The sequence below is a fragment of the Ahaetulla prasina genome, chromosome 2, assembly GCF_028640845.1.
Source record: "Ahaetulla prasina isolate Xishuangbanna chromosome 2, ASM2864084v1, whole genome shotgun sequence".
NCBI lineage: Eukaryota > Metazoa > Chordata > Lepidosauria > Squamata > Colubridae > Ahaetulla > Ahaetulla prasina.
In genome coordinates, this window is record NC_080540.1 from 181,711,302 (window position 1) to 181,782,993 (window position 71,692).

A 71,692-nucleotide genomic window follows, 5' to 3' on the forward strand; every position below is an offset into this window, starting at 1 on the left:
CTTTCTTTGCCTAATTCTGGATGCAGCTGTTTAGATGTGTTTGGGAGACCCAGTAAGGCTGGGTTTCTAGTCTAAGAAGACCATATACTTGAGTCATCTATAACACTATAGTGCAACCTCTATAACACTAGAGTGCAACCTCTTAGGAGTTGTACTCCAAGTCTAACTCAGTGAAGGATTGTGACAGGCAGCTGCCTGCATGAAGGTCACATTAGCTGGACTCAAGTCTAATTTCAGAGGTGAGGAAAGATTCTGGCTTCAAAAGTGTCAGAGGTTTCTCTCCAAGATAAGCAAAATGCTGGCAAGTCAGGAGAATAGATCAAGTCTGGGCAGTTCTTCTGAATGATTTCAGCTAGGAGAGGAGGTAAAAAAAAAAGATAAGAGGAGAGCATGGGCTGGCAAAACAAGAGAGGTAGCTTTTCTTTTTTATAAAATAGTAATAAAACAGGTAATCCTATTTTGAAAAAAAATGAGTAGAAAGCAGGAAAAGGGAGCACAAAAACAGAAGAAAGGGGGAAAGATTGTGTTAAGTTCGGGCAATGAAGAGGCAGGAGACGATACAAGTGACAACAGCTCTTTAGTTTATTGTGATCTCAGCAAAAGCCAACAGGCAAAAACCCCTCTTTAAATAGTAATTTGGCTGAGGCATCAGCCAATCAGCAACGTGCATTTTTCCCGCTCAAATTTCCCTCCTAAAATTCAAATACATTACACTCCTCCCCTCCCAGAACACTTTTTACCATATTTACATAATATTTGCATGTTATTTCTCCACGTAGTCACGCAGGTAGACAGAGCGTCTCCTAACTCTTTCTGACCTGCGCAATTCATTCCCTGGGAGTGAGTCGAGCTGGTCGGAGGGACTGTTTGTTCCTCCCAGCTCCTCCTCTGGGCCCTCCGGCCCTGGATTATTTGCAGAGTCGTCCCTGCTGTTCTCTGGAGGAACCAGTTGGCGTCGCTGGACTTCTTCAGACTCAGCTAAGTCCTCCGCTTGCCTCGGGGTTGAGCTAGCTGTTGGTTCAAGTATTTGGTAGTCAGGGTCTGGCTGTTTGGTTTCTGGATCGTTTTGTATTTTTTTTCGTAATTGATCTATGTGGCGTCTCCACACTCTGCCATCCCCCATGTCCACTAAGTATGACTTTGGGCCCGTCACTCCTACAATTGTTCCCCTTAGCCACGCTGGCCCCTCACTATAGTTATGTGCCCATACCGGGTCACCTGTTGTCATTGTTCTGGTTTTTCCCTTCGTGCTTTGGTACCCATCAGGGGAGTATGTTGGGTTTAAATGATCTAGGGGGCACCAGAGTCTTCTACCCATTAATAACTCCGATGGGCTGTGGCCGGTGGTTACACAGGGAGTTCTATGTTGGACTGCCAGGAAGGTATCAATTTTGGATTGCCAATCTCCTGGGCTAATTCTAGATAGCACTTCCTTGGCACTGCGTACGAAATGTTCTGCAAGTCCATTCGTCGCCGGGTGGAAAGGTGCCGAGAGGACATGTCGGATGCCTTCTCCTGCCAAGTACCCCTCAAACTGGGTGGCCGTGAATTGTGGGCTGTTATCGGACACTAGAGTGTCGGGCAACCCGTGTGTCACAAAAAGATGCCTCAAGACTGTGATTACGGCTTCCGCTGTTGTGGTTTTCATGAGTAAAATTTCTAACCACTTCGAATAGGCATCTACTACAATTAAGAAGGTCTGCCCATGGAACGGCCCGGCAAAATCTATGTGGATCCTGGACCAAGGACCCTGGGGTTTCTCCCATTCCCTGATGGGGGCTGTTGGGGGTAGTGGCCTTGATTCCTGACAAGCTTGGCATTTCCCTACCCGGTCGCTAATATCTTTATCCATTTGTGGCCACCACACATAACTTCTCGCTAGGGTTTTCATCCTCACAATCCCTGGGTGGCCCACATGCAATAGCTCCAACACATGCTCTCGTAATTTCTCCGGAATAACCACTCTATCCCCCCATAACAGACAACCCCCTTGTACCGACAGTTCCAAGCGCTTCTTTGTAAACTCTTTGAAATGATCCCCCGGTGCAGCGGGCCATCCCCTCTGCACCCAACCGATCACAGTTCTCACAATAATATCTTTGTAAGATGCCCTAGTCACTTCCATGGATGTGACTGGGCCAGAGTCCAAAGAGTCAATTAACAAGACAGGCATCCCTGGGGTCGGGTCTTCAATAGTCTCTGGCAACGGGCATCTACTTAAAGCCTCCGCATGTCCCAAATCCTTGCCCGGTCGGTGAGACAGTTGGTACAAATATGCTGCCAGGAAAATAGTCCAACGGGTCAGCCTGGGTGATAATGCAACCGGTGTTGGACGGTCCCCCACCAAGAGTCCCAATAAAGGTCTGTGGTCTGTGACTATTTCAAATTGCTGCCCAAACAGGTACTCGTGGAATTTTTTAACCCCAGAGACTATAGCCAGGGCTTCCCGGTCTAGTTGGCTATAGTTCCTTTCTGCTGCGGACATCGTGCGGGAAAAATATGCGATAGGGGCTTCTGAACCGTTCGGTAACCTGTGGCTGAGGACAGCCCCTACCCCGTAGGGTGATGCATCACAAACTAGTACTAGTGGCAACGTCCCATTGTACTGAATTAACAGGCTATCGCTGGACAAAAAATTCTTAACGCCTTCAAACGCTTTAGCCTCAACCCTGCCCCAAGTCCAAACAGATTTCTTCGCTAGCAGTTTATGTAGCGGTTCAGCTACCGTTGCCTTATTTTTTAAAAAATACCGCATAGAAGTTTAAAAGCCCCAAAAATGCTTGTAATTCTGTTTTGTTTTTTGGGGTTGGAGCCTTTCTAATTGCTCGCACTTTGCTCTCAGTTGGGTGGATGCCTTCCTTGTCTATCCGGTAACCCAAGAATTCTACAGATTCAACTCCTATCTGGCATTTGTTGAGTTTAACCTTAAGCCCCGCAGACCTGAAAATTCCCAAAACCTTCCGCAATTTGATCCCTAATTCTTCCAAGTTTTCTGCTGATACCAGTATATCGTCGAAATATGGAACTACTCCCGGTAGACCTTGTAGGAGCCGTTCCATTAGGTTTTGGAATAACCCGGGGGCTACACTAACTCCGAACTGAAGTCGAGTGCATTTAAAAGCGCCCCGGTGTGTGACAATCGTCTGTGCTTCGGCCGTTTCATTGTCAGCTGGTAGTTGTTGGTATGCTTGAGCCAAGTCTAATTTGGCAAAAACCTGTCCCTGTCCTAACGAGTGCAACAAATGTTGGACTATGGGGACGGGGTAAACATTCTTCTGCAATGCCCTGTTAAGCGTTGCCTTATAGTCAGCACAAATCCGGACCGATCCGTCCGGTTTGACTAGTGTCACTATCGGTGTCTCCCATTTTGCATGGTCGACGGGGACTAGTATTCCTTGGTTTACTAGTTTGTCTAATTCCCTGTCTATCTTGGGTTTGAGAGCGAACGGAACTCTCCTAGCTTTTAATTTAATGGGAGCTACCTGGGGGTCTAAACTGAATGATATGGGGGTCCCCACGTACTTGCCCAGGCTGTCTTGAAAAACATCCTCGAATTCCTTCAACAATTCATCCTTCAGGTTGACTCCATTGCTGTGGATCCCGGTTATGCCCATTCCTAGGGCTCGAAACCAGTCCAGTCCCAGTAAACTGGGCAGGTTTCCGTCAACGATGGTGATCGGCAGGGTTTTCTTGAATTGTCCATATGTTACTCTGACCGTTGTGGCTCCTTTAATGGGGATCCAGTTTCCCTGGTAGTCTTATACTCTCAGCTTTTGGGGTTGCAGCTGTCGTTTCGTGACTTCTGGCAGGTCCCGTGTGACCGTGTCCCAGGACATAATCGTGATTGATGAGCCGGCATCCACCTCCATTTTACACTGCACTCCTTCGATGTAGGTCTTAGTGAATATTTTCTTTTCTAGTCGTGTCGATGCGTGGCCCACTCGCACAGTGGTGTGATTCGACTTTGCGCCTTTTTTGAACTGGCCAATCCCTGGCCGCTTTGCTGAACCGGCGCCCTGTTGATTGGCCAGTTTGAATTTTTGGCGGGAAGGTTGGGAGGCTCAACAGGCCTGAGCTATGTGTCCTTTCTTTTCACACCGCCGACAAATCGCGTCTTTGAACCTGCAATTCTGTCGTTGGTGTTGGCCTCCGCAACTCACGCACTCGTCCCGGTCGCCTCTCTCCGGCCTCCCGGTGTGGAAAACCTCTTCCTCTTCCTCACCGTCCGATTCGGCCTGGATTTCTTCACTGTGGACTGGCATTGCTTTCGCCGCGGCATTCAGCGTGTTCGGCTTTTGTAAGGTTTCCGCCGCTTTGGTGGACATCTTGTGTGCCCTGGCCTCATCCAGGGCTATCGCCAGGGTTAGGTTGCTTTTTGACAGCAGCCGCCTCTGTAGTCGGATGTCCCTGACCCCACAAATGAGTTGTTCTAATAAAGAGTCCTCCAAGTCTCTATACTCACAGTGGGTTGCGGCTTTCCTTAATGCGGCCATGTACACGCTTATTGATTCGCCCTCTCGCTGAACTCTTTGCCTCAACTCGAACCGTTCTACAAACTTCGATAGCACTGGCGCGTAGTGTGCTCGTAGCATCGTCTGTAGCGTTTGCCATGGCACCGACTGTACAGGCGTTGGTTCCGACAGCAATTCGGCGGTATCGAAGACTTCTGGCCCACAGTGGCTCAGGAAGTAAGCGCGCTTCCGATTATCCGATACTCCTTGCAGTTCGTTCGCTTCGAGGAAACACTCGAAACGAGCCATGTACGACCCCCATTTCTCCTTGGCTGGGTCGAATGGCGCTGGCGGCATATAGCTAGACATCGCTATGTATCCACTCTTGATACTGGCTGGGGTGAAACTAAGTTGCTCCTTCAGCTCTTTTCCTGTCTCACTGCCTTCAATATCCCACCTTTGTCGCCAATGTTAAGTTCGGGCAATGAAGAGGCAGGAGATGATACAAGTGACAACAGCTCTTTAGTTTATTATGATCCCAGCAAAAGCCAACAGGCAAAACCCCCTCTTTAAATAGTAATTTGGCTGAGGCATCAGCCAATCAGCAACGTGCATTTTTCCCGCTCAAATTTCCCTCCTAAAATTCAAATACATTACAGATTGGGTCAGGTGTCTGGGATGGCCTTTGTTTCTAGCTTGAACAGCAAGAGGTATCACAAGATTTGATGATCCTAAAGATTTACCTGACTCTTTTATTAGGAAAAGTTCATTGCTTTGACTAATAAAAGGAATGATTCATGATGATTTCTTGGCTCTGACAATATTATCTTATTCAGATAGTGTCTTGCTACTCTACCATTGTTTTGCCACAACTCAGCAAACAGCAAAGTACAAGAAAATCTTAGCCTGCAAGTTGATCCTTGGGTGCTTTTTAATATAATTTTCCTCTGTTATTACCAGATTGTGTGTGTGTGGGGGGGGTATCCTAGAAGGACTATAGTTCCTTCAAGGTAAGGGTAGTTGGTCCAAGTAGACATTCCGGGAAGATTTTTTCTAGTGCATAAGGACACCAGTTTTGACTAGAAACCTGAATTGTGCATTGCAGTTAGCTTTTTAAACTTTGTTTTACTTGTAGCATTAAGTTTGCACAATAAATAAATAATATGTACCTTACCAATACAGTCTTGAGCTTCCCTTTTGTAGTAAAAAAAAAATCTTCAAATCTATTTCTAGTCTGTTGCCTTAACCACTATACTGATCTGGTTTTTGCACATACATTTTCCAAATTGGAAATGCAATTAGACGGTGGAGCAAATCATATAACAGGATGAATGCCAGGTCCCTAGAAGACAGGTGGCAGCAGCAGAAACAAACAAGATTCCAAAAAGATAAGGAATGTTATAGTGAGCTGCAGTATATGAAGATCCAGGAGCTTCTTGGAGAGGAAGTTTGGGGAAATCCTCAGAATGATTTGGGGAAAAAATGCTGACATCCATCGGACCATTCTTCTCTTTTAGTTAACAGCCCGAGCGAGCCAATTGCTATGATTTCTCATCTAATGCGGTACCAGGGGTTGTTTTCGAGAGCTAAACTAGATCCTCCGAATAGGGAACTCTTCAGTGACATCACAAAGTAGGTGGAGCCTTTCCTCGGGTTTCCCCGGCATATCTTCTGCCAGATTTCCAGTTGGAGGAAGGCGAGCTAAGCCTGCCGTTTCTTAATCTGTCGTGCTGCTTTGGCAGAGCCACAGGAGTCACAGCGACAGACTTGCCTGACTTCTGTCGGGTGACAGCGCTTTGCCGCTTTCTAACTGCTGCAACTGCAAAATTTGAAGAAGACCGCTCGAGCGCCTTTGAGGTGGGGAAATCCCGCCACTCCGGTGAGATTTGGGAAGGGGAGGGGGGGAGAGACATTTCATAACCGTGCAGCCTGCGAATACAAACCTTGTGCTATGGGCATCAAGTAAGAATTATGGTAGGGTGTTCAGATGTTTCTGGACCTCTCTTCAAGTTACGCACAACTATTACTGGGAGGACCGGCTTTGCATCTGTATTTGCATTATGCAGGGCGTGCATAAGAGCACAAAAGTGCCTACCGTTCCTGTCCTATTGTTCCCTTTCATTATATCAAATTAATATAGTTGTTGCCTACTTTTGCTTATATATATGTTTATATAATGTGTTGTTGTTTTATGTCAATGTTTGCGTATACTGTTGTGACAAAATTAAAAAAAAAAATCTGCTCGCTGGCGGGAACGGACCCCCACGGACAGGGGGACCCATTGGCTACTCTGGCTTGGTGAATGTTTTCGAAGAGCTTCTTGGATCTCTTTGAACGAAGCTTTTTCTGCCCGTGTATAGACAGAGATAAACCAAAGCTGATCACTGAGGATTATTCATTTAGAGGGGTCAGATCTGGAACACCAGTTGTGTTGGCCTGTTTAAACTATAACTGTGTACGGACTGAAACAAACAGAGAAAAGGGCAGCTATTTTAAGGTTTGTAAATCTTAATATGCTTGGAAGCTTAGGAGAAGAGGAATGGGATTCCACAAAGCCCTTGCTCTTTGCTCAGCAACCTTACTGACATTAACTAAGACAGCCAGGATAGTATTTTTTGGCAAATGAAAATCTGGGTGTTTCAATAAATAGGCACCTTGTGAGCATTTTTAAAGCCATAAAATACTGCTGAAAAGACATGAATAGCACTGTATCACGCAGAACAATGTAATATTTGTAATAAAAAAGGAGCAAAACACATCTCTATACAAGCTGCAGATACATAGACTTTATATAGATATTTATTTATTATTTTATTTATTTATTTTGTCACACAGTATATATAAGCATAAGCATGAAATAACTAAACAATATATAAGCATATATATAAGAATGAGTATATAATAACTATATTAATTGGATACTGAGTCCTTTGGGAGATAGGGCGGTATATAAATGTGATTAATAAATAAATAAATAAATAAATATAACGAAAGGAAACAATAGGACAGGAACGGTAGGCACACTTGTGCTCTTATGCACGCCCCTTACAGACCTCTTAGGAATGGGATGAGGTCAATAGTAGACAGTTTTTGGTTGAAGCTTTGGGGATTTTGGGAAGAGACTACAGAGTCAGGTAGAGTATTCCAAGTATTAACAACTCTGTTACTGAAGTCATATTTTCTGCAATCAAGATTGAAGCGGTTAACATTAAGCTTAAATCTATTGTGTGCTCGTGTATTGTTGCAATTGAAGCTGAAGCAGTCTTTGACAGGAAGGACATTGTAATAGATGATTCTATGAGTTAAACTCAGATAGATAGATAGATAGATAGATAGATAGATAGATAGATAGATAGATAGATAGATAGATAGATAGATAGAGATAGATAGAGATATATACTTTATAGCATTAAGTCAGTCGCCAAATATTTTTGTGGTGGTTTCCTTAATCTATAGAATCAAACCCACCACCTTGCCCCCATGTTAAGGGGAAATAAACATTCTTGTTTGACAATGGCAACAACCTGGAAAATATAATTGGTTTGGAATAGACCTTAATTCTTGGCAAAATTCAACTTTACCAGAAGTGGCAGGCTCAATCATTGGCAATAAGCCAACTCTGTCTCCATATTATAAAAGTTTATAAGCAGACTTAGAGCATTTTCCTCACTATTAAATTATTTTAAAGAATTCATACATATTGGGGATTAAGGAAAAGGGCTTCCAAGTCAGGATATTTCCAGATGGATAAAAGCGATAACTCTTTAGGGAATTAAGATCTAATGTGTACAAACAACTGATCAGGCTCGTTAGACTGACTAGAGTTTAAAATAATTACTTGTTTATTAACAGTGGTCTATTATATAAATAAATTCAAATGGCAGGATAAATGTAATGAAGTGGACACAAGTTCATGGAAGCATAAATATACTTGCTGTTTTGTAAAGTGCAATAGGGCTTGGCAGTTAATTATACCAGAGTGAAAGGATTTGGATATAATTTTTGCAGGTGCTTGAGGACAGCAGGGACGCCGGTGGCTTAGTGGCTAAGACGCTGAGCTTGTCGATCGAAAGGTCGGCAGTTCAGCGGTTCAAATCCCTAGTGCCGTGTAATGGGGTGAGCTCCTGTTACTTGTCCCAGCTTCTGCCAACCTAGCACTTTGAAAGCACGTAAAAAATGTAAGTAGAAAAATAGGGACTACCTTTGGTGGGAAGATGTTCTGTGCGCCTTTGGCATTGAGTCATGCTGGTCACGGAGATGTCTTTGGACAGCGCTGGCTTTTCGGCTTTGAAACAGAGATGAGCACCGCCCCCTAGAGTCAGGAACGACTAGCACATATGTGCGAGGGGAACCTTTACCTTTACCTTAAGGACAGCAAATAATTGATAGTATTAAGCATAAGGAAAAAAAGTATTATCATATGTGTAGTTGTAAATTGCCCAGGAAAAGTAAGAATAAGTAAACAAAAATAACACAATTTTCTGAAATGGGAGCTTCAGCTAGATTCCTGATAACTTATGTGCTGATCTTTAAACTCCCCTAATTCCTCATGAAAACAGCTATTCTGGTTGTGGATTATATGAGCTAAAGTACTTCATTTCAGGAGGCAACTGGGCTGAGACAGATTGCTGTAGGAAACCATGTTATTCCCCACCCTTATAAATTGAATTTCTTATTAACCCCTCTGCACCAATTTACAATATAATACTTTCATTGTTTTGATGACGGACACCTCATTGTTCAGGTCCTCTAGTTGTCTACTTTCTCCCTCTGCTTTCCCATGGCAAATAATCTGTAGAATACACCTAGGAGGGGATGTTGGGTGGAGGCTTTGGGGAAACGGATATTCCCCACTTTAACTTCAAGTTTAGGAGGCATTTCACTGGGGATGAGGGCAGACAGTAGTTAACCCTGGGTAATCTTGTAAAGACTCATTGTCATATTCCTGTAGGAGAAGAGCTGTGCAGTTCTATGGTAATCAAAAACCAGGCATTTGGTAGCAAAAATTGAAATAAATTTTATTTAAAAGTATTAGTTTTTGGGAGCGAACCTTATCAATAATTGCAGTACTTATATGGAGAACACTAGATTAGGAAATTCAGATTACACGAGTGCATAGAACACTTTAAAGATTTGTAATGGCTGCCTTGATTAATTGTGAACCATAAATTATCCCAAATGAATTTACAAAACACCCGAGGCAACCATGTCATTTGCAAAGCACTGACAGAACTGATATTGAAGACTAACCAGATTAATACAACAGATTTTATTAAATTTGCATCTTTCTTTTGGTGTGAACATGATAAATAACTGGTGGGTACTCTACAACTTAGTTTTCCTGCCACATTGCTCTATTAAAGGGTACAGAAATGTCCCCCAAATATTAGAATATTCAAGAGAATTAGTGAGCTTGAACTTGGTTAGCACAAAATGGTTGTGTTAATTCTTTAATTCTTTATTAGTTCTTAAGGATTGTCATATGAAGAAAAGCAGCAGACTATAACTATTACAATATTTGTTTTTGTAACTGAAGACTGTCTATAGGTCCTGTTTGAATATAAAGACATCATAAAAATATAGATGATGCCAGATACTTTGCTAAATATCGATGGCATATAGAGCATTTGAGGTAGCGTATATATAGCATGAAGCAACAAATTTGTCTTCTTGTAGCACAGTGGTTCTCAACCTTTATAGTGCTGCGACCCCTTTAATACAATTCCCCATGATGTGGCGACCCCAACCATAAAATTATTTTCGTTTTGAATTTATCGCACCTGAAGCCGTATTGGCTAGCGATCTGAACTGCTTGAGATTGCCTTGAGGACGGAGGCATTAAAGCGGAGACTCCTCCCCTATTAAGTTGATTGCGCCTGAAGCCAGATTAGGTTAGTGATTGGGAGTGATTGCAGCTGGCTTGAGAGGGAGACATCAGAGCAAAGATTTCTCTCTTTTTTAATTCATCGCTCCTGAAGCCGAATTCGGCTAGCGATTTGAAGAGCCTGCAGCTGGCTTGTGGAGTCAACCATTGGAGCGCGATTCTTCGACTTGCAAGTATACTTCCCATATTTCCGATGGTCTTAGGTGACCCCTGGCAAATCGTCATTCGACCCCCAACAGGGTCCCGACCCACAGGTTGAGAACCGCTGTTGCAGCAGGATTTTGTACTGCTTTATCCATCATATTGGAATACTGCATCCATTTCTGGTCACCATAATACAAAAAAGATATAGAGATCCTAAAAAGAGTGTAGAGAAGAGCAATAAAGATTATAAGGGATCTGGAAGCTAAACCATATGATGAATGGTCTAATAAAGAGAAGGACTAGGGATGATATCAGAGGTGGGTTTCAACAGGTTCTGATCAGTTCTAGAGGAACAGTAGTGGAAATTTTGAGTAGTTCAGAGAATCGGTAGTAAAAATTCTGACTGGCCCTGCCCCCATCTATTCTCTGCCTCCCAAGTCCCAGCTGATAGGGAGGAAATGGGGATTTTGCAGCAACCTTCCCCTGGAGTGGGGAGTGTATGGAGATTTTACAGTATCCTTCCCCTGCCACACCCACCAAGCCACACCCACAGAACCGGTAGTAAAAAATTTTGAAACCCACCACTGGATGATATCATGGTATTCTAAAACAACCTTTTAATGAAAATATCCTGAACACATGGTTAGAAAACCAAATGAGCTCATCAGCCCCAAATTCCTGATATGGGGAAACGATTTGACAAATCCATTATTTACGTCAAGCCACTAATAACCAAGCATGATCCATACTAACCAATTCCTTCTTGCTTACGTTTCAGATCCTCAAAGGCTGCGGAGTCTCCTTTCACAAGCAGCCAAGCTCAACATTACCGAAGTATGGAGCTTACCTCACAAATACAGCTAGCAAACATCAGCATCTCAAATCATACAGAGACCATGGCTCTTCTATCTCAGTATTCCTCTTCCTCTGAGCCCCTTTACAGTGACTACCAGCCTCCACCTCTTGATTTCATCCCTGTGCCCAAGGCTGTGCTTTATATGCTCATGGCTGTCATGGTGATAGTGAGTGTGGCTTATGCTATTATTGGTCATTTAATCAAGGACCTGGCTCATGACTTAGCAGGTAAGGGCAGTGTTACTGAGGCAACCACTTTAAGATGTACAGCTTTTAAATGCAAGTTCTATTGCAAAAAGCTAAGTTCATTATAAATATATAAACTATAGGTAGTCCTTGACTTACAACTAGAATTGGGACCAGAATTTACTAAGCAATGCAATTGTTAATCACATGATGATCGCCTTAGTAATGGCGATCCCAGCATTTCCCATTGCTCTTATTAACCATATTCCACAGTTTATAGCCAAGGACCTCTTCCAATCCAAGCCATGTTGGACTTGGTACACCCAGCTCTAGATTCTTCCAAGAGACGGCTTCCTTTTCAACTCCCCCCAACTCTTCTTTTGGCTACCTTGTAGTCTACCTCTTGGGGCAGCAAGCACCCCCAGAACTACAATGTTCTAGGGCTGCTAGCCATGCTATGACATGCCATGGCTCTGGGGTTGCAAAAAACTGCTGAGTCTCGGGCCTAAAGCCTCAGCTGCCCCAGCCTGACATAGTAGAAGGACCCAAAAGGCTTCTTGGTGTTCTACAGCTCTGGGGTTGCAAGAAGCTCCTGAACAAAGCACTATGCAAAACTGCAGCCATTCCAGCCGTCTGACTGCAGATCCTCTCATCACCCTACACTTCACATCCACCTTGTGCTCCACAGCCCAAAAGACTTGCTGTCTTCTTGCTCCACATAAGGCCATCTTTCCCAGGTGTTGTGAGGAAACCGCCACGTATGATCTGGGGAAGAAACAAGAAAGCCTTATGCAGCCAACAACTGCCTCACAAAGGACCAGGCAAAGCATCTTTGATCATCAGCCGGAGCAAGAAGATGGTAAGGGTGGCAGGGGCCATAGAATGCAGGGAACCAGATGGGGTGGGGAAAGAGATAAGCAAGGGAACTGAAGTTACCCTGTGGTATTTCATAAATGCTGGTAGGCTGCAAGGCACCCAAATTTTGATCAAATGACTGTAGAGGTGCTGCAACAACTGTTACTTTGGGGACTGGTAATAAGTCCCTTTGTCCAGCACCACCTTAACTTCCAACAGTTGCTGAACAAACGGCTCTAAGTTGAGGACTATTTGTCTTATTTTTGAGTGATGTACTGATTGCTTATCATGGGAAAAGAAAATATCATGCTAGGCATAGAAGACAACCACAGAATCATAATAAATCTTAATTCTCTACTGGTTTTCTTTCAGTGAATGTTATTTCAGGAATATATTTCAGGAATATATTTATAGGCCTAAAGAGACAAGTATTCTTAGAACTGAAATGGTGAGAAGGATAAAATCTGTACTCCATAACCTTCTCTCTGCCCTTGTACCATCTTAATGTACAAAATCTAAAACTAACGATCTTTTTCTCAGAATGGTCAACTGGAATTTAATATCTGAACTGTAGAATGCTTTAGACATTCTATAAAACTCTCTTGAAAGTCTTGTTCTCCAACATATAAACATTTGTATAATTTCCCCCCATCAGTGGTGGGTTTTACTTTTTACTACCGGTTCGCTCACACGTGCGCAGAGCATATTTGATGACTTCCAGGTGGGTGGGTGGAGCCTCCTGCCATCATTACTACTGGTTCTCCTGAAGTGGTGCAAACTGGGAGCAATCCAACAATGTCCCATATGTAACACATCCTGGGTGAGAATCTTTTCCCCTAATATATGCCTTTCATTGTATCAGGAAAACAAGGAGTAGATCTGTACTCAGAAATACTGCAAAATTAAATGGATGCTCATACCACCTAAATCAGCTATAATAGTGATTGTAAATACTATATTTAGTGTAATTCTAGAATCGTGTTTATTCTACGCTGTTCTTCAATGTATGTCAGTTTTGAATATGATTATAAATCCGTCTATCCTGTGTTTGTATTAATTTGCACTTTCAAATACAAAGAAATATATTTTAATATGCTTTTATGGCAAATATACATTTAATATACACATTAGTAATATTTAAAGCCAGATATTGCATTGCAAAACTTGAAGTCCAAAACAAAGGAATACATTTTCAAGCGTGGACCAAAGGATATCCCCAGCATACCTATTACTTCATACTACTGACATGTAATTGTGGTTTCTTCTCTTCTTGCAGAAGTTGAGGTGCATGAGATATATGCAAGTTCATGTCATTTCTTAAGAGATTAGCTTCAAATCCCATACTCAGTTACGGGGCCCAGAATATAAGAAAACTTATACACTACTCCCTTTGATTTACTCCTAAATCGTAAAAATAACACCATTAAAAAACTTATCTCAACTCTTAGGGAAGGACTCGATAAGTGGGTAAAAACACCAAATCCAGTGTAAACATCTAGTTGATTGTGTAATGAACCATAATAATAATTACTGCAAATTGTGTCATAAATACTAAAATCTAGAAGAGGTGGCAATTTTCACTGAATTCAGTTTTAATGTGGTCATGACAGATAATATCACACAGGCTTTGGATTTCTGAGATTTGTAGATTTTTAGGTTATTTGAAAAAAATAACTAATGGCTCATATGTTTTGCTTTCCTTTCAACACTGGAGGAAGTTGCTTCTCTTGAAGAATATTTCCAACGTTTTCTGGAATTCTTGATCCCTCCCTTCCTCAAAATCAGGCCTTTTCCCTGACCTGGAAAAAGGTAGCAGGAAATCACTAGAATTCCTCTGTTAAGTGCTATAACACTAAAACTCAGTTGATAACTACCAATGAACTACAACCATTAAACTTTTTACTATTGCAGAGCTAGGAATTTAACTTAATTATCCTAACCCCTACACTTTCAATTAACTTACATGCTATATTCAAGCATGGGGAATGACAATAATATGGAACTTGTAGAGCACAGATTTGCAAGATATATTTCAGTCATAAAAGTCTGAAGCTGTCACAGAAAGTTGTCTTATTTTATTATGATCAATCTACCAACTTTCCTTTATTATAGGAATTTACCTATAGTTTATTAATTACATGGTGTGGCTATGTGTCATGTTTACTACTACTCAACAAAGATTAGGATAAAACAGAGTCTCTGAGGCTGCTTGATAGGCTCTCTTCTATTTATCTTTCTAGACTGCCTGTTGGGGCCACAGCCAGAGGATCCAGACAAGGATGAACCAGAGCCCTCAACTGTTTCAGGTTTCCAGCCTTCATTTTTGACCAGAAATCCTACCTGCACATGTTCCCCGACCCAGGCTGAGGAAGTACATATAACCCTAGAAACAGCTCCACATATGACATCGGGACTACAAAGATGAAGACAAAATAGTTTTACAGAACAAGGCTATGCCAAACAAGGCTCCCAGAACTGAAAGGGAAAGTCTCATCATAGCAAAAAGAGGCAGGGTAAATAGGTGAATAAGCTATGGATTGCTTTGTTGTAGTGATTCCACCTTTTAACATCAGCCTAGAGACTGCCCTTCTGAAACTTTTTTTATGGTCATTAATTGGGATGTTTTAGTTCATAAATCAATGGTTAGTCAAGCAGCTGCTGCTTTTTTCCATCTCCATTGCTGGTTCACAGATTCCCATTGCACATTAGGATTCTTTCTTTTACTCGTAACTGTTAAAAATAAAAAAAATTGCCAGAACTTTATTGAAACAATGAAGGAAGGTAGTGAGAGATCTTTTTTTTTTCATTCAAGAGACCTTGAAGGCATGATGGCCCAGTTGCATTACAAGCAAATCAGATAACTGAAACTGCCCTTATTCATTTGAATTACCACATTCCAATTTCATGTTGAGACATATTTAATGTGCACATAAATAGGACTACCACTAGGAGAATCCATTCAATCTTGATCCGAGATGTTGCTAAATGAAGACTAGGTGCCTTCCCGATGGTCTTACTACTTTCCCTACAGCAGCAAGCAGTGTGGAGTACAGAGGTCCAATCTGCTCACTGGCAAAGAGCAGTGGCAATAAATAAGGAGATTTGAAGAGAGCAGCAGGTTTCTAAGCATTCTAGGCATCCAAGCGGCAAAGCGGGCTGTCATATACCATCTGCAGATTGACTTTGTGACCAACTAATTCCCGGATGTTATTGATGCCATACTTGATCATGGTGGGTCTGGAAAAGAACAGAAAAATCTCATAAAGAATTTGTTGTAAACAATTTAACTAGAAGTCCACACTCTTTCAAAACGACAGACAATCTGAAGCAGTTCCTAACTACTCCCCTTCCCTGCAAAAGACAATAATAATGCACTGAATCACAATGGAAACAAGGTAAAGACATGTAACACACAAACAGTTAGAACAGAATTCACAATACAGTGTCCATCTATCTCCCCCCACCCACTGGGGCTCTATCGTACCCCTAGAATTCAGTCCAGATTGGACTGAAATCCTATGGACCAAGACACTGATCTAATCTAGCTATCTGATTATGTGTGAACAAAAGAAGTGGATGAATTTTAAAAGGGTTGGTTACCATCTTTCCTATACTGGAGATATTTAATTGGTTCAAATGTTGACTTTAATGATTTCTTAAAATTTTATTTAGACAAATGCTTACATATTGTATCAATATATTGTGTTCTTTGAGGGTGATGGTTCTTTCTCCGAACTTGTGGGTTGGTTTCTGAATGTTTCATTATCAAGCTAGGTAACATTTTCAGTGGCGTTTACGGGGATGTCAATGTCAGTGTTCTTCCTTTTATAAGAGCTTCAGGTGTGTATGTATGTATATGAGGGTCTTGTGATGATGGGTCAGGTGTGAGTCATCAGTGAGTCTTGTGATGGTAGGTTACATCAGGTGAAGGTCATTGGGAGGTGAACTGCTGAGGGGCTTGTTTGGGTTGGTTGGAGGTCAGTGCTCTCTCTGGTTGGTTCTGCAGTTGTGTTCTTTTTTGTCTTTTTTCCCCAGAATTACTCTTTAGTTCTCTTAGTGTGCAATTTGTCTTTATTAGCTGAGATTGATTTTAATAGTTATTCTTGTCTTGTTTAAATAAATCTAAATTAAAAATTGCAAATTGAAGCTTCCCATAGATTAGTTTCACCTGCTAATTATCCTAAAAAGGGATAATATGACTTATGGGAAGTACTTCATAGATTCTTTCACAAATATAAGTAGCCCTTGGCCTTTAGAGACTTCTGGCAGGCCCAGACAGCACACGGAAGGTTAACTGATTCTCCAAGACACTCACCGTTCCAGAGATAGCCCCCAGGCAATGACAGACACCCCATCAGGCAGGCCCATAGGCAGCAGCATTTCTGGGCGGAAGACTCCTGAATTTCCCACTTCCACCCATTTCTTTAATCCTGAAAGAAAATGAAATATCTATAGTTAAGCTGACAAAGTGGGAATGGGGTTACACAAAGCCAAGGGTTTCAGGTTACTGGGTAGACCTCAAGCTTAGTTACTGGAATCCATTCAGCACTTTCTATTGGGATTCTGAGCAATAGAAATGCAGTTCCCACCCTGACAAAGAAAGGCAGAAAGGAATATGACAGTACCCATTTAATCTGAAAGACTGAAAATGTTGTCACTGAGTTCTGAAAAGTGTTTTGTTTATGGGGGGATATTTCCTTTAAATATCAAGGACCTCAAAGAGGAACTCCAACAAACAGATGATGACAAAGTGTGCTTTCAAAGTGTGTTAACCCAGTGGAAAAGTGTCCTCACTTATAGTGCATTTTCAATTTTTTGCAATTATGTGAGTCTTAAAGGAATTATCAATGGCTGAAATGAAAGCAGTTGGGATTCCTTCTTAAGACAATAGGCATGCAACTGATGCCTTCCTGAATGAAGTGGAAGCAAACATTTTCTATAGGTAAGAAAGAAAGCTGAAAACAGACTCACTGGTATTTCCTTAAAAGTTGCTTTCATTATTACGGGTACTTTGCATGATTGATCTTTACTGCCAAAAGTATTTTGTAAATCAGCTAAATTATTTGGGGAAATAGTTTAATTTGAAGAGGGAAGAGCACTCAAATTCTGCCATAAACAAAACTACGCTTCAACTACACAATTCTTTTTATATATATATATCTTTTTTTTAAAAAAAATTCACCTTGATGGTAGCTGAAAACCTCCATGCTGGGCTCTGTGTAAGGATTGTAAGCAGGCTTGAAGCGTAGTTGTGTGATTCCTGTTACATAGAAAGAAGAAACTGGTTTCTGGGAAAAGGAAAAATAACACCTAAAAAACTCATCGCCTAAACTGCTGCCCTTTATTCTGCACATTGACTTTCCGCCATCTCTTACCCAGTTTGGTGAAGAATTCTTTCAGGACACCCATAAGATCCCCTAGTGTCAAACCATAATCAGCTACCACACCCTCAATCTGGTGGAACTCTGCCAGATGTGTAGCATCCAGTGTCTCATTCCTGAAGACCCGATCAATGGAGAAGTATTTGGTTGGTGTGAACTTCTCCTGTAGTAGAAGCAATTATCATAGCTTGGCATTTTCATTTGATTCAAATCAACCCAGTTTTATGCTTATCAAGTTCTACCAGTTTTAAACCCACAAATATTTTGTAACAACAGTTTGCAATGCAAGTATTCCTCAAACTACAAAAGAAAACCCCCTAGTATATACCTGCTGTGCCAGCTGATAGAGCATCCGGGCACTGACAGCTGTTGTGTGTGTCCGAAGAAGATTCTTCCGAGCCTCCTCCAGTTTCCATTCATATTTGTAACTGAAAGGGAGGAACAGATTAACATAAAAATACAGGAACTGGAGGAAGCAATTCATATGAGTTACATGACTTGAGAAATCAGCATGTGATTTCTCTGCAGACCAAGAAAAAATAGTTGATACACTAGACCTAATGTTTTAAAATTCTGTCATTTCTATTAGACATTTGGGACTTTTGTCCCTTACACAGCCCTGGTGTATAGAGAGTCTTGGTGGCACAGTAGTTAAAGAACAGTCTTGCAGGCAAACTCTGCCCAAAACCTGGAGTTCAATGCTGATGGGACTCAAGGTTGACTCAGCCTTCCATCCTTCCAAGGCCAGTAAAATAAGGACCCAGATTGCTGGAGACAATATGCAAATAATGCTAGCAGTGTAAACCGCCCAGAAAGTTGTGTAAAGCGCTGTGGGGTGATAAACAAATCTAAATGCTATTGCTATACAATAACTTTTACTCAATATGAACCAGTTCCAAAAGCTGCTAGGATTCCACTACTGAATTCATGTGTCAGTGTCAAATCTCCCATCTTTGTCTTCTCTAATGTCACAGGTTTCACAGCAAAGTATCTCCTTTTATGTTCTAGACTCAGTAACAAGAAAAAAGTCTTCCACGCCAGCTGTTGCACTGAACTCTCCACAACAATTATTCATGCTTTTCTACTACTTGGTTTGCACAATGTCACGACAAAGCATGTTAATGAACTCACCCTTGAGAACCGTACCCTCCTTGTGAATGCACCCTCTTTACTCTCTTCAAATAATCCATGGGAAAATCAATTGCTTCAGCAGGATCTGAAAAAAATTAAACTTGTAGAAAAGTCTCCAGACATGCAAAGGCTCCATATGCACTCAAAAAGAGCAAGAAGAGTTTACAGCTGCTGCCTTCATCGTTGTCCAGACTCAAGGCAAGAACATAAAAACCATATTGCAGCTATTATTTCCCACAGAAAAATGGGTGCCATATCCTAGAATATTTACAAAAAGCATCTTAAAAATAATTTCTATAGAAGACCCCAACCTTTTGGACCAAAGAATACATCTGGAATTATGTAATAATATGCATTACAACTTATCAAAATGGTAACTATAGGGAGCATACCCATTCACAAAATGAAAAAGTTAGAATATTCAAATTGGGGCAAATGTGAATGCTGAATTTATTCACAAAGGTGATCTAGGGTGGGAAATGAAATGAAAGCAATGGACCTTTGATATTGTCCAATGAAAGCGTAATTCTAGGGAAGGGAAGGGACAAGGAGAAATTGATGGATGTTTATTTTGATTTCTGACTTGCAGTCTTAACAGCAGACCACACTATAGAATAGAATAGAATAGAATATTTTAATTTGTATACCGCCCTTCTCCCGAAGGACTCAGGGCGGTGAACAGGCAGATAAAATACAAACATACACAATAGTAAAAACAACCCTTAAAAAACTGATTCAAATTTGCCCAAATATTAAAATAACATACATCCCCATAAAATTACAAAAGTTTAAGTTTTAAAAACCCATCAAAAGTCAATTAAAATTTAAAGATAAAAAATCAAGCTAGTCCAGCCATACGAAATAAATAGGTTTTAAGTTCGCGGCGAAAGGTCCTAAGGTCTGGTAGTTGTCGAAGTCCAAGGGGAAGTTCGTTCCACAGGGTCGGAGCCCCCACAGAGAAGGCCCTCCCCCTGGGGGCCGCCAGTCGACACTGTTTGGCTGACGGCACCCCGAGGAGTCCCTCTCTGTGGGAGCGCACCGGGCGATGGGAGATCGAGGCCGGCAGTAGACGTAGATAACAGTAGCCGTAAATAACCCGGTCCTAAGCCATGGAGCGCTTTAAAGGTGGTAACCAATACCTTGAAGCGCACCCGGAAAACAACAGGTAGCCAGTGCAGTCTGCGCAGGATAGGTGTTACGTGGGAGCTCCGAACCGCTCCCTCAATAACCCGCGCAGCCGCATTCTGGACTAGCTGAAGTCTCCGGGTGCTCTTCAAGGGGAGCCCCATGTAGAGAGCATTGCAGTAGTCCAGGCGAGAGGTAACATAAGGCATCCCGGTCCAGGAAGGGCCGCAACTGGCGGATCAGGCGAACCTGATAAAAAGCTCTCCTGGAGACGGTCGCCAAATGATCTTCAAAGGACAATCGATCATCCAGGAGCACGCCCAAGTTGCGTATCTTCTCCATCGGGGCCAATGACTCACCCCCGACAGACAGCCGCATCTGCAGCTGACTGTACCGAGATGCTGGCATCCACAGCCACTCCGTCTTGGAGGGATTAAGTTTGAGCCTGTTCCTCCCCATCCAGACCCGTACGGCTTCCAAACACCGGGACAGCACTTCGACAGCTTCACTGGGGTGGCCTGGGGTGGAAAAGTACAGCTGAGTGTCATCAGCGTACAGTTGGTATCTCACCCCAAAGCCACTGATGATCTCACCCAGCGGCTTCATATAGATGTTGAACAGGAGGGGTGAGAGAATCGACCCCTGCGGCACCCCACACATGAGGCACCTTGGAGTCGATCTCTGCCCCCCTGTCAACACCGTCTGCGTCCGGTCAGAGAGGTAGGAGGAGAACCACCGATAAACGGTGCCTCCCACTCCCAACCCCTCCAACCGGCGCAGCAGGATACCATGGTCGATGGTATCAAAAGCCGCTGAGAGGTCTAATAGGACCAGGGCAGAGGAGTAACCCTTGTCCCTGGCCCTCCAGAGATCATCCACCAGTGCAACCAAAGCTGTCTCCGTACTGTGACCGGACCGGAAGCCGGACTGGAACGGGTCTAGATAGACAGCTTCATCCAGGTGCTGGGGTAGCTGACATGCCACCACACTCTCTACAACCTTCGCCGTGAAGCGAAGATTGGAGACTGGCCGGTAATTCCCTAAAACAGCTGGGTCCAGGGAAGGCTTCTTGAGGAGGGGTCTCACCACCGCCTCTTTCAAGGCAGCGGGAAAGATCCCCTCCCGCAATGAAGCATTTGTAATCCCCCCGGAGCCAGCCTCGTGTCACCTCCTGAGTAGCCAGTACTAACCAGGAGGGGCACGGATCCAGTAAACATGTAGTGGCATTCAGCCTACCCAGCAACCTGTCCATGTCCTCGGGAGTCACAGGATCAAAGTCATCCCAAACCACCTCAACAAGACGGGTCTCGGAACCCTTGCCTGGATCTACTCAATTTTGATCCAATCCGTCCCGAAGCTGAACGATTTTATCGTATAGATAACCGTTAAACTCCTCGGCACACCCTTGTAAGGGGTCCTCCCGCCCCTCCTGATGAAGGAGAGAGCGGGTAACCCGAAACAAGGCGGCAGGCGGTTATCTGCCGACGCAATGAGGGAGGAAACGTAGGAACGCTTCGCATCCCTCAGTGCCACTAGGTAGGTCCTACTATAGGACCTAACTAGTGTCCGGTCAGCCTCAGAACGGCTGGATCTCCAGATACTCTCTAGGCGTCTTCTCCGGCGCTTCATCTCCCTCAGCTCCTCGGAGAACCAAGGAGCTGGTTGAGACCGACGCCGGGTCAGAGGCCGCAAAGGCACGACACGGTCCAAAGCTCCAGCCGCGGCCTGTTCTCAGGCCGCAACTAGTTCTTCAGTCGTGTCATGGGCCAGGTGCTCGGGAAACGGCCCAAGCTCCATCAGGAACCTCTCCGGGTCCATCAGGCGCCTGGGACGGAACCAGCGCATTGGTTCCGTCTCCCTGCGGTGGTGGGTAGCGGTCAGAAAGTCTAGACGAAGGAGAAAATGATCTGACCATGACAGAGGTTCAACAACTAAATCATTTAAAACCAGATCATTCAACCACTGGCCAGAGATAAAAATCAAGTCTAGGGTGCCTCCCCTGACGTGGGTAGGGCCATCGATTAGTTGAGTCAGGTCCATGGCCGTCATGGAAGCCATGAACTCCTGAGCTGCCGAGGAAGCTGCGCCGGCTGATGGCAAATTGAAATCCCCCATGACCAACAGTCTAGGGGTTTCAACTGCCAACCCGGCCAGCAATTTCAACAGCTCAGGTAGGGCTGTTGTCACGCAGCAAGGAGCCAGGTACGTGATCAACAAGCCCACCTGAGTCCTACGACCCCACTTCACGTAGAGGGTTTCACACCCAGCTATCTGAGGCACAGTGGTCTCCCTCGGCTCAAGACTCTCCTTAATAATAACCGCCACCCCGCCACCCCTACCCTGGGCCCTCGGCTGATGGAATGCTCGGAAACCTGGTGGGCACATCTCCACTAGGGCCCCCCCCCTTCGGTGCCCAACCAGGTCTCCGTAACGCCCATCACGTCCGCGGTCCCTTCCTGAATAAGGTCTGCGATCAGGGGGGCTTTATTAACTGCGGACCTGGCATTACATAACATTAGCCGAAGGCCCAGGTCCCAAGCACTCTGGCCACTCGGGTCACGGGAAAATCCTGGAGGGCCGGAGCTCGCAATCGCTCGTAAACAGCGAGGGCGAGCCCCCGAAACCTGATGTGGCCCTCCCCTTCCGTCATATCTGCCTCTCCCACTTACCGTAGTAATAGCTCGACCCTGACAAACTGGAACGACACCCCTCTCCACAACCCTAGGACCTATTAAGTTACCGCCGCGAACACATGGTGGACCTAGCTCCCTCCCTGACGGGTTTGCTGTTAGTTCTTTCCTTATACAACTACATTTCATTTTTACTCCTTCCTTATGCTGGCAGGTTTCTCACATGGAGCTGTTTTGTTCATATCCATAGCATGCAGGCAACGATCTAAATTAGAGGTCCCCAACCTTTTGGATCTCAGGGACCACCAAGTCCATAATTTTAAATCCTGGGGACCACTAATATGAATCCAGCGCGCCACTTGCTGAAGCGCCTGGATGGGGTCCTTCAGGCACTGTCCTTCCTCTCTCTTTCTCACCCTCCCCTCTCTCTCCCACTAATTGTCTCATTCCATCTCCCCCCCCCACTTTCTCTCTCTCCCAATCTGTCATCTCTCTTTCTCTCCCCACTTTCTCTGTCTCCCACTCATTCTGTCATCTTTCTCTCCCCCTCCCTCTCTCTCTCTCTCCCCCCTTTCTCTCTCTCCCTCTCTCTTTCTCCCACTCTTTCTCTCTCCTTCTCCCCCCTCTCTCCCCCCCTTTCTCTCTCTCCCACTCATTCTGTCATCTTTCTCTCTCCCCCTTTTTCTCTTTCTTTCTCTCTCTCCCCCCTCTCTTTCTCTCCCACACTTTCTCTCATTCTCTCTTTCTCCCCACTCCTCTCTCTCTCTCTCTCATTCTGATTCTCCGCGTGTCCCTTTCAGAGCCAGGTGCCTTCGAGCAAGAGCTGCAAAGAGAGTGCCCCCCACCGGGCGCCATCCCCAGGGAGGCGGGCAAGCCGGGCGGTGGAGTTTTCCCTCCAGCTGAGTAAGCAGCCCAGAGACTCTGGGAGGAGGAGGAGGCGGGAAGAAGCGGGGGTGGGGTGGGTGGAGTGCTTGGGAGAAACAAGGCGCGCCGGGAAGGAGCGCTGCCAACATTACAAAATTCAGGTAGAGGGGGTCAATACTTAATGCAAGACATCCCCCTTCGGCCCCACCCCCGCACTTCTTCCAAGAAGCGGTGTTCTCTCATTCTCTCTCATTCTCTTTCTCTCATTCTGATTCTCTCTCTTCTCTCTCTCTCACTCTCATTCTCTTTCTCATTTTTTTTATTTTATTTTGTCACAACAGTATATATAAGCATAAGCATGAGACAACTATACAACATATAAGTGTATATATAATGAAAGGAAACAATAGGACAGGAACGGTAGGCACTTTTGTGCTCTTATGCACGCCCCTTATGGTCCTCTTAAGAATGGGGTGAGGTCAATGGTAGACAGTTTTTGGTTAAAGGTTTTGGGAGTTTGAGAAGAGACCACAGAGTCAGGTAATGTGTTCCAAGCGTTAACAACTCTGTTACAAAAGTCATATTTTCTGCAATCAAGATTGAAGCGGTTAACATTAAGTTTGAATCTATTGTTTGCTCTTGTAATATTGCGATTGAAGTTGAAGTAGTCTTCAACAGGAAGGACACTGCAATAGATGATTCTGTGTGTTCAACACAGGTCTTGTCAGAGTCTTGTCGGAGTCGATTTTCTAATCCCAGGATTTCAAGTCTAGTGGTATAAGGTATTTTGTTGTTTACAGAGCAACAAAATGTTTACAGTTGTGCAGCATCAGCATTCCGCCTTGGTATATTTGCCCAGCTGGTGGAGCAAAGCAGCCCTCATCTCCTGCTGCTTGGGACTCGGAGCTATAAACAGTGTCTGATCAGGGGAGCAGCCGGATTTTGCTCTCCATTGCAGACACCAGATCAGCCCCGTGCAAGCTCTCGTCTCTCGAGAAGCCTGACTGAAATTTCCCGCACCGTTTCAGCAAGCGCTCCTCGTAAGACGAGAGCTTGCAGGGAGCTGATTTGGCATCTGCAATAGAGAGAAAAATCCAGCAGTTCCCTGGACCAGTCGCCATTTACCGCTCTGAGTCCCAAACGGCAGGAGACGAGGGCTGCTTTGCGCCACTGGCTGGACAAATATACCGAGACGGAATGCTGATACTGTGCAAGTGCAAGTAGTGCTTCCCTCCCACAGCTTCCAGCCATCGCAATTGCTGCTTCGGCCCCTTTGTGCCACAGCTCCTCCACCAGGGTGGACTGGCAAAAATACGAAGATTTCTCCACGGACCACCAAAATTTTCTCGCGGACCACCAGTGGTCCACGGATCACCGGTTGGTGACCGCTGTCCTAAATTCTCCAATGTTTATTGCTCAATTTGTAAAAATACACTTAGAACAATTTAAAATGGCAGTTACACATTTTAGACGAGAACCAAGTGGCTCCTAGATACATGAGCCTGATCAGATCTCTGTAGGAACTGCATAGGAATCTGCAGCTCCCAATCAGCCTTAAAAGGGGACCAAATTTATATTCTTCACCCTGGTATAACAATAAATAAAAGTTGTTATATTTTAGATGAACAATGGAACCAACCCTTCATAAAGAAAGTGTCATGCTGGTCTCGGGCTGGATGCTGCTGTGGTTGAAAGAGGGCATCAAAGTTCCAGAAGGAGCTCTCAATGAAATTATTGGTGGGCATTTCTGTGAAACTGAAGAGGGGAAAAAAGGTTTCAATTAAATATTAAGGGAATGGGTCCCATGACTAGCTTATACTCTGACATTAGTATAAGGGAAAACATCACATGTAGCCACAATAGTCAGCAAAGGGGACTTGCTGTAGCCAAACTACTCTGCTACTTCTCAGAGGAAATTATTTACACCCAATTAACAAAAATAAATCACTTGGATTTTCCTAGCAGCTATTATTTTGTATACAAGGTTACTGAATCCCAAAGATGGGTATGTTTGAGTTGACTCTTCTTAAAATTCTTCCAGCTAGCTGAGTAGGCATTTTAAAGGCTTCCCGCAGCTATATTTCTCCTGCCTGTATGTTATTTAATACATACCCCATTTCAAGGAAGATCTGCCGAAACTGAGTGCGGACCTTCAGCAATGGATGGAGATGGCCACTTTCAGGCATAATGCCCAGTGCCTCAAAATTGTAAGACTTGAATTTCAAATCTCTCCAAGAACCACTGTAAGGATGGGAGAAAACAGGAAGAACACGAGAAAGATAATTCATTTAGCAATAGGCTGTGATTTCTTTGAGAACAGCTTCCATCTCAATAATATATCTTCATTAAAAAAAAAAATACCACACTCATTTTTTAAACTTCACATAAAGGCAACACAAACACAATTGAAAACAGGGAGGTTAAGAATTTTGCCAGGAAGTATTTGAAGCCATGAATCTATTTTAGCATCCTGTCAGCTCTAAGACTGTGATGGGGGAAACTTGATTCTATATAGTGATACCAAGAAATCTGTAACCAAGGTCCATGTGCAAAAATCAAAAGCAAATCCCAGACAGAAATGGCAATTTGTAGGCCCAGATCCAAGCTTAACCAGGAACATACTACAAGAGACACCAGAGTTGCTTACCTGGCAATCATCTCTGGTGTAAGATCTGTTTCTTGTTTAGCAATAGTCGTGCTAAAAGCACTTCCTTTTTTAACCCAATATGTCTTTATGGTCCTAAAATGAAACACAAGTTTTGATGCATCATCTCTTGGGAAGAGGGCAGAATCATTCAAAATTTTATTGCAAAGAGTATTCCATGAGAGTTTTGCAAACTAGAGCAATTCCTTAAATTAATAAATCACATACACACATACACATACACACACAGAATGTATTCATATGTACTCAGTACAGAAAGCATGAAAGCAAATTGTCTTAAAAATTAATCAAATCAGGACAGAATATACGTGAAACAAAACCAATTGTTGGTGAAAACTCCAGAAGGAATGAATTATCAACACAAGTGGTAGGAATTAATGAGAAAGACAGATCCATTCATCCATTTTCAAATCTCCATAGCCAAAGATTTATTCAACCAGTCCCCCTGGCCATGGCTCCTTGTTGGAAAAAAATAAGAATGTAAATGAAATAATTGACTGCAGAGTGACTAACTCTTTTCTTGAATGCTTTGCAATATTGTCCAAAACCTGAAACAGAATAACCTAGGAAACATAACCCAAGAAACTTGTATGAAGAACTTACACAACAAAAGATATATTGAGCATAAGATATTAGAATTGAAACTCACACTTCTGCTAAGAGTTTTCGTTTCTTCAGTTCATTTTTATCTTTCTCTTCTAAACAGTTAGCTTCTCCCTTCTGAACTTGAAGCAGTTTTTCCTTTACAGTGTCCTGAACAGATTCTACCTAGGAGAGAAAAGAAACTCACAATGGATAAAAGCGGAAAGTTCTCACTCTCATCCTGTTTTTCTTCGATTCAAAAGTATTAAAGCAATCCTGAATTTACTTAGTGCGTTCTTAAATATGTACAACTTTGGAGGGTGAGGGAGCAAAAATATAACATGCTACAGAAACAGGGACCCCATACAGATAGGAATTTTGATTACTCACTGCCTGGAATACCCGAGGGCCATTTTCTGAACTCTTGTCTAGACGGATCCATTTGTTGGACATTGCTTTGCTGAATCCCACCTTTCCACTTGGCAGCTTCTACAGTAAAACAAGGAAAAGATTATCCCATCAGATCAGAAGCCATAAAATCAAATCAGCAAAAAAGAAGCTACTTAAATTTAGATCCATGCTAAATATAGATCCACAGCAGATAACATCAAACAAATAATTTCTCAGTAACAATTTAATACAATACGTATATAGAGATGAGGAATTTTTTTTACCATGAGTTCACTCTGAAGCAGACCCTCAGAGGGGATGCTATTAAATACTCGGACCTCATGGCTCCCTTCATGAATAATCTCTTGGCCCTCAGGTGTCAATTCCCATGTTTTGGATGTACGTTGCTCAGCCTCGATCACCTAAAAAGAACATCAAAAACATCTTCCTTGGCAAAATAAAAATACAAATAGGGAAAAAGCCAAGAGTGCTGAGTTTGATAAAAGAATCATAAGTCTATGGAGTTCTTAGAAAGTTTTAAAGTACCTCAGAACTTCTGCTGACCTGCAGTACCTACTTGGATTGAGGGTGAGAAAAATAACATATTTATACCTAAAGTTTCACAAAACCGATGGCTAACGTTTATATAAGAAAGCACATCCATGAACTTAGAAGAGGAATAAAACTAAGCTAGAATCTTCTATCTATATCAGTGGTAGTTCCAGCTTTCATAGTGGGCAGTAGGGGTTTTGTCCGATACTGAAGCACTTTCCTTTTTTAAAAATTTAATTGACTTTTAAAAAAAATTTCATAGCATTATTTAAAAACATTTTCATTAGGTTTTCATAAAATTCCCCGTGACAATTTAAATTTCTGAAAATATATCATTTGTATCGCCTGCGCATAAGTTTAGTTCACATTACATAAGTGAAACTAAATGGCATTATAGTGCGACCGCAAACAAAAGAGCCTCATCCCAGAATAGCTCACGCATCTCCCCTCACACCACCCAGCTGTAACAGACAAGCAGAGCTGGTAGCCGGAGCCCCTCCCCCAACGAGAGGCATGCGCAGACGATGATACACTTTATAAATCACCATTACTGTGGAACCTGTGGGCGGTTAAAATTTTACTACTAACAGAGAGACAAAAGTGGGCGGTAGGTATAAAAAGGTTGACTACCCCTGATTTATATGAATTCTTCACATTTTGCCATATAAAATTTCCATCTGTAAATTGAAGTCCTTTCAGTGAGAATTAGGCAACAGTTACATGTGGAAATATTTGAGAACAATCTGAATGCACATATACCAGAGCCAAGTTCAATTACTAAGTTTTCTTATTAGTATTTTTAGAATACTCTCCCATTGCAATTTCCCTTTCTGAGCTAATTACTCTTCAATCACAATCAGATAAGTTTTAATCAAATGTAATTGGGGAACTGGAAATACTTATGATGAGGTTAGGACTATCAAATCTAGGCTGCAAATGAGCATTATATGGAAGGAAAGAGGCTTTTTAAAAAAACTTTGCAGGTATCTAGTATCATCTGGTTTTTTGCAACTCAGATTTAATAGTAGCTGGTGGGCAAGGTATACTGTACCAGTAATCCCTGACGTATGACTACAATTGAGCCCAAAATTTAGCTAAAGGAAACAGATGTTAAGTGAATTTTGTCCCATTTTATGACCTTTCTTGCCACAGTTGTTAATCACTGCAGTTGTTAACTTAATAACATGGCTTCCCCACTGACTTTGCTTGTCAAAAGATCACAAAAGGTGATCACATGACCCTGGGACATTGCAAATATAAATATGACTTAGTTGCCAAGCATCTGAATTTTGATCACATGACTATGGGGATGCTGCGATGATTATAAATGTGAAAACAGTCATAAGTCACTTTTTCTATGCTGTTGTAACTTTGAATGGTCACTAAATGAACTGTTGTAAGTTGAAGACTATACCTGTACTATATTTCTTCTGCCCTTGAAGGTCACAACAGAAATTAACAAGGAAAAAGCAAGCAAAATATTGGTCTTACTTTAGAATCTGATGAAATTATAGCAATCTATTTAGCATTGTATACATGTATAACCATAACATAACTGTCCCAAAGGTGCTTTTTCAGAAGGCAACTGGACTTTTTTTTTTTTGAAGGTGTTTCACTTCTCATCCAAGAAGCTTCTCCAGCTCTTGTATGAGAAGTGAAACACCTTCAAAGAAAAACAAGAAATTCCAATTGCCTCCTGAATAAGCAACTCTGAGACAATCATGACCTGGATGACTGAGAATCTCCATAGACATAACATGAACTATGGACATAACCATACATGAAGAGGTGATTGACTTATTCTCCAAAGCACCAGAGGGCAAGACTAGAAGTAGTGCGTAGCAGCTTGTTAAAGAGAGATCCAGTCTGGAAGTAAGGAGAAATTTTCTGACAGTGAGAGCAATTAATCAGTGGAAAGCTTGCCTCCTAGAGTTGTGGGTGCTCCATCACTGAAGGTTTTCAAAAATAGACTGGACAACTATTTGACCGGGATGGCACAAGGTCGACTAGAAGACTTCCGAGGTACCTTTCCAGGCCCTATGATTCCATATTCTATATCCACCAGAGACTTTTATTTCACTGACTTTCTCTCCCATCATGACATAATACTGCTCCAAGAAACATGGAGCGTTGATGACCTTTAATTAAAACCATTCCATTCATTTTTGACTAAGACCAGGAGCAAAGCAAAATCTAAGGCAGCCTGAGAGTCCTAGTTTCCCCTACCCATCATATAAGGCCCCTCCCTTCACTCAAGACATATGCTATAGCTTTATCAATTCAACCAATGAGGACTATGTTAATGCCATAAAAGCTCTTGTTACCACTTATCAGATTTATTACCCAATGCTACATCAACAGCTGCAAAGGATCTTTTCCAGCAGCAAAGATACTATAAACAACTGCTGGCATGCCAAAAATAAAAAAAAGAGAAAATTAAAAAAAATGCAATTCATTCTTGATTTCATTCTGATACTGCAGATATTACAACTGAAGGATTTTTAAAACATGTTCTCCAGTTTAAGTCTGACACTGCCCACTAGGCTTATTCAAATACATAATGCAATTAGATGCTTCCTCTTAAGAGAGTCAGATTTGCACTAAGCTCACCACTGAATCAATTCAAAAAATTAAAAGACAGAACTATATCAATAGTTGTGTTTGTAGGACAAACAGGCTTTTTAATTGGGCCAATTTTTTGGGTTTTCATGACACACAAGACCATAACCATACAGGCTTGGGTTCACATAAAATGTTAAGACTACAACGTGGCAGACTAATTTCTTGAAATAATTAAGACACCAGGCTTAATTATTAAGGACACTGCGAGTTCTACTTCTGTCTTAGGGACGAAACCAGATCCAGTCACTCATTCAAAGCCCAAGGAAGAAAGAATTGGCAAACCACTTCTGAAAATCTTTGCCAAGAAAATTGCAGGGACTTGTCCCGGCAATCCCTAGGAGTCGACAAAGGCGTGAAGGCATAAAACAAATAGCTTGTGGTATGCTGTTTAAATACAAACACTGGCGGGATCAGCTTTGGGGGCTTTCTGATATCCCGTCTCCCCCGCCCCCCAACTCTTGAGTAGCCTTGGACAGCAGTCACATGGCTGCAATCTATGAACAAGGGCATTGGTCGGCATAGCCTTAGTCTGTCTCTAGCCCATTGGCTGACAACGGATAGACCCGCCCCTTTCTGCCGCAAGAGGTTTGACTCGGGGGCGTGGTCTAGCGCAGCTCTGCCTTCTTACCTCTCCTAGCGCCTGAAGACTCTTCACGGCACCGACCAAGACTTGGTGTTCCAGGCCAAGCGCTGTTGCTGCTTCCAGGCTACAGAGTCCGCCTTCTCCGTCAGCTGCCACTTGCTCCAGCCTCTGTAAGAATAGCTCTGCTGCTGAACCAGGGCCTGTCGCGGCTGCCGCCACGGCGGGAGACATCTTCCCGACCAGCTCTAACGAGAACTTCCGGTGGTGACCGGAAGCGGAAGTAATGACTAGCGCACAATTTTTAAAAACTGGGCTGCGTGGCCTCCCTTTAACAAAACCACCGGCCTATAGATGCGCAGTCGCTATAGAATGACTCGCCCGCCACATGCTCAGAGTATTCAAGTATTTCAGGAGTTAATGCTTGAAAGATGCTCATTTCAGTTTTTCACTTAGCATGGTTGGACACTCGCCAAGCCAGCTAAATATCCGTATTTAGAAGCTATCTCAGGTAAAGCACAGAGTGCAATATTTCCTTATTGTGCATTAAAAAGTGTTTCCTACAAAAACAGCCCCGCAAAACATTCCTGGCACACGTGAAAGACGAGCTTCCTTTGTTGACTGTCTGCTTCTTTAAAAGCTCTCCTTGCGTTTCCTAGTGAGACTTGCATCTTTTCTGAAGGCAAGCCTTCAAAACTGGTTAATTGATTTCACTGTCAGGAAGTTTCTCCTTAGTTCTAGGTTGCTTCTCTCCCAGATCAGTTTCCATCCATTGTTTTTTGTCTTGCCCTCCGAAGCACTAGAAGGCAGGACAAGAAGCAATGGATGGAAACTAATCAGGGAGAGAAACAATCTAGAACTAAGGAGAAACTTCCTGACAGTGAGGACAATTAATCATTGGAATAACTTGCCTTCAGATGTTGTGGGTGTTCATCACTGGAGGTTTTTAAGAAGAGACTGGACAGTCACTTGTCCAGAATGGTACAGAGCAGCAGACCCAACCTTTTAGGCACCAGGGACCAGTTCCGTGGAGAGAGGTTTTTCCGCAGACCAGAGGGGGCGTGGTTTCATGTGCTGCTTGCATCTAGTAAATGGTGCTTCACTTGTTTGCGTGGCCCAGTTTCTGGCATGCTGCGGACTGGTACTGGTCAACAGACTGGGAGTTGGGGACTCCTGATATCGGGTCCATTTTTGAACAGGCGGTGGGATTAGAAGACCTCCAAGGTCCCTTCCAACTCATTATTCTGTTACTCTTTTCAAAAAAGCAACATACAGTATTTGTTTAAAATGCAAAAGTCTGATAGCACTAAAGCAAGCCATTCCTAACTTCCTGCCCTCTGTGCCACAGGTTTGAGCAATGGAAGTTTGAACTTTTATTAAAATTCAGAAGTTTAAAGGCACATATTGTTTAACACATGTAGTGGAAACAAGAACTATAGGTTTCCTTAAGTGAAATTCCTTGTATCTAATGTATTACACAAAAACACATTGAAAGGAAATCACCATCTTCTATTAATCCCATTTTCTTTTTTGTCTTGCACTGCTCAATGAATCAAAAGAAAAATATACAAATAGTTGATCCAAAACTGCATGAAAATAGGCTTGTCTACCTGCCAAAAAAAAATTGGTGGGCAGGCAGTGGACTTAATTATATGAAAATGCTGCAATGAATTTTGATGTTGTTTTATTTAAGTACTCCTTTGAAGGTACACATAGTTAGGTGAACACTTGATAGCAGCTTCTAACAGTTAGTTTTCTATATCTCTTTATTATTATCCCTCTACTTGCTGTCAGCCCTTTGAGGTAGCACACGCTAGAAAATCAGTTAGGAATGCTTATACAGGTAATCCTCAATTTAGAATAGTTCATTTAGTTACCATTCAAAGTTACAGTGGCACCGAAAAAAGTGACATGACCATTTTTCACACAACTATTGCATCCCCATGGTCACATGAACAAATTTCAGATGCTTGGCAACTCATTTATGACGGTTGCTGTCTCCTGGGATCACCTGGTCACCTTTTTGTGACCTCCTGACAAGCAACGTCAATGGTGAAAGCCAGATTCACTTAACAACTGTGCTACTAACTTAACAACTGCAGCAATTCACTTAACAAATGTGTCAGGAAAGTTCATAAAATGGACCAAAAGTCACTTAATTGTCTTGCTTAGCACCAGAAATTTTGGGCTCAATTGTGGTTGTAAGTCGAGGACTACTTGTACTATTTTTATTATAAAGATACAGTAAAAATCTATGTTTCCCTCCTCCCTTCCTCTATCTTCATTAGAACTAGGAAGGGTCAAATGTGGGATCCTTTCTCAAATTACATTCCTGCCTCAGCCTCTGGTTTCTTTCATCTGAGCTTTCCCCAAGGTTATTCCTACCACTCATTACCTCTGAGATAATGTAGGGCTAGAGCAAATGATGTGAAGCAACTTTATATATATATATATATATATATATGTATATATATATATGTATGTAGGTCTTTGGTTATTTGGGTTTTCTCCCGCGTAAAATTGGAAGTGTCTTGGCGACGTTTCGACGAAGTCTCATTCGTCATCTTCAGGCTTCAGCTTCGTGCTTCTGGGAGCAATGTGTGATCGCAGCTGTTTCTTCCGTTGCCAAGTCACTTCCAATTTTATGCGGAGAAAACCCAATAACCAAAGACCTACATACAAACACCAAAACCTCAGAAAACAAATATATATATATATATATATATATATATATATATATATATATGGAAATGTCTTGGCAGCGTTTGACGAAGTCTCATTCGTCATCTTCAGGCTTCAGCCGTGCTTCTGGGAGCAATGTGTGATCGCAGCTGTTTCTTCCTTCACACATTGCTCCCAGAAGCACGAAGCTGAAGCCTGAAGATGACGAATGAGACTTCGTCGAAACGTTGCCAAGACATTTCCAATTTTACACGGGAGAAAACCCGAACAACCAAAGACCTACATACAAACACCCGTGAAAACCTCAGAAAACAAATATATATATATATATATACATACATACATACATACATACATACATACGCAACACACATTCTCAGCCCTTCATCCTAGGTTGCCTGTTTGTCTTTGTTCCAGACTACCTCCAATTTAAGTAATTTGATTCCTTTACTCATAAACTCAGTGACTCAATAAGTTAGTGGGGATGGGACTATAAGAGATTATGTAAAAGAAAAGTAATCTCCATTGTGCTTTTTTAAAAACATAAATTGACAAAACATTGCAAATATTAAATGCTACCCTATGCTAATCACTAGGAATTATGCTTAGTTTTAATTAAATTCTGTTTGCTATTGTAATAAGTGATAATAGTTTTGTAAATAATTTGTCTCTATATTTGATGTTTTTAGGAAACACAGGAAGTCTAAATTTTTTTAAAGAGTTGTTTAACACTATAGGCAAATATATAAGGCCCCCTGGGATTTACTTAAAAGTTAAGTGATTCATCCAGTGCATGCTTTCCTGATACAGCAGTAAATCACAGCTTGATACAAATTTGACATTTCTCCTTTTCTTATAGTATCTAGGATCCTTTGTGGTAAATGGTCGCTTCCTGCCCTTCTTTTTTAAAAAAAGCCAGACACAGGTGGCTTGTTGAGGTCAAAATCACCATGCGTGGGGATGAGAGTGTCTTACTTTTCTTTGCAGAAAAGAGCAAGAGATGATTAGGGGACTGGAGGCTAAAACATGAAGAATGGTTGCAGGAATTGGGTATGGCTAATTTGATGAAAAGAAGGGCTAAGGGAGACATTATAGCAATGTTCCAATATTTGAGGGGCTCCTAAAAGACAAGGGGATCAAACTATTTCCAAAGCACCAGAAGGCAAGACAAGAAGCAATGGACGGAAACTAATCAAGGAGAGAAACAACCGTAGAACTAAGGAGACATTTCCTAATGAAAGCAATAAACCAATGGAATAACTTGCTTCCAGAAGTTGTGGGTGTTCCATTAGTAGAGATTTTTAAGAAAAGACTGAACAGCCATTTGTCTGAAATGGTATAGGCAGGGTCTTCCAACTCTATTGTTCTATGTTCTATGCTTCCCCTTAACCATTATTTAAGCTACCATCCAGGGTTCATATTAATTTAGCTGTAGATATATACTGGTAGTATGTGAATCACTGAAACTCTTGAATTTAAAAAGCATATAGTATACATTACATTGTCATAATATAGTTACTTTTGGTTCCCTTAGTATATTGTGTGAATCTAGCCACTGTGCTTGGTGAACTGGTTTATGGCCTAATCCGTGTATAAAGCTAGCAAAACATTGTACTGTATTTAGTAAGTTGTATTTTATAAATCTTGGTTTAGTTAAATTATTAATTGAATAAATAAATTATTCAGTTTATATCCAATTTCTATATTCAGATGAGCACTTAAGATGACTAACAAATATGGTAACTCGATGCAAAAGCTAAATACTGCTAAAAAGAAGCCTATCAAAATGAATTAATCTTTACTGATTTACTAAGGGAACATGGAACAAAGAAATTCCTGGGCCAAATGATTGAGTTATGACTGGAAATCAGGTTTCTAGATATGTGATTAATATATATATATATATACTGAAATCCTTCACACATTGCACTAAGTATGGTCTGTTGAGTAAATCATATTAAGCTAGATTCACACCACATAATATGGTTTAAACTTTAAACTTTTTCAAAAGTACTTCAAAGAAAGAAATTGTCAGGATAGAAGCGACACGTAATGAGAATCTCTCTCATTAATTTAAATTCGGTTTTGTTAGTGAAGTTGAGATGCTTTTCATAAGAAGTTGGAGGCTGGGTATCTTGTTTTTCCAGTTAGTAGCAAAATAGTACTTGAGAAAAAATTTTAATGAGGAAAATGCCTTGGAGTGAAAAATAATTAACTTTAAGTATTTCAGGATCTAATTCAATTTAGGACATATTGCTACCAACCTGCCTTCCATTGAGGACCTGTATACTGCACGAGTCAAAAAGAGGGCTGTGAAAATATTTACAGACCCCTCACATCCTGGACATAAATTGTTTCAACATCTATCCTCAAAACGACGCTATAGAGCACTGCACAGCAGAACAACTAGACACAAGAACAGTTTCTTCCCGAATGCCATCACTGCTAAACAAATAATTCCCTCAACACTGTCAAACTATTTACTAAATCTGCATTACTATTAATCTTCTCATTGTTCCCATGACCCATCTCCTTCCACTTATGACTGTATGTCAACGTGCAGAAGAAAACCCCTCCTGCAGAAAAGATTCCGAAACCAACATCTTTCAAAGTTCTTTCACTAGCATAGGTAAACTGGCACAGTTGGGTGAAAACCGAAACTGGGGATTCCGGTTCGTCCCTCAGTAATACAAACCCCCAAAATCTCCACCCTCATGACCCCTCTGCCGGTCACATGCTCCAATCCCCAACTGTCCCATATCAAAACATCACTCCAGCCACTCCTCCAGATGCGAACCCAGCCTGGCCTTGACCGGCAGGGAAAAAAATGTTATGTCTAATCATCCCCCCTCCTCCCCTCCTTTCCCATAGAGGAGAATTGTGGCAGCATATGGAAGCCTTCGGCCTAGTATGGCTTTCAAAGCTGACAGTATGACTGTAACTTTGTTGCTTTGTATCCTTACAATTTATATTGATATTGTTTCCTGATTGCTTATTTGTACCCTATGACTATCATTAAGTGTTGTACCTTAGAATTCTTGATGAACGTATCTTTTCTTTTATGTACACAGAGCATATGCACCAAGACAAATTCCTTATGTGTCAATCACACTTGGCCAATAAAAAAATCCTATTCTATTCTATTCTATTCTATTCTATTCTATTCTATTCTATTCTATTCTATTCTACTCCTATTCTATTCTATTCTATTCTATTCTATATTTCTGCTTTTTAATTTATGAAGTAGAAAAGTTCAATTTTTTGAACTATACGTATTAAAGCTTTTGCCAATTCTAGATGGGAGATAAATACAGACGGGGACTGCTTTTACTGTATAATTTTACATAATTTTATTAAATTTATATTATTTTAAATTCTATGATGGGTCCTAAAGATCAACAACAGTTGTCATTTTTTTATTTTCATCACTAACATAAAATAAAATCTAATCAGAAAAAGGGAGCATAATTATGGAATGCTTTTTGTTTGATATAAATTTTCCACTTGGAAGTACCTAGGATAGCATATTGTGCTAAGCCATAATCAGTTTATTGAATAGCTACAGTTAGCTAAATTTGACCATCAGTCAAATCACGTGATTTGTATGTTAAGATCTTTTAATGTTTAATAGTTGGAACAGTGAAGGGTTGTACAATGAGTGAGAACACACAGTTATAGCTACTGTAATTGATTGAAGTGGGCTGACCACTACATGAGGGAATCTGAGCTGTAACTGCTGTGAGGGTAAAGGGGTAGTTCCTTGTTTCCCTGCCTTTTTCCACCGTGCTATGTGTGCTTCTCTAATTTGGCTCCTGATGTTCCTGCTGTGTTGATTTACCTGCCAATGCTCCTGTTTGCCTATATATTTATATAAAACTGGTTCATGTCAGCTTCTCTATTTGGACAATGGCTGTGCAATTCCCTGACGTGATTGTTAAGCCAAAAACAAGTAATGTATATTGAGAGCCAAGTTGATGTAATGGTTAAGGTCCCAGGCCAAAAACCAGGAGACTGAGTTTTAGTCCCACGTTAGGCATGAAAACCAGCTGGGTAACTTTGGGCCAGTCACTCTCTTTCAGCCCAACTCACTTCACAGGATGGTGGTGTGGGGAAAACAGAAGGAGGAAGGAGTACTAGCTATGTTTGCTGCCCTGGGTTATCTATAAAAATAATAAAGTCAGGATAAAAAAATCCTAAAAATTTAAAAATTGTTAAGTAATATATACAAATCCAGCCAGAGTTTCTCATTCTTGCAATCAAAGTGTTCAAAACAATTACAGGTATCCCTCGACCTATGACCAGTTGTTCACCAGTTGTTCAAAGTTACTATAGACCCCTTCAAACACTACGTACAACCTGGTTCCAAAGTCCTAATGCCCCTCCCCCCAAGTTGCATGACCACATTTCAAACACTTGGCAACTGACCTGCATTTACAGCCATTTGCAGCACCCTGCGGTCATGTGATCACAGTTTACTGTTTTGGCAAAAACGGATGCCCTATGCACGGTCACTCACGCACTCGTGACGTCTCGCCTGGATTACTGCAATGCTCTCTACATGGGGCTCCCCTTGAAGGGCATCCGGAGGCTGCAGTTAGTTCAGAATGCGGCTGCGCGGGTGATAGCTGGAGCCCCTCGTGGCTCCCGTATAACACCCATCCTGCGCAGATTGCACTGGCTACCTGTGGCTTTCCGGGTGCGCTTCAAGGTGCTGGTGACCACCTTTAAAGCGCTCCATGGCATTGGGCCGGGTTACTTACGGGACCGCCTACTGCTACCGAATATCTCCCACCGACCCGTGCGCTCTCACAGAGAGGGTCTCCTCAGGGTGCCGTCAGCGCGACAATGTCGTCTGGCGACACCCAGGGGAAGGGCCTTCTCTGTGGGGGCTCCCACCCTCTGGAATGAACTACCCCCCGGACTTCGTCAGCTTTCGGACCTCCGGACCTTCCGCCGCGGGCTTAAAACATATTTATTTAACTGCAGGACTGAGCTAGATTTTAAATTACTGGTTTTAAATTGGGTTTTATTTTATATTTTTAATTCTAAATTAACGGGCTTTCTTAGAATAAGTTTTTTAATTGTTTTTATATTGTATTTATATGTTTTTTAAATGCCTGTACACCGCCCTGAGTCCTTCGGGAGATAGGGCGGTATATAAATTTGATCAATAAATAAAATAAAATAAATAAATCTCATAGCGAACAATGAATTTGAACAATGGGAATAAAAGAATTTGCTTAATGCCTGCCACAAAACTGGTCATAAAACTAAGTTGGTCACATAGGTGTCCTGTTTTATGACTGTTGCGCAGACTTCATTACAGTCATGATTGTAATGGGCAGACTCGATTACAGTCGTACGTTGAGGACTACCTGTACTTCACATCACTTGATTTTCTTAGCTATCTGTTTAACAGCAGCTGACAGGTCATGAGAATGTTTTGTTCTGTGTCATGGAAACTGTCCAGTTTCTTCATATCTCACCCCAATCATAAAGGAAAAGGAGAGTGAACTAGCCAGCAATCCTCATTTGCTACTTATAACTGAAGAGTACACTTTTAGTGATCCTGAATATGAGAGATTTGATTTAGTTACAAGCATTTTCATCTTACCATACCCCAAATGGTAAAAGAATACATATTTCATGTAGTCAAGACAAATAGTTGGAGAATTCAAAGAAGAGGTCGCCTTTTTGGAGTGGTTCCAGACAAATAGTTCTCAATTTTCTCTCTCTCTTTTTTTTTTTTATTCAAAAAGTTTTACAAAATTTTTTTTCCCCTTTCCCCCCCTCCTCTCCCCTCCCTTCACAACCCCCCTCCCCCCCCCAACTTCCCGGAACGGGCACAAGGTATAGTTAAAAATAAAACAAACATATGCTAAAAAATTTTCATCCCAACTTAATTATACCCCTACAATCATCAATTCCTAACTTCCCCCAAAAACAATCAAGAATAATACATCATAATCATTCAAAAACAGTCTGATAACTCTTAGTCTGATATCTACGTTGAATATAGTCAATCCATTTTTTCCATTCCTTTAAGTATCTTTCTTTCTTTCAAAAAGGCTGATATCTTCGCCATCTCAGCCAAATTGGCAACCTTCAATATCCATTCTTCTATTGTAGGTACTTCTTTTTTTCCCCAGTATTGTCCTATTAGTAATCTTGCTGCTGTTATTAGGTTTAAAATCAATTTAGTCTCAATTACTGTACAATCCGTAATAATTCCCAACAAGAAAAATTGCGGCAGGAACTTTATCTTCTTTTTCAAAACATTTTGTAAAATCCACCAAATTTTTATCCAAAAGGCCTTTATGTCCTTACAAGTCCACCAAATGTGAAAATATGTAGCGTCATCACAATTACATCTCCAACATTTTGCTTGCATATCTGGATACATACACGATAATTTTTTAGGATCTAGATGCCATCTATAAAACATTTTATAAAAATTTTCCCTCAGATTCTGTGCCTGCGTGAATTTAACATTTCTAACCCAAATTTTTTCCCAAGTTTCCAATAATATTGGCTCCTTATTATTATTTCATAAATAATTTTTCTGGTGTAACTTAAACACAAGATTCCAATTTGGCAATGTAAATTTTCCCAATCAATTTTTAAATATTTTCATAATTTACCTTCCTAAACTGATACAATAGAAAAAAGAATTCTACTTGTGCTAAGAACTTTGGTTATATAGATGAATCAATGGAAAAATGTGTGGCTGAAAGGGATGAAATTTACCTGTTACAGTTTAAAAGAAAATGTTTATCAATTGATATACCTTTAGTTTGACACTAGGGAAACTTTCTCAGGTGTATTAATTTATGTTGGAAATGTGGAAAATATGAAAGATCATTTTGTCATGCTTGTAGAAAAACTAGAAAATGTTGGCTTCAAAAACAGATAGAATTTTATATATTAATTAACTAAAAGCAGAACTTTTTTGCTTAGATGAATGGATAGACAATAAGAAAAGATCTATGGAAGTTTTTGCAGTGAAATTATTATACTGTATTATTATATACTGTATCCAAAAGATAGAAAGACTCTGAAATATTTACAATGGAGGAATGGTGAAGATGACAGAATTTGCAGAGATGACAAAATTGACTTGTTTGGGTAGGGAAAAAGACAATAACATTTGATAGTAAATAGAAACCTTGTATTAGTTTTTGCTAACTATATATATAGAGGATAAAAATAACAGCTATATTGAAAGCTGCTTCTTTATATCTTCATATCTTTTTCCTTTTTTCCTTTGTATTTCTTATTTATCATTTTTCTTTTTCTTTAAATTTGTATGGTTTTTACTTTCTAGACAAATTGTTAAAAAAATTAATACAAAAAACTATCTGCCTGTGCTAAATTGCATAATACATGCCATAATAGGAATATTCTTCATATTGTTTTCATATAAACTCAGAGGAGTTTGTTTTCATTTCTTTTTAACTCTTGCTAGTTGCTTATCAACTTATAACTTTTTATAAAAGCAATATATTTATATACAATTACAAATAGATTCTGAAATTTCCATCTCACCTCATTTTTTTTAAATCAAGAAGACACGTATTTGAAGAACTGCCGTTCCTATTGCCTAACTGCATCTTTAATTTTGTGTTTGTGGTTTAACAGTTTTTGGGCTCATTGTCCTTGAGATCTGTATTACAAATCCATACTTTTTAGATGTTTTGTAAGATAACCTAATATGACCAAAAGGGGAGGCCTTAAACTGTTAAAAGTAAGAGAGAGAAATAGAGAAAGAGTGAGTTTAGAGCAGTTGCTTATAATTACCTCAATAATTACTAATGGATGAATTAGTAAGGCTTTGCCTTGAGTGAAATACAAGGAAGATAATGCATCACTCTTTGAAAAATAAGCAAAATGTACACTTCCATGTACACTTTGGCCACCTAATGAGAAGGAAGGACTCACTGGAGAAGAGCCTAATGCTGGGAAAGATTGAGGGCAGAAGAAGAAGAAGGGGACGACAGAGAACGTGGTGGCTGGATGGAGTCACTGAAGCAGTAGGTGTGAGCTTAAACGGGCTTCAAAGCATGGTAGAGGACAGGAAGGCCTGGAGGAACTTTGTCCATGGGGTCGCGATGGGTCGGACACAACTTCGCAACTAACAGCAATAACACTTTCATTTGGACTAATCACCATAAAATCACATATAAGCGCTGTCAGCCATCCATGGAAGAATTGTTTGTTTCAAATGCTTTTATGGCTGCTTTTTGTACTTCTGTACTTTCCTTCATTTTATGTGTCCCTACTACTACCTCTGAAGAGCAGACAGTCATGACCTTTTTTTTCATTATACATTTTGCAGATAAAATTGCTCCAGTTCATGCAGAGTTGGATGCAAATGGGCAGGGTCACATAAGATGACAGGAGTGACATCTTAACAAATAATAATTCTTTGAGTTATCTGTGCGATGAGCTCTTCTAGTTGTGCTCCATATTCTTCCGCCTTCTGGCTGGTAAGAGTTGCCAGAAAAGGGGAAGGAATGCTGGAGGGTAGGAAGATACTTCCTAGAGGAAAAGAGTGCTGCCAAAGGCCTTGAAAGAGACAGTGACACATGGGATTAAAAAAAATTGATTGTTCTTTTGGTGACTTTGTGGCAAGACCTGGGGGGGGGAAGCACTGTTGTCCTAGATCTCAAGCAACATTCAGTATCATTGAAAGTGAGTGTTCTTTGGGGTGCCTCAAAAGAATTTTTCTTTAATGGTTCTGTTCCTTTGTAAATGGATTTTGTAAATGAGTTTCAGTCAGTTGCTCCAGGACTTGCCCCCCTCTCTCAATCTTTTTTACATACTTATCAAGTTAGTGGAGGGAAGTCATCTCTTAATCTGGAATGAGGTATGCTCATTATACCAGCTCAATCCAAGCAGAAAATTTATGGAACTCCTGGGTAGGCTCCTGGAGGCAGCAAGGGATTAGGCTTAGAATAAATCCCAGAAATATTTGAGCTACTATTTATAAACACAAGTGTTCTAGAGTTTGGGGCTTCTCCTGGATTCCTAACTCTTACTCTCTTTTGGCAGATAGAAACTGGCCAAAAGGGTCTTTAGCAAGTTTTGATGATTTGCCAGCAAATCTTGTATAAGGAAGATTTCATTACAGTGACTCATGCGCTTGTTATGGTCATGTTGTAGTTGCCATTTACTCAACATGCAGCTGCACTTGAAGATATTCCAGAAAGTAGCTGTCCAATTTAGTTGGATTAGATTTACTGCCTTAGTGTGAATCTTCTATTAGTGAATTTTGAATCAATGTGAACAACAATTGTCAGCTCCGCTAGGTAGACCAAACCAGAAAGTTAACTCCACAGGAAAGCTAAAATTACTTTTATTGAGGATGGTTACAATAAAACAAGTCTCTTGTGCTATATCTTTTCCACCTTCTTATGACTCGGTGAATCATAGAGGAATCTACTGAATATTATTTTGTCTTCCAGACAAACACTTTATAAAGTGTTTCAGCCCCCTTTGTCTAGATAAAAAGTATTATATATTTCTGTCAAGGTTATTTTCCTTACTCTTTGTACCAATCTTGACTAGTGCTGGTACCCTGTGTCCTAGTAACTCCTTTGAAAGGTTGTTATGAACAAAAAAGGAAATAACTATCATGTAATATAAAATCTTAATGAGATATTTTCAAGTTCAAATCTTTTATTTGAACAATTGTAGAGATAATAGGCCTATGCCTTGGTCTGAAGATTGATGAGTATTATTGTGTTTATGAGAGCTACCAAATGTGGGCTAAAAATTAGGACAACCAGTAGATGGCAGCTAAAAGCCACAAATTTCTATACTTCTTTCACTGCCATCTAGCAGGCATCTAGATTTATATCATGAAGGATGATATAAATCTAGTTGAGGAGAAAAGAGGCTATGGAGGGCTTCTTGTTTTTTAAAAAAATATCAGTAGTTTTCTGGCATGAATAAACAGTGACACAGGAATTGTAAGTAGTTGTCTGTCTTTCAGATCTGGATTTCTCTTTATATCATTAAATGGAGGATAACTCTCCAGATATATTCAGTCATCATGAACCCTTGCTGATTGCCACACTGCCCTTTATTGATTTCTATGGGTTAGTATTATACATATGCATGATATTTTGTAGACTAACAAAGCAAATATCCTTCCTCTGGAGTGGGGTGGGAATGGAGATTTTGCACTATCCTTCCCCTGTCACACCATGCCCACCAAGCCACACCCACAGGATCAGTAGTAAAAAAATTTGGATATCACCACTGGAATAAAGATCACATGAAGTATTAGTACTGCTTTAGTAAGACCACACTTGGAAAACTGCATCCAATCTTGGTCACAATACAAAAAAGATGTTGAGACTCTGAAAAGAGTGCAAAGAATAACAAAAATGATCAGGGGGCTGGATATACAGTATTTAATGAAAAGAAGGACTAGGGAAGACAGGATAGCAGTATTCAAATATTTGAAGGGATCCTAAAAAGATAAGGAGATCAAAGTACCAAAAGGCAAGAAAAGAAACAATGATTTGAAACTAACCAAAGAGGAACAACCTGGAACTAAGGAGAAAATTCTTAACGGTAACAGAAATCAACCAATGGAATAACTTTCCTTCAGAAGTTGTGGGTGCGCAATCACTGGAGGCTCTCAAAAAGAGAGTAAACAGTCATTTGTCTGAAATGGTATAGGGAGGTTGAAGTAGAAGATTTCCAAGGTCCCCTTCCAGCTCTTCTATGTTCTATGTTCCATGCTGGGAGATGAAACTGTCTTTCAGAACCTCTCTTCAGATGATAACAATTACATTACTCCTACACTGCATCATTATTTCTTAGAAATCATGACCTTGCTGATTTTCCCTTGCTGTTTGTTCCTTTTTATTTCTGGTAGCGGATTATTTCAGTGTAGATCACTATTCATTTTTGGCAATTAAGTGCCTTTGTAGAAAAATACAGTCCTCTTTTCATCACAGGTAACACCAAAAGAGAGTTGAACCAGTCTCCTGTAAAGTGGAGAATTTGCCTTCTTAGAAATGTTGCACAACTAAAGTATGGTACCTGTCAGAAAAAGAGAATCAGGAGAACCACTTTTAATTATTTTTACTTCAGAACTCTCAACATTCTAGCTGGATCTAGAAAGCTTTAGCCAGTTTTGATATAACCAAAAAATAGTCACATTTTATCCCATTGCTTTTTAAATAGAAAATATAGATTTATCCTATATTCATTTATTATTGTCCTTCCTTCACCCAAATCCGATATTTGGTTATATTGTTTCTCGTAAAGATCTTAAAAGTTAGATATTAATAATATTATTATAGGTAACCCTAGCCCTTCACCCACTCCAAATACTGACATAATGTGTATATGTGGTGGCTGGGGACAAGCATCTAACTCAGGTGTGTCAAACTTTTGTCATCATGGCGGCATCATGTGATGTATCGTGACTTATTTCCCCTTCGCCAAACCGGGTGTGGGCGTGGCCAGCATGTGACACATCTGGCCCGCGGGCCACGAGTTTGACAGCCCTGATCTAACTTATGGAATTTTTTTGGGAGCAATTTTTTTGGGAGTTCCATGAAGATACTAGAATATAGAAAATGTAACATAGAGGTGATGTCATCTACCAAAGTGCCAGTGTAATTGATGGGAGCCTGAGACAAGTGAATGTTAATATTGTTTTCAATATTGCCATCGATTAGAACAGATTAGAGGATGAGCAGAATTATTTCATTTGCCTATGACTGGATTCAACATGCTATTTGCAGATTTACACTTTTTACTGAGGTATGGTTATAAATGTTGTAAATATTGTAAGATGCCCAGAGCTACCTTGCGGTAAGAAGGATGGCCAATACATTTGATAAAAATAAAATAATAAAATAAAATACTCTTGAAAATGTGGCTGCAAGTGTTGTTCTTAGGAGTTCTTCTAGAATAGATTAAATTTCACCAATACACTATTACTGGTAGTCTTCAAAGGAATAAGGTTTCCTAAAGTACAGAATAGTCTATCTGAAATTGGTTTGATGCAGTGTGTTCTCTTCTAGGCTTGGATACTTCCAGTAAAGAAATATTAGTTTATCCTCTTAGCCGTTGTCACACCCCTCTGTTGTTATCCTTCAGACAGCTGTCTCCCTAACAATCCCCATAACGTTTATTATCTTTTTCTTTTGCTTACTGTCTTTGCTTACTGAGCTGCCCTGTCACAACTTTCCCAGCCCCATTGCCTCCAGGTATATTGTGAGTAGGATGGCATTTTCTCACTCACTTGGCTGGTAATTCTGCTGATTACCACATCAGGTAAGACTCAAAGAGAGGTTGATATAACAAGAGAAGGCATACTTCCCAGGGTGCATAAGCAGGCTGCTGTCAGAGCTAGAAAATAGATAGTTGGGAGTGGAAAAAGGAGGAGGAGGGCAGTAAGTCTGGTTAGCTTCACTGATCACATGGATTCTGAACTGGAGAACAGAAAACTGTTGGTTCTTATAATTGTCTCCTGACTAAAGCAGGTGTGCCAATAGGGATGATGCTTCCATTGCATTTAAATCTTGCTGATGTATGGCTATACCCAAATTTCAACCTGTAGTTGTCTTCTTATAAAACTATTTATTAGATTTATATTCTACTTCTTTGGAGACTCTCTTTTTATCTCCATAACTCTGTAAGGCAAATTAGGTAGACACAAAACGGGCCTTTTCCCACTGATGAAGTGTAGCATTCCCCACCTATCCTTGATTGACACTATATGATCATGACATTAGCTGACATTAGTGGTTCATATCTTGTCTTAATTACCCTTATTTCAGACACCTGATTTCTCTTTAAGATTTAAGGTTAGAAAGCCTAAACAGATTTGAATACACACTACTATTGTCCTTGGACTGTGTTAGTATAAGGGAGAACATACTAATTAAATAACAGTACAACTTAGGACAACTTTAGCCATTCTCATTCATGGGCCAGGGATGAGATGAAAGCAGTGTCATGGCCATACAGCAGGAAAAAAAAAGTTACTAAATGCAAGTGGGATTCCGCCTGACTTTACTGCATCCAGTTTATTTCAGTAAAACTTCTTTTGATTCATCTCAATGGATTCAAGAGTGTTCCTTTCCTGAGGAACTGACGGGGGCAGGGCTAACATTTGGCGAAATCTACAGTACTGGTCAACCTGGAGAAACCTATCACTCTACTGTGTGGACAGTGCATACAATGTCGGCTCAAGGCAGCGACCAGAAAGAAGCCAAATGCTGGGGGGCAAACCTCATTCAGGGCTCCCCTCGGACTGGACCTCTTTGAGTGCACGGAAGAGGATGGAGGCCTTAGTGACACATCGAGACCAAGATAGTCCATAGGTATCAGGAAGAAAGAGGACTGGGAAGGAAGGTCCAAGGGACTGACCCTACTCATGGTAGCCACAGAGCCCAGCAACAGGAATGGCAACCAGAGCTGGAAGAGCTTGAGGATGAGGAGGAGGCAGACAGGGAGCCCAACCATGCTGACCTGATGATGGAGGAAGCCACAAAGTTCATGATGAATGCATTCCAAACCCTCAAGGGGTGTGAGTCAGAGGTGGGTTTCAACAGGTTCTGATCAGTTCTGGAGAACCGATAGTGGAAATTTTGTGTAGTTTGGAGAACCGGTAGTAAAAATTCTGACTGGCCCATCTATTCTCTGCCTCCCAATTCCTAGCTGATTGGGAGGAAATGGGAGATTTTACAGTATCCTTCCCCTGCCACGCCCACCAAGCCATGCCCACCAAGCCACACCCACAGAACTAGTTGTAAAAATTTTGAAACCCACCACTGATGTGAGTCCCTTGCCAAGTCCACCACTAGTGTTGTGGTCCACCAGCTGCCTGGGAGCTGGCAGTGGAGTCAGACAGTGAGGAGGCTGGGGAGGACAATGGGCCATTCCTGGAGTCAGGGGAAGGCCTGGACGAGGGCTCTGCGTTGAGGCAGAGATGAGACCAGGGCCATCTGGGAGTGATGCACAAACTCTGGAGCCTCCAGAGGCTGACAGCAGAGAGGCAGAGGGTAAAAGAAAAAGCCTGTTCCTAGTGCATGCATGCGAAGAGCTGCCAGAAGGCAACAGCAGCTAAAGCAAAAAGGATGACTCAGGAGTAAGGAAAGGAGATGATTGGCCCCTCCCATACAGCTTAAAAGAGCAGCAACGGCTCTCGGGCTCTTTGTAGGAAAGCAACGTTGCTACATTGGTCAGCGTCTCTTGTTTCTGAACTTCATAGGGCTTTGCCAAGAAAGGCCTTTGGCAGGGTGCCAAAGAAGACAAAAGTTTGTGATAAGGCCAAAGGACTTTTTCTGAAGGATTTGTTTTGGAATTAATTTGGACTAGGCTGAGAATGAAGTAATTCTCAACTGTTCTAATAAACTATGTTTGTTTAGGACTGATTGTGTCTGGTAATAACTGCTTGGACCTAGGTCACAACAACTATTGAGGCCCAGCAAACCCAGGTGGAGGACAACAATGGAAGAACGTCACTGATAGCCACCATGTTGGGCAGCAATTCCAGCTGCCGCTAGTACAGCCACAGGAGCAACACTGAGGGAGGCCGCCAGAGCTGCCTCCCTGACTGGGGCTGCCCCAATCAGAAGGAAGAATTGGAAGATCCCACTGCTCGGAATGAAGTTCAGTGGAGACTCCCAGCAGTTGGGGTTCTTCTTGACCCATGTCCTGACCAGGGGTGGTATTCACTTAACTTCACTACTAGTTCGCAGATCTGAGCGTGCATGCACAGAGGGTAAAAAAGAGGACGTGATGACATCCGGGTGGGTGGGCAGAGCCTCCCACAGCCACCGGTACTGGTTCACCCAAACCGGATAGAATCGGCTGAATTCCACCACTGGTCCTGAGTCCTGATGTACATACAGGAATATGGCCCTGAATTGCCTACTGAACGTCCTAAGGTGAGGAGTGTCATCAGTAATGGTCCCCATAGAATTTATCCAATCATCAGGGCTGAGGTCAGAGAGTAGCCTGAAATGTCAGTCCCACTATGTAGACCAATGGTAGGCCACTATGTAGACCAACGAAAAGGCTACAATTACTTTTATTGAGATTAGTGTTAATAATAGAATCATGTAAATCAGTTTGTGATGTTCCTCCACCTCTTTCTCCTCCTTTTACTTCAGTGAATTACAGATGTGTAAGCCTAAGATGCTTCTTAATATTATCTCATAGTTCTAGACTTAAAAATGTTTCAACTCCTTTTGCCTAGGTAATAGCAATTACATATTTCTCTCAAGATTATCTTCCTTATAGGTTACACATCATCAGTGGGTTTTCATAATTGAATTTGGGTTTGAACCTGGGACTTCGTAGTTCTAGTGCAACTCATGCCACATGCCATGATCTTTTCTAACCAGATAGGGATCCTATTGCAGTGTCAGTGCTTCAGGACTGAATCAAAGGCTCCTTTCTATGGTTGCTCTTAGGCTAAATTAGGAAACTGCTGTGTGACATTAACAATATAGGTTTAAATCCCGTGACACCACTTCATGGTTTTATATGAGGTTTACCTGTTTCTCTTTTGCATTAGCCATAGCACAAACATTGCCAACAGCCTCATGCTATTACCTTCATTTTGAGCCCAAACTATACCTGAGGCAGCACTATGTTGTTTTTAAGTGTTTTGATTTTAAAGTAGCATTTCCCCTCTGGAACAGGCAAAAGGTCACACTAGCTATATTGTGGGGACAATCTGGCACACTGCACCGGCTGGTCTCCCAGTGTTACACTCTTGGGAGTTGGGATATCTCTACCTCTTATTGGCCACTTTAGACAGGAGTGGGCCTATTTTTCTTTGGGTTGGAGGGGAATCTGCTTCTATCCGGCAGCAGTGGGAGAAATTGTGTAGTGAAGCAGGAAAGAGGCAACTGGTCACTTCACAAGATGACCGTCATCACATTTGTCCACTGTTCTGAGTGCTTTTGAACACAAGTTTAATGTTCTTCTGGAATAGTGCTGTATCTATGTCCAAAACAAGTCTGATTCTCTGCTGATAATTAGACCCCACTTTGAAGGCACCTAAGCAAAACACTTGCTTAAGTGTTGCACGAAACTAGTATAAGTTTTGTTATCTGTCAAAATTTGCCTCCACCCAAAGCTCAGCCCCCATTAAGAAGAATGTTTGGTAGAGATGGGTTTTTTGCTTACTGTTGATGTTTGGAGATGTGGATGGGAAACAAAATCAGGGAAATCTAACTGTCTCTGTCTTTAAGTTTTTCTGTATACCGGTACCTAAAGAAGGACACAACATCATTTCTGGCATCATGCCTGGCATAGGATCAGCACCCTACCAGGAACCAGTAGTTATGAGGAACAAAGATCCTAATCTTTGCCTGGGATTTGGCAGTGGTATGGAAGACCGGTGAACTGGAGTCTCAAAGTTGATACAGTATGTACAGTAATCCATATCTTGCCCCAGAAAGGACACATTTTAAGCTGTAGACTAAGACAGTGTCAGCTAACTCCATAACCATTGTGGGCTACGGTGCTATTTCCAGGGATTCTGGGGGCATATGTTTTTTTTTGCATATTTTAATATTTTGTATGAACTTCCCCCCCCCCACCTTTCCCAAAGACTGGGCACATACCAAATAATGTCACCGTTATGTTATGCTTGCACAGAGGTAGGATAAAGTAATTATATTACTGAGAGTAATTTCAATACCAATTTATTCTGCCAAGATTTTAACTTTGCTCACTAACAGTACCCAGACATCAGTGGGCTCTGATCACTACTGAAAGAACTAAAGATTGAGAGGGAAATTTACTATGACTTTGAGCAGGACTTAGTAACTCAGTTTCAACACTTTTGCAGTTCCAGAATGCCTAGGTTTGCTTTGGAGGCTGTTTAATTAGAGACTCTCCAACTCATGATTTTGCAAAACTTAGTTAGATTTTTCTGATAAAGCTCTCATTATTTCTATTGCTTCACTTTACATTGGGAGTTCTGTGCCTTTTAACAGTTAATGATGCCAATTTTCAATGAAAGCCTCATCTACTGAACTTCTGCCTGTCATTAAAGCCAGTTGAAAGAATTGGAACATTCAACAGCATTGGAATAGGTTATCTGAAGGACTATCTTTTTCACATTTACCTATTTAGATTGTTGTCCAAGGTATTTTACGTATGTAGAAAAGACAAGGCAGATGGTCATGAAAAAGGAGGATATTCAGGAATGTATCAGGAATGTACTTCCTAAAGAGGCTCATGTTGGCATCAATATTAGGAACGTGCTTAAAACTCTTAAAGAGAAAGCATTCATAACATAAATAAAGGAGAATATTTGTAGCTTAGGGTTGACATGAGGGGTCCTTGGTGCCCTCTGAGCTTGCTTGTTTTCTTGCAGATGTTTCATTACCCAAACTAAGTAATATCATCAGTGCTAGTTTATGCCTCATGCATAACATTGAATTTACCCTAATAAATGACAGTACCTGGTTTTATAATAAGTTTTTTTTATTGTTTTACATTTGTTTTATTGACTTGCCCATCATCTGGAATATTTCAGCTATTGTATGGTTTGAAAGTGAAATGAGAGGAAATGCTATATTCCTGACTTCATTGAAGAATACAAAATATCTGTTGAAATATAATTATTTTTCTAATTCAATTTCAGTAAATTTTTAATGAAACATTACAAATTCAGTTGGTCATTGGTTTGAAAATAACTAGTTTGATGACTGGTTTTTCAGCTTCTAGCTAGTTTATATACCTTTGTCTGAAACGATCACTTCCTTTGGAGATCCCTTGGTTTGGTCTGCAGTGGCTATAAAGTAGATGTCCTATAAATTCCAGTGACTCCTGTGCATGTCCAAAGTCTCAAAATCTGTTACTTGGCTGTTATTTTGCAAGAACATAAGGAAAGACATTCTGGACATAACATCCCTTTAAGTTTAGTGTCCATCTCGTTCATGTACCCATATAGTTTAGAATAGTGACCAACCAGATGTATTATGGAAGCTCACAAGTAGAAAAGCAATAGTTTAACCAAGGGGTTCTTGGAGTTGCATTTTTTTTTTTGGCAAAACAAGAATGCTATTCAGCTTTTGGGGCTTAGATTCTCACTTGACCTGTATAACCCCATTTGTAACCTTTTCTTGCTAGTTCTAAGCCCAATGAAATTATTTTTTATTCAAGGAGGTGGTTTATAATTTTAAGGGTCAAGGAGGAAAAAGAATGGTACACAGTTGAGAACTTGTGGCTCAATACTTTAGCAGTATAACTGGCAGTTCTTTCTCCCCCCCCTTTTTTTTTTTAGTATTTTAGCAAAAGACTAGGCACGATCAGACTCACCCTTTTCTGTCACCACTGAAAGTAGCTTTTGAAAAATGTCCTTCTGAAAATATTTTAAAATAACTGCACTGCAAAATTTCAGTACTATATTCTTTTCAGATTCTCTTTTTTTTTCAGGTATTTCAGTATCAGCTACAATATGTAGTTTCCTACAGAATGTATTTTGCAAGAACACCTGCTATGTAGGCCTCGTCTATAAAACCAACTCTTGCTATTAGATGCCACAGTGCCTGAAATTGCAACAAATTATTACAGATGTCTTTATAATTCCAATGCAAAGCACAGAAGGGTTTCTATTTCAGGGACTAAAATAACACTGACACCCTTAGATGACTTGAGATACTATTTATTACTCTGTCCAAAGCAGCAAAATCCCGAGGACAACATCTGCACCCATTAAAGACAGCTAACAGAATCAATTTGACCTGAGGTTGTTGTTTTTTTGAGCCACTAACAATTGCTTTTGAATATGCTGGGTTAAATCAAATGGACATGACCAAATGGAAAGCAAGCTTTAGCTCGTGTAATTTTTTTCAAACCTGGAACTGACTTTGTTCGATTGCTGATTTTCTTGCTACTTGACCAGGCTGGAATAAGATTGCTTATGCGATCTTATTCCAGATAAGGGCCAGGTGCGAAGAAAGATTTCTTCAACTGGCCCTTTAAAAGTGGTTAGCCACACTTGGGGTTGTGCAAAAGAAACGGTGACGCACACACGGCGGAGGGGGGGGAGATCGCTCCCCGAACGCGTGGTCGTGCCTCATTGGCCAGGTCCAGTATCCAATAGGAAGCAGACATCTGGGACGCCAACGTTCGGAGGAGCAGTCCAACCCGCCGTAGAGTCGGCAGGCCAATAGTAATGCCCGTCCGGATCAGCACGCGCAATCAGAACACGGCGAAGGCAGGCGTTCCACTAAGTGCGGTATAAAAGCGTGGCGAAAGCACCTAGCCGGCTGCAGTTGTTCGGTCATCGCTGTCAGGTAGCTTGGTGAAGGTCGGGCTTCTTAAAGGGCCAGGCGCCTCTCCCCCAGCGGAGACAAAATGAGTCCCATTCTAGCCTTCTGTTCTCTGCTGGCTCTGGTGTCGGCCGGACCTACCCAGTACTTCAGGGAGGAATTCGGGGATGGAGGTGAGATGCCGTCCAGCGTTGACAGGGGCGGAGGCGGCGGTGCGGTGGTTCTAGGATGGGGAGAGGAATTTAACGACATGCAAATTAAGAGTATCTGGTCGAGGATTGGTTGGACGGCTTATTTTTTTAGAGCACCGATTTTAAGGGAGAATAATCCCGGGTCCGTTTGGGTTTCTAATCCGAGCAAGTCACTACGGGCCCGGAGGGGGAGTGGAGGCATATGGGCAGAGATTGGGTGGCTTTGGGAGTGCCGCCAGATTGAAGGCTACGTGCTGCAAGGACTGTCGGTTTCTGTTTCTCGCCTTTGCGTGCACGCACCCACCCCCCACCCATTCCCGGCCATCTTAGATAGTCCGTTTTTGTTTTGTTTTTGGCTCAGGAAGTTGTCCTATTCCTGCAGGTTCTCGAGGATGATGTATTAATTAGAACAGCATAATTTTTATCAGGTCTAAAAGGCCGATCCTTAGATTAATATCTCCGTGATCTAACTCGATGGGTTTTGCCATATGCTGTTAGTCAGGTGCACGCGGGAGCAGGCTGGGTGGTGGGATTTTGTGAAGGAGGCGAGCTTCAAAACACTCCTCGTTGGATTGACAGGAGGAAGAGGAATGTCGGGTGAAATGACCTTAAAAGAGGAAAAGTATTCATAGGTGGCTAGGGGTTGTAATGAGGTATGATCGGATTTTTTTTTAAAAAAATCTGAATATAGAACCAAGAGTTTGTATACAGTGGCTTAAATTTTTACTCAACTCTATTTCCCAGGTTTCCTTTGGAAGCTCAAGACAGTATAGGTGCTTTATCCTCTTATCAACTCTTTGTGAAGTAAAATTGGACACACGGATTACAATATTTAAATTTCCATATTTTCTGTTTCAGCTCAGTATCTTAATTGATAAATTGGAATAGAGAAAAGATCTAAGTATCTACCCTGAGTTTATGCCAAGGATTTTATATTAACGTAGCAATTCTGGTGAACGGTGAAGTGATCATGTCGCAGCCATTTGAGACAAATATGTTAAGAGGGAATGAATTTGATTGTAATTCTTAAAAATACTTTGGGGAAGTGCTATGTGATGTCAAAATTTGTCAAGGAGGGAAATTTAGCGATAACTTGTGTGTAGTCTAGATCAGGGATCCATTGGGGACTTGATAATTAAACCATAATCAGAAGGGGCCATGGGGACATAGAACATGGACTAAATAGATCACCATGGGATATCTCTAGAACACACAAACCGCCCATTGTTGAATACTGAAAATGGCAAGTGTAAACTTCTATTAAATAACTTAATACATTGAGTAGTCCTGCATTGTCATTCTATTGCATTGTAGCCTAAAGTATGTAACACCGAGAATCATAATATAGGCTGTCCTAAGTTACTACAGCACCGAAAAAAGTGACTTTGCAGCATCTCCATTGTCATGTGATCAAAAGTTGGACCCTTGGCACAACTGGCATGTATTTTTGATGATAGCAGTGTCCTGGGGTCATGTGATTGCCTTTTCTGACCTGACAAACAAATGGAGAAGCTAAATACATTTAACAACTACGTTACTAACTTAACTGCAGTGATTCACATAACCACTATGACAAGAAAGTCATAAAATGGAGCAAAACTCGCTTAATAACTGTCTGGCTTAGCAACAGAAATTTTGGGCTCAATTGTGGTTGTAAGTCAAGGATGACCCATAGTTTATATGGCAGTTAGTAGCATTGTTTTTTGATTATGTATCTCTGATGCAGAACCAAATATGCTGCACTGGAACAAACCTGAATTGGAGATGTTTGAGATAAAGCTTTTGTAAGAATTGGGTGCCTCTTGTGTCATATTGTTTTACTTTAAAATATTTGAATAAACTATCTTTCAAAACAAGACCCAATAATGCCATTTGATGACCATCTTCCCAAGATAAACCCCATAGTACTCGCTGGGACTGATGAATAAACCTATCCATAGAATGATATTAAAATTCTTCCAATGAATAGTTGAAAACTAGCCAGAAATGTGAGCCTTTTTTCTCCATTAGTAATACCGTACAGATACAAAGTATTCCTGTAGTTTGGCATTTCCAAAACAACATAGAAACTAACTGAGGAAAAAGGTAAATTTGTTGCAAAAATTATGCTCTTTGAAACTGCAGAAATGGCAAAGGTCATTGTTTAGGAAAAAATGTTTGCCTTGCCTTTTAAACTTTGGGAGAATGTTAGTATTTCAGCATTACACAAATAATGTACCATATTTTTGGAATATAAGACACACCTTTTTCCCCCCACTAAAAGGTGAAAATTTAGGTGCATCTTATAGACTGAATATGGGCGTTTTTGGCCTTCCGAACCCTCTGTACATCACGTTTTCGCCCTCACTGGCCCCCAGAAGCACTCTGCAGTGCTGTGAATGGCTCATTTTCATCAAAAACAGGCCCATTTTTGGGCTCCGAAGCCCTCCTTGCACCATGTTTTTGCCCTCCCTGGCCCCCAGAAGCACTCTGCAGGCCAAAAATGGGCTTATTTTTGGCAAAAGTGAGCCTTGCAGAGCACTGCACAGTGCCTCTGGGGGCTTAGGAGAGCAAAAGCGTGACCAAAATGGCTTGGGAACCCAAAAACAGGCCTGTGGTGAAAACAGGCCGTGTGGAGCCCTGCAGAGTGCTTCTGGGGGCCAGGCAGCGTGAAAATCAAATGTGCAGAGGCCAAAAACTATTCTTTCCCCTTGTCTTCCTCCTGTAAATTTAGGTGCCTCTTATAGTCCAAAAAATACGGTACTTTGAATCTTTATAACTCTTCAGTTTTAAATTGTGTTGCCTTATTCTCCTTTTAGATGCTTGGGCAAGCCGTTGGGTAGAATCAAAGCATAAATCAGACTATGGAAAATTCATACTTTCTTCTGGCAAATTCTATGGAGATGCAGAGAAGGACAAAGGTAAGGAGATGATGTAATTGTGTGATCATGAATAAGTCACAGTTGGTCCTAAGGCCTTGATTATAGTTCTATGCATCATTAAACTGGTCATTGATTTCATTTACTTAAGTAGCTTAACTGTCCCATCTTGCCTCTGCTGCTTCATAGCAGAATAATATTTGATAGCAAATATGTTGACGCCTACTTGGTTAATCTTTGATGTGCTACTTTGTACCTGAGATTGCGTTTTCGTTGCATCTTGAGTTTTAATATAGAGGACTGATTGTAGCTTTGAAATCAAATTGCAATTTTTTGTCTTAAGGGCTGTCTGTAATCAATATAATATCCCTATTCCAGGCAAAGGATTTAACTGTGTTTTTAATCTTACCAGGACTTCAAACAAGCCAAGATGCTCGTTTCTATGCCATTTCTGCTAGCTTTGATTCCTTTAGCAACAAGGACAAGACTCTGGTGGTGCAGTTCACAGTAAAACATGAGCAAAATATTGATTGTGGAGGTGGATATGTAAAACTGTTCCCTTCAACCCTGAAGCAAGAAGACATGCATGGAGATTCTGAATACAACATCATGTTTGGTGCGTGCCTCCTTGGGAACTGAGGGAAGATAGTTGCTTGGTCATTTAATCTTTAATTTTATGCAGTCATTAACTAACACAAGAGAATAGTTGCTTTTTATTTAATGATAATCAGTAAGACAGGCAACCACTGAGCTCATGGAGCATATTGAAGATTACTAAATGTCCTTGTAAGAATCTATAGGTAATCATGGGAATGTCTATTAAACAGGGTGGGTAATAATTGCCAATCTTGCATGATGTGGTGTTGTCTTGGGGAATAATTTAGTCTGGTTAATGGAATATATTTCTAGAATAGCACATCTTAGGGAATGACATCTTCTTTCCTTGATAATAAATTAGGTTGTAGAGTAGTGAATTTCCTCCCATCCAAATTTTCCTTTCAGATAAGTAGTCCAAATCAATAGTACTTATGAGGGGAATCAGAGCTACTCTACAACCTTTACACAAATAGAAACACCTGTTCATCCAGTTTTAGTCCTTATCCCTTTCACAAGCATATATTCATAGTATGCAGTGCATCTTCACACTGTTGCATGGTAAGTAGAGACTAGACTATATCCAACATTAGAAACAGCTTAATGTTAGTTAAAGCTGGTCTTTGTTCCTGTGGGGTTATATCTCTCAGCACTTAGTAGTTTCCAATATACAAGGAAGAACCCACTCATGCTGTAAATAACACCAATGGTCTTTCTGATTAGCTGATACTTTTTGGGATATTGCAAGCTTCACTTTGGCAGTGAATGAACAATAAGTCAGGTTGAAAGCATGTGTATTCTATTGCTAAATCTGAGAATAGAAGATACAGTATACGGTAATAATGCTGGTGGTGTATTTCAAGTAATTAAAGTCCTAAAGCATAAAAGACTTTTAAATAAAAGCATTTCAGTGCTTTCTCCACTGTTGCATAGAAGGTGCAAGAATATATGTAAGGAATGTCTTGTAGGGCTTGTCAAGTTGAGATGGCTGGACTTATTTTTAATTCCCCCTGCATAACACATGCATAATAGAATAATTTTCTTAATACTGTCAAGAAAGCCAGTTGGTATAGTGGTTTAAGGTACTAGAAAACTAAGTTCCAGCCCTGATTTAGGCATGAAATAACTGGGCAAATTTGGGCTAATCGTTCTTGGAACCCTAGGAAGAAGGCGGGGCAAGCCAGTTCTAAAATCTTGCCAGGAAAATTTAAGAGATTTGTCTGGATAGTCACCAGGAGTCAAGACTGATAAATATTGTCATCTGTTAGAATATTGTCATCTGTTAGAATAGAATAGAATATGTTAGAATATAAGCAAGTATATTTACAAATGCTATTTATGGATTATAGTTCCTCAGTAACATTGCTTCCTTTTCTATTGGCAGTTCATAAAATTTGCAGGAAATACTACTTTTCATAAGCTACAGATAAATTGGTTTGAATTTATGATTAGGTGTTCAGTTTTAATATATTTGACTCATTTTTATTGATCATTAGAGTTATTTGTATATTCATAGATCCTAGAATTCTAATGTGGAAGTAATACAAATTTTCATTTACTGCTAAAATGGCTATGATCCATGTATTTTATGCCATCTTCACATTGGTCTGTTGTATCCCTTTTGCCTCACCACCCCCACCCCCAATGTCCCCAGAAAGAGAGAATCTAATTGTTCTGTTTTCTTTCTTTCTCATAGCAATTAGGCATTATAAAAAAAGCACGTTCAATGTTTACAGCATTTTAATTTTAGGCCATACCCCAAATTTTAAATGCATGAATATTGATAGTGGGAAAGGCTGATGGAATGCATTGCATTTCTGAGAGATGATACACGATTCTCTCAATACAGACTCAGCTGGATGTTTCTGTTTCCATTTAGGTCCTGATATCTGTGGTCCAGGTACTAAGAAAGTACATGTGATTTTCAACTACAAAGGCAAAAATGTTCTGATCAATAAAGATATTCGCTGTAAAGTGAGTATTGGTATTGGGAGGTAGGGGTGAGAGTAGAAATTCTTTTCCATGATGGCACATTAATGTTTAGGAAAGTTAGCCATATAATTGTTTTTCTAATTTTTTATCTAATTCTTGTTCATTTTAATGTTTATGATTTTATTGTGCACCAATGAATTGCTTTGAATAGTGAGATGAGTGACGTATTAATTTGATAAAGAAAACATAAAATGATAAATGGTCAAGAGAAGAGTGACAAAGATGATAAATTCTATGAAGAAGAGCCAAAGAGAAGTATTGCAGTGTAGTATAGTAGCTCTGATGAAACTAACTTTGAGCATGGAGGAAAACAAATAACTACTAAAACTGGCTAGAGAGGAGAATTTGCTAACAGTATAATTCCCTTGATAGGATGATGAGTTCAGCCATCTGTATACCCTTATTGTTCGACCTGATAATACATACGAGGTTAAGATTGACAACAATAAAGTAGAGTCTGGCACCTTGGAGGATGACTGGGATTTTTTGCCACCAAAGAAAATTAAGGATCCAGATGCAAAGAAACCAGATGACTGGGATGAAAGAGCAAAGATAGATGATCCTGAAGATACAAAACCAGAGGTGAGTAGGTGCTAATGGCTTATAACCATATGTTTCTTACTCAAGAATAATCTAAACAAAAAAAAAACTGTTTTACTACAAGAAGAGTCAAGAAACGGATTGTGGTGTTTTACTGAAGGCCAATGGAAAGGGTAGAGTTAAAAAATTACATAAAATTTGTACAGGGATTATTTTCCATCTATATTACAGGACTGGGATAAAGCAGAACATATTCCTGATCCTGATGCCAAGAAACCCGAGGACTGGGATGAAGAGATGGATGGGGAGTGGGAACCACCAGTAATCCAGAATCCAGAATACAAGGTAATAATAGCTTAAAATGTATAGGAGACTAGGAAGTGGGTTTTTAAAAGAGATATTTATAAAAGATTTCTCCTTTTTGTCAGAAAGGAATGCATCCACCAATTGTTTATTTTAAAAGAAAGCATTTTATTTTTTAAATATGGATTATACAAAAATTTAGTCGCTTGTATGCTATCTGACTTGTAAACAGCTTGCAGCAATACTGTTTGAAACCATAAATATTAAAATCATTAAAATATGCTGTCTTCTGTAAAGGTCACTTCCCAAAGCCCTGTGGCAGAGGAATATTTCCATCTGTTTTCATAAAGGATAATAAAGGGCTGTCCTGGCCTCAGGAATCTATTGCTGAGAATACTATGTATTGTTCAATCTATTCCTTTATAACCTTGCTTCTTTAGGCAGTTGGCATTAAGCCTTTACCTATTGATACATTTATCACTTGCTGGGTTCCTGGTGGTGTGATCTTTCTGGCTCCTTGTATTATCCAGAGGCAGGGATGTAAATATAAGATACTGAGCTCATTTTCAGAAGATTCCCTCATTTTCTTAGATGTTGCAGGATTGAAAGAATCTTGCATTACCTCATGGTACATTACTTCTGTCTTTTCATGAGACCTTTTGTGTCTGGTATCTAGCTTGGTATAAATATGAACAATTTTTTTTCTCAGGATTTTTGGAAAGTTGCTTACAAGTCAAAGAGACTCCTTGATGTCTCATAACCCAGAATGGCCCAACTTAATGTTTCATAGTTAGGGTCCCAGTTGAGTAGCCCTGTGATCTCTGGAAATTTTTGAAGCACTTACTGGAAGCCAATTGGATGTGTAAGACATTTGGGGCAGATCACAGAAGGGGAATGGCTGTTTAATCTTATACATACATGCGCTTAAATAGCAAATGCTGGATATTGCTATCCCTATATGCTATAGAATTTGATGTACTCTGAATTTTCCATTTCAAAACATTTAATGTTTCACAGGGAGAATGGAAACCTCGTCAAATAGATAACCCCAACTACAAAGGGAAATGGATTCATCCCGAGATAGATAATCCTGAATATACCCCTGATCCAAATCTGTACTTTTATGAGAACTTTGGTATTTTGGGTTTGGATTTGTGGCAGGTAAGTTCTTGCTTGTTTTCCAACAAACCTTTTAAAAAGGGGGAAGCCAAATGACTCAAGTAGCTGTTCTGATGATGATTGTATCTTATAAAAACTACGAATTATATTTCTATCATTATTATTAGCAGTTAGATGAGATCAAAATTAATTGAGAGCCTTACATTGCAATGAAAAAAGACATACATTCAATTCACAGTTACTGAGAATGATGGCTGAGCAGGGACAAAAATAGCCAGAGAAATGATTGAAGCCTGGGACTAGGGCTCCTTATCAGTCAGTAGGAGTGCTGGTTTACCATTAGTTTACCAGATACTTAAAAGAGCCCAACTAGTTGTCAACACCCTAATTAACAACTAAAAGCCACACACACTCAGGCACTATCTAAATATAGCCAGCAGAACAGCCCAGAGCACACATTCTGGAAAGAGAAGTTTCCTGAGCATGGGATCCAGCACAATCCTGAAAGCTTGAAAGAATAAACCTTTGGTCCTGGTAACTTAACTACTACAAATTATTCTGAATTTTTTTTAGTTCCTGTATTATTCTGGGAGACTTAGATATTCTAAGATGTTATTCTAAAGGGGAAGAAAATTAATGTAAAATACAACAAAAGTAGATGTTTGAAACTTCAGTACATTAAACAGCAAACCATATATTTCTAAATCTGCAATTTACTATACAGGTAATCCTCATTTAGTGACTGGCAACCCTTATAACTGAAAAATCACTAAATTAAGACTTATTGTAGTTGTACTTGGTGAAATAAATATTCCCCTTTAGTCTATACAGGTAGTCTTCAATTTACAACAGTTCAGTTCATAACCAGAGTTATGTCACTGAAAAAAGTGACATGATTGTTTTCACATGGCCATTGCAGTATACTGATGGTCACATGATCAAAATTCAGATGTTTGGCAATTGCCATCAGAAGCACTTTGAATTGTGGTAGAAACCAATAGGAGTGAATGTTATGCTGAGTAATGTTTTGACAAATTGTCAAAATGTTGGCAAGCTTTAGCTATAACACTTAACAGTTCTTCCTTGTGTTCTAGGTGAAATCTGGCACAATTTTTGACAACTTCCTGATCACTGATGATGAGAAGTTTGCTGAAGAATTTGGCAATGAAACATGGGGTGCTACTAAGGTGGGAAATGTTTCTTCATAGAGAAGAAATAATATTTGGCTTTTATAAAGCTTGGGAATTAGAAATTTGTACCTTGTTCTCAAATGTTTTGAAGTTTGGAAATGGATGTGAATCTGTTATCTAGTGCCTTGTATTAAAGTGCACATGAATGTGGGAGAGACTTGATTAAAGGCTGAGATTAAAGTTCTCATTATGTTTCTCCAGAAAGTATTTTGCTTTTTGATTACTAGCAAATTACATTTACAAACAAACTTTTAAAAGCTTTTTTTCTATTTGTGAATTGTCCTTGAAATATGTTAGGCAAAGCATGGGATATAAGTCTGTAAAAAATGCCATTGTGGACCAGTTTGTGACCTGTTCGTTCCCACAGCAGCCAGTTAGATTGTTCTCCAAATTCTGTCAGATGTCAATCTGTTTGTCTAAACATTATTTCCTAGCCTTTGCAATTTTGAGATCGTTCTCTTAGGATTTTTTTGCAATGGCCCAGCCAGTTTGAGAATTGAAGTCCACACATTCAAGATTGCAGAAGCTAGAAAGTACTGGTTTAAAATCTCTTTGTGTATTGTCAGGATACTTTTAGCTAAGGAAATACAATTTTAAGCCTCACCCAAGCAAGGTCACTGGGTAACTTGGAGCCAGTTTTTCCTCTCTTGTCCAATCTGTCTCACTAAATCTTTATAAAATAAAAAATCTTGCCTGGCCAGGTTTGCTGTGATGCTTTTTTCAGCAAGTCCTGATTCAATAATGTATTTTCTTTTAAATTCTCATTAGGATGCTGAAAAGAAAATGAAAGAGCAGCAGGATGAAGACCAGCGAAAGAAGCAGGAAGAAGAAGATAAGAAGAAGAAAGAAGAGGAAGGAGAAGAGGAACCCGAGGGTGAAGATAATGAAGAGGAGGAGGAGGAAGAGGAGGAGGAAGAAGAAAAGGAAGAGGATGAAGAGGAAACAGAGGGCCCATTGAAGGACGAGCTGTGATTGGGGGTTGTTGGGTATACTTGTTGGTTGAGCCTTGCCCTGGACTTGTACCATGCAGTTGAACCCAACTAAGGAGAGGGGATAACAGTAATGTCTCTATGAGACACAAGAACTTTCTTTTTTATTGGTGTGTTTGTCTTAACTCCTTCCCAAATATCATCAATTACTCATTCATGTGTGTAGGGGGGGAAACTAGAACCTGCATCAGAAGAAGGCTAATTGTAGGAATACAGCCCTTGGAAAGGGGATTATACCATTGACCCTTCCCCCTCTTTGTGGCCACTTTTTCAGTAAAAATTTGCCTCTACTAGCCCTTCACAATGGATATAAAAAGCAAAACTCTTGTGTCCATCTAAAGTTTGCCTTTATCCTTTGAAGGTACAGGGGAGTGTCCAGTGGGGCGATAGGAGGGCTTGGTAGGATAGGTAGCTCCAGATTTCAAAGACATTGAGACAACCAGTATTATACCATGAGTAAGGCCAGTGGTATTGATATTGAGAGATCCTGACTCCCGTCAGGGAATAGGCACTGTCCTTCGGTGCCTACTATACACATTAGGTGCTTCAAAAGCACAGTGTTCTGAGCAAATTTAATTTTTAATTCTGAATTCTAGCTTTTAGCCTATTTCCTTGGGTGTTGGGTTGTTCAGGGAGCTGTTTGTAGAGCCCCAGCAGGAAGGTAAGAGTAGGAATTGGGGTGGGTGTTCACATGGTCTCTCTTCAGGCAGAGAGGAAGGGTGGGAGGGGTTTCTGCCAATGGAAAGAACAGTATCAGATGGGTCATCCCACTTGTTCACACTTGAATGTATGGAAGATTGAAGAAAATTTCTATTAAATTAAACTTCACGTCTGGCCCATATGCTGATCTTTAGTTGTCTTTTTTGCTTGGGGCTAGATGGGAATTGCAGTTTAACAAACGTTTTTGGTATTATAATGCATGGTGATACTAGACCCTTGGAGACCCAGTTTGGTATGGTGGTTAAGGTATCTGGCTAGAAACTGGGAGATTGTCAGTTCTAATCCTGCTTTAGGCATAAAGCCAGCTTTGTAACCTTGAGCCACTCACTTTCAGCCCTAGGAAGGAAATAACAAACCACTTGAAAAACCTTGCCAAGAAAACTGCAGTCTGAGAAATGGATACAGTGGAATGGAAAAACGACCCTTATAGTAGTACATATTCTTGAGAACAACTAGATCCTTGTGGAATTTTGAGAATATAAATTGTTGAGTGACCCATTCAGACTTATGAGATGTTAAAGCATGACAAGATGGAGGACAAGCTGTCAAAGGAATATTTAATGAGTGCATTCATTTTCTGTAATTGAACGCAGTCCTCTTGACTTGGTCAGGTCAGTAAACAAAACTATACCACCTCCAGCACTTTTTCCCCAGGAAATTGGAATGGGATATTGGCAAGCTAGCTGCAAGATTTCATTGCAAATTTGCGGAGAAGTTGACCACAATAGTTCGATAATGTAGTACAGGCAGTGGTGGGATTCAAATAATTTAACTACCGGTTCTCTGCCCTAATGATTTTTTCCAACAACCAGTTCACCAAACTGCTCAGAAAGTTAACAACCGGTTCTCCCGAAGTGGTGCGAACTGGCTGAATCCCACCACTGAGTACAGGTAATCTGCATACAAGTAAAAGCTCCGCTTTGAGCAAGAGTCGTAAAGTTTTGTTTACGCAGCTAATCTTAATTCATGTGGTATTTAGGGTCGTCGAGTTTGTTAATGTTTGGAAATAAACCCTGGATCGGCTGATTTCTAGCAAAACAAGCGTTTACGGCGAAACCTGAGTCTGCTCTCCCTCCTAACTAAAGCGTCAGTCGAACGTCGCCGATCCTCGCACCGATCCCTCCGGGAGCCGTGCGCCGCGGAACACTAAAAATCCCAAGACAAACCGGAAGCCAAACAATGTGGCGAAGCGGCCCATAGCTCCTCTCCGTCTCTATGGTGAAGGCTTCTTTCCTGTCTCTCATCACGTGGGAAGTCAGCCTGGGAGCGGAAGCGGCGCGAAGTGCGCGTAAAATGGCGGCGTCGTGAAGTTGCATGTTGTGGGGGGGCCTCCGCTGAGTCCGTTGGGAGGAACCGCCAGTTTTCGCCGCAGCCTCCCTCCGTCACCTCTCGCCATGGCGGTGACCGTCACACTGAAGACTCTGCAGCAGCAGACGTTCAAGATCCGAATGGAGCCTGACGAGACGGTGAGGGGCGGCGGGTCTTTGGTCCTCTCCCCTTCCGGCCCTCCTCCCGTGTGTAGTCTGTGCGTGGCTTCGCCCCGTTAGGCGTCCTCTCGAAATCATCTCTGAACAAGCGCCTCTTGCTTCCCAGTGAATTTCGCTCCCGGTGTTTCATTTGGGAGGGGATTTATATCGCCCTGCTCTACTTTCCCCGATCTCTAATCTGCCTCTCCTGATGTCACTCTTTTAACAAGAGAACATCGTAGCCAGCCAGGCATATAAGGAAAGTCGCGGTTCCTTTTCTCCCTTTTAATAACTCTTGGCACCTCCTTCTCTGTTGTGGTCCTGCAGTTCGAGCCTGCTGAGCTCGTATTTAACTGTCCTGCTTTTTTCTTCGTTTCCTCTTCAAATCCCACATGGTAACAGCGTGCCGTTGTTCTGCTTTCCATGCGGCTTCTTTCCGCGAAGGAGCCGGATAACTACACACTGTTCCATTATTTTCTGATGTAGTATGATATTTAGCCTTCATTTCCATTCCTGAAATGAAACGATAGTTGTCCGCGATTTATATATACTCATTATGCTATTCCTTTTTCGGTTTGCGCTGTATTATGCAAAGTGCCAGGAAACGGTAACCAAAAGAAATTAGATACAAGAAAAAAGTCTAACCGAGATAATTATACTTCTTATTATTCTTATCACCATGCCCATATATTTTCTGTTTTTTCACATTCTCTTTTTTCACCTCTGGAGAATCTAATTTCCATCCAATCACACCTTTCTTGATATTCCTTTTTCCTAAACCATTTGTGTTTCCATTCTACTTAGTATGGTCTTGGCTGATGGCATTCCTATTTATCAACTTCTATTCAATTGGGAAAACATTATTTCAATGAATCCCATGGCTTTCTTTTTTGACTTTTTTGTTGCAGCATTGTAGTGATTTGTCAGAGTTAAATCTATTTTAATGAAATAATGTTGAAATGACTCCAGATATTAAAACAATATATATCAGAAAATAATTGGGTCAAGAGTCATTATGATTTTTTTCTAGTAAACACAATGCGTTGAGTTACAAAACAATGGTTGAACTGGGCAAGAGTTTGGACTAGATCAACCTGGTAGTCAACCTGGTCCCTACCACCCACTAGTGGGCGTTCCAGCTTTCATGGTGGGCGGTAGGGGTTTTGTCCGATACTGAAGCACTTTCCTTTTTTTTAATTTGACTTTTTTAAAAAAAATTCATAGCATTATTTAAAAACATTTTCATTAAGTTTTCATAAAATTCCCCGTGACAATTTAAATTTCTGAAAATATACTGTTTGTATTGCCCGCGCATAAGTTTTGTTCACGTTACGTTACGTAAGTGAAACTAAATAGCGCTATAGTGCGATCTCAAACAAAAGAGCCTGGTCCCAGAATAGCTCGCGCATCTCCCCCCACACCACCCAGCTGTAACAAACAAGCAGAACTGGTAGCCGGCGCCCCCCCAAACTCAATCCACGATGTGCGAGAGGACGATACATGGTGCATTACTGTGGAACCAGTGGGCGGTTAGAAAATTTTACTACTAACAGAGATACAAAAGTGGGCGGTAGATATGAAACGGTTGACTACCCCTGGACTAGATGATCTCTTAAGTCCCTTCTAAGTCCTTAAACTCAGTGATTATGTAAAACATCTGTTGCTGCAAATGAGACTTAATTTATCCAATTTCTAGTTTGGTCTTAATTGTGTCTCTATATTCAAATTATAAAGTTGTTGTAAAACTTGAATATTCATATTCATACACACACAAAATCCTTTTCATTTTGATGCTTTTGCTGTAAGAGCCTTTAATATTAAGAAAGTGCCTTTAATATTAAGCAAAGTTCTCCCTCACAATTGGAACATAGATAGCAATTGCTGTTGTTGTCTATTCCAGGAAGAGTAAGAATTGAATGTTTGGTCACTGCTCACAAGAGTCCTGCAGCGTAAGGAATTTTAAAAGTTAGAATACATGAGAGAGAACAGAGCTTCCATATTGTCATCTTCACAGTTTGCTAGGTTTTTAACAACACCAAGAATGTCCACACAGTAACTGTTTTCATTTTAAATTTTGGAAAAGAGAAGCCCTCTTTAGAACTTTACATTAGACTTATGTCTGTGTATGTATATAAGGATTTCTGCACCTCAGTGAACTGATCAGTAAAATTGGAATATGTCCCAAACATTCTACACTACTGTTTAGCCATAGTTGCTAATCCCCATCAATATTGGCCTGAAAGATTTAAAACTGGGAGTTCCACTTTGAGTATATAAGTAGACAGACTGTTATTTTCAGAATACTACTACTTTAGAAACCTTATTTTAAAGAGTTTTTAAATTCAAGATTGTAATGCTTGGATTATCTATCATTGCCCATAGTCTTTCAGTTTTGCAGCAGAGTGTGTATTCATGATGAATACTATTGTATTACATTTGATGAACAACCCTCCATATCCTTTAGTATCACAGCAATGAAATTTGTACTCAGTTTAATTGCGAGATAGAATTGTAGTATGCAACATTTCTCAATATGCTGTTAAGCAATTAAATAACTGGAGGGTTCTTCTTTGTGTCAGTGGGAGGTGTTTCTATGTAATGACCTGATTAATCTGAAGTAACAGAAATAACTGTACACTTTGAATCTATATTTTTCAGCATGTCTCAGAATAATGATGTAATAAAATTTAGTCTTTGTACCATTTCACAGTACTTATGTTGTGCGAAACAAATTACCGATCATAATCTGGAGTTTTCTAGATATTTTGGAAATTTATCATGCTTGTTGGAGGTTCCAAGAGTTGAGTCAACACATTTGGAAAAAAAAACCAAAAACATTAGGTTAGATTAAAACTGCTTTGGCCTCATCTTTCATATCTTTGGGATGAATTGGAACAGTGAAGGAAACAATGATTAATATTCTATATAACCTGGAAGGATAATGCAACATAACTATTATACTATATTTGTCAGTAGCATTTTCCTGTTTGGAACAAAACTATTTATTTCTGATATATATTATTAAATTTATATGCTGCCCATCTCATCAATAAGGCGAGTCTTCACCTTTTCACCTTTTATTGGTTTTCGTGGACAAAATAGTTTGCAGGATCCAATTTAGGTTGATCACCGGGACAAGAGGTTTTGTCTTCCAAGCTTTCAGACTCATGCTGGAGCCCATCTTCAAGGAACTTGTCTCTAGCTGTTACCTGAATATGGGTTCTAGCGTGAGTTTGAAAGCTTGGAAGACAAAATCTCTCGTCCCGGTGATCAACCCAGATTGGATCCTGCAACATTACCCTGGGACATGTATATAGTATTTGCCTTCATTTGTGACAAAATAGTTTCTTTGCCCAGATTAGAGTGTACAATATTTCAACAAATGGAAATGGAAACACTGGTTGTTAGAAGACAGTTCTCAGGTAGATGTGTTGCATAGGAATGAATGAACATCATTTTAAGAGAACAGTGCCTAGCCAATGTAACTAGGGCTTTTGGAAGCAAAATAAAAACATTAATTCCAGATACCATTGTCTTTGGTTTGGAGATTGGGAGTGATAGGATTCAAGACAATAGGATTATCTTTCCTAACAATTTATAGGAACCATTGCCATTCCTAATGAATAGGAATGGATTCTCAAAGAGCATTAGTTATAGTGATGTATCATTGAAAGTTCTTGCACTCAGGCCATTTCTCAGTTTCTACCCCCCCGAATGCATCACCCACTCTTTGCATTCAGCAGCTTCTCCATGCCACATTTCTCCATCTGGCACTTGCATCTATAGTTCAACACTGTTGGGATAGAAAGAATTGGCCTTTAAGCATTCAGTACAAGGTGGATGGTGGAGCCAGCTTGGTCTTGACCCACAGGTCCGAGTACTTAAGGAGAAGATTGAGGCTGAAAAGGGCAAGGAAGCTTTCCCCGTGTCAGGCCAGAAGCTTATATATGCTGGCAAGATCCTGAGTGATGATGTCCCCATCAAGGAGTACAAGATTGATGAGAAGAACTTCGTAGTGGTGATGGTCACCAAGGTATGGTTGAGCATCTCCTTTGCTTCGTGATAACAATTTTCTTGTTTCAAAGGGCTACTGTGTTTCAGCAGTTCTCCTTTGTATGAATAGTGCTAAAAATCATTTTTATTAGGAAATGGGGTACTGGTACTAGTCTGTTAGGTACTTCAGGATTGGGGGTGGGTAGTCAAAAGATATTATAGACATTGCTTTCAATGCTAATCAGTACATGAAGAGCAGTTTTTTAGGCTCATCCTTCTTGATGATAAAGCAATTTAGAGTGGAAGAGCTTCGCCTCTTTACCTGAGACACTCCTTTTGGTTTTCTGTTAAGAACAAAACAGGCTCAGGAGCTCCTGTTTCTTCACCTACTGATGCAGCAGCCACCTCAGAACCCACACCCTCCTCTGGGCCTACGGCAGCTACGGTTTCACCCCTTCAAGCATCCCCATCAAGTGAGGAAAAGCCTCCTGAAGAGTCAGTGACTGTTTCTCCCCTGGAATCTACAGTTAGGTAAGTTTGGCTTATCATCCTATAACTCTTACTAGATTAGAATGATTTTAGAATGATTTTTCAGAATAAAAGAATAGCTCTGAAAATTCAGTATTATTTGTACTTTGTATGTTTTGGAAAGCCTCAGTGCTAATTGTTGACTCCTAACCTAATCACTAGGATTTGCTAGTTTCATCCTATCCCTTTTAAAGAAATGATTAATCATTGATGACCCCAGTTGTCAAAGGTGGATGTGATCAAAATCTTTACACATAGCAGTTGTTGGATGATTGTTGGTCATAGCTAGGCATATAAGAGAGATTTTATTCAGCCATTCTTTTGCTTAGAACTATTTTTGGACTTTCAACTTTCTTGTCCAGTTATCTGGAAGGACGCAGCTACTATTTCTCTCTCTTAAATTTGCAGCTCTGTTCCCTCTTCAGGTAGCATGGGACGTGAAGATGACGCAGCTTCCACTTTAGGTAGGTGAATACTTTTATTTACCAAGAAAGAAATCAGTTTTTAACAGCTTCACTGCAATTAGCTGTTTTGTGATTAGAGCTATGGCAGGGTCCCCAACCCCCAGTCCGTGGAACGGGACTGGGCTGCGGCATGCCAGAAACTGGCTGTGCAAACAAGTGAAGCTCCGTTCATGGATGCAGGCAGCATGCGAAACCACGGCCCTTCAGTCCACGAAAAACCCTATCTCCATTGAATCGGTCCTTGATGGCTAAAAGGTTAGGGGCAGCTGGGCTATGGCATCTTCTTTCTCAACTACATTATTACATCTGAGAATCATAGCCAGCTTCTTGAAAAATAGAATTCAGTTTAAAGATACTGCCCTCTGATGGCCATTGCTGGTTAACATCTTTTCCCTTTAGCTCTAAAATGGGGTGTCTTGAGCAACTGTTAACTTTCACATAGGTACTCCACAGAATCTCTGCCCCATTAGATTCATTTTTTAAAAAACTGACATGTTGCAACAGCCTAATTGCCTTAATTGAACAATGCCTGTGGTTCTTAAATAGATCCCATTTTTTTAAAAAAATAAAAATTAATTAGATTAGCCTAATACTTTATTATGACATCTGCCTACCTTTCCAGAAAATGAACCCTGACAGGTAGAGGTGGCAAGAAGTATCTTGCAGGAAGAAAGAACTGAGACAGCAGTTGCTGATACTTTGATAAACTGATCCTTCTAACTGGTTGGGTCCATTGTGAAATCATTTTATGAGAATACATATTTTCAAAATATCAGATGTGCTCATCAGCCTCAATGTAATGAATGTTTCCATCTTACTGCTATATCTAGATCTAGCACATAATAAATTAGTAGAATTTAGTTCTTTTTTTAATAAAACGTTAATTACTTAAGCCCAGATTATCTCCAGTCTGGAAATGTTAAGAACTATTAGTGTAGATGAAGATTGATGAGGATGAAATTTGTTTCACTGTTGAAGTAGCTTTCATTCCACACTCCCAAGAATCAGCAAATGATGCTTTGGAAGTTTAATTCTCTTCATCCAGATTCAAATGTCTTGAGTGATTCATCTGTAATTCAGCCTACTTACCTCTTGCTGGCTGTTATAACCAGAGCAAACCAGAGCATGGAGCATTGGCTTTGGAAACTAAGAATTCTGAACTCCAGTTCTCATTTCTGGAAGAAAGCTAACTGGTGATTAAAAGCCAGGAATCCTGAATATTGAACCTCTATCTCTGTGAAAGAAATAGCATTGCAGCTGAAATCCAAGCACAATGATTTACTAAGGATTTTTGTGGGTGGGGAAAGACTGGAAACCTCCATTCTGCTTCTAGCTTTCAAAAATATTCGAGGCCCCGATAATAGAGAGTTGGTGCTTGTATTATTGTTCAGTAATGCAATAATGCAAGCTTGCCTACTTTTGCTCTTTGGAGAGGAGGGGAAGGCTTGGATTTCTTTTAGAAAGTAACAGCAGGCTTTCCCATTAATACAATGCTATCTTTTGTTTGTGCTTTCAGTTACTGGTTCAGAATATGAGACAATGCTGACTGAAATCATGTCAATGGGCTATGAGCGAGAGCGGGTAGTAGCAGCGCTACGGGCGAGCTACAACAACCCACACCGAGCTGTGGAATACCTGCTGACGGTGAGGAGAACTACTGAATTTAGTCTACTCAAGAATTTATTCTGCTGAAATGCCTGGGAGGTTTCTCCATTTCTTCAAAGGAATCATATTTTTTTGTATGCCAAACTCTTTGTTGGTTTCCCTTTCCCTAATTCCATTAGTCTACTATTTTGAGAAGATATAGCAACACTAGTTTTTAACCGAACAGGTCCTCTTAAAGTGTGATCAAATAAGAGGCTTCTGCTCTGTACATGATGCTTGCTAGTGTATAA

General features: G+C 40.7%; 4 protein-coding genes across 7 annotated transcripts in view; 3 read left to right on the forward strand and 1 right to left on the reverse strand.

The window, feature by feature from the left end:
- Positions 1–6,157: 6,157 nt before the first annotated feature.
- On the forward strand, positions 6,158–13,344 carry SMIM44 (small integral membrane protein 44). The gene is made up of 3 exons (XM_058170513.1): positions 6,158–6,330; positions 11,258–11,562; positions 12,209–13,344. The coding sequence occupies exons 2-3, from the start codon at positions 11,316–11,318 to the stop codon at positions 12,448–12,450; spliced, it is 489 nt and encodes a 162-aa protein (XP_058026496.1). The 5' UTR covers positions 6,158–6,330; positions 11,258–11,315; the 3' UTR covers positions 12,451–13,344.
- Positions 13,345–13,456: 112 nt separating this feature from the next.
- Positions 13,457–31,176, reverse strand: FARSA (phenylalanyl-tRNA synthetase subunit alpha). Its single transcript, XM_058170511.1, has 13 exons — positions 30,946–31,176; positions 27,428–27,565; positions 27,144–27,242; positions 26,821–26,939; positions 26,154–26,246; positions 25,619–25,747; positions 25,146–25,261; positions 18,888–18,972; positions 18,085–18,184; positions 17,751–17,919; positions 17,558–17,635; positions 16,691–16,805; positions 13,457–15,612 (listed from the first exon to the last, which is right to left on the reverse strand). Exons 1-13 carry the CDS (start codon positions 31,129–31,131, stop codon positions 15,507–15,509), a joined length of 1,533 nt encoding a protein of 510 aa, XP_058026494.1. The 5' UTR covers positions 31,132–31,176; the 3' UTR covers positions 13,457–15,506.
- A 21,661-nt stretch (positions 31,177–52,837) lies between these two features.
- On the forward strand, positions 52,838–64,812 carry CALR (calreticulin). The gene is made up of 9 exons (XM_058173895.1): positions 52,838–53,023; positions 55,840–55,941; positions 56,312–56,515; positions 58,373–58,467; positions 58,858–59,067; positions 59,257–59,370; positions 60,346–60,489; positions 61,542–61,634; positions 62,406–64,812. Exons 1-9 carry the CDS (start codon positions 52,936–52,938, stop codon positions 62,607–62,609), a joined length of 1,254 nt encoding a protein of 417 aa, XP_058029878.1. The 5' UTR covers positions 52,838–52,935; the 3' UTR covers positions 62,610–64,812.
- RAD23A (RAD23 homolog A, nucleotide excision repair protein) overlaps positions 64,677–71,692 on the forward strand; it is a 12,516-nt gene continuing 5,500 nt past the window's right edge. For 3 of the 4 annotated variants that reach the window (XM_058173896.1, XM_058173898.1, XM_058173900.1), the window contains exons 1-5: positions 64,677–64,812; positions 68,684–68,845; positions 69,158–69,336; positions 69,742–69,797; positions 71,314–71,441. In XM_058173896.1, coding sequence (XP_058029879.1) covers positions 64,741–64,812; positions 68,684–68,845; positions 69,158–69,336; positions 69,742–69,797; positions 71,314–71,441 — 597 coding nt within the window. In that variant the 5' untranslated portion in view covers positions 64,677–64,740. The remainder of the gene's footprint in view (positions 64,813–68,683; positions 68,846–69,157; positions 69,337–69,741; positions 69,798–71,313; positions 71,442–71,692) is intronic. The other variant, XM_058173899.1, reaches the window with a different exon arrangement.

Excerpts from the sequence above, each read along its gene's own strand:
- SMIM44 (XM_058170513.1), top strand. The coding sequence starts at position 11,316 with ATGGAGCTTACCTCACAAATACAGCTAGCAAACATCAGCATCTCAAAT. Across the intron at positions 11,563-12,208 it reads CCTGGCTCATGACTTAGCAG|CCCAAAAGACTTGCTGTCTT; the intron begins GTAAGGGCAGTG and ends TGTGCTCCACAG.
- FARSA (XM_058170511.1), bottom strand. The coding sequence starts at position 31,131 with ATGTCTCCCGCCGTGGCGGCAGCCGCGACAGGCCCTGGTTCAGCAGCA. Across the intron at positions 27,566-30,945 it reads GTCTTCAGGCGCTAGGAGAG|GTGATCGAGGCTGAGCAACG; the intron begins GTAAGAAGGCAG and ends TGTTCTTTTTAG. Across the intron at positions 25,262-25,618 it reads CAGATCTTCCTTGAAATGGG|TTTCACAGAAATGCCCACCA; the intron begins GTATGTATTAAA and ends TCCCCTCTTCAG.
- CALR (XM_058173895.1), top strand. The coding sequence starts at position 52,936 with ATGAGTCCCATTCTAGCCTTCTGTTCTCTGCTGGCTCTGGTGTCGGCC. Across the intron at positions 55,942-56,311 it reads AGATGCAGAGAAGGACAAAG|GACTTCAAACAAGCCAAGAT; the intron begins GTAAGGAGATGA and ends TAATCTTACCAG. Across the intron at positions 59,068-59,256 it reads CTGAAGATACAAAACCAGAG|GACTGGGATAAAGCAGAACA; the intron begins GTGAGTAGGTGC and ends TCTATATTACAG.